The sequence below is a fragment of the Podarcis cretensis genome (genome assembly GCF_951804945.1).
Source record: "Podarcis cretensis genome assembly, chromosome: 8".
Classification (NCBI taxonomy): Eukaryota; Metazoa; Chordata; class Lepidosauria; order Squamata; family Lacertidae; genus Podarcis; species Podarcis cretensis.
The window spans coordinates 86,731,124-86,801,187 of NC_137177.1; the positions used below are offsets into that span (position 1 = coordinate 86,731,124).

The window sequence follows — 70,064 nt, forward strand, 5'->3', positions numbered from 1 at the left end:
GCCCAGAGTGGCTGGGGAAACCCAGCCAGATGGGCAGAGTATAAATAATAAATTATTATTATTATTATCCATTCCAGAGCCCTGTTCGCATCCTGAAGCGAACACAACCCACGTCTGCGCGGGTTGCAATTCGCCACTTCCGTGCATGCGCGTGATGTCATTTTGACCGTCTGTGTGAGCGGCGAAACCCGAAAGTAACGTGTTCCGTTACTTCCGGGTCGCCGCAGAGCGCAACCCGAAAGCACTCAATCTCAACCCGAGGTATGGCTGTAGTGAAATGCTTGAGGCAGGGGATCGTGGAGGGAGAATTGTGCAGGTGCTGGGTGGTGGGGCAGAGTCCACCAGGTGTTCCATCTTACCTGAAGAGGACCGTCAGTCTGGAGGGGCCGTGGTGGGGAGTTCTGGGCAGCCAGGATGCTGTGGGGTGTGGTAGGCAGCTTATAGCTCACCTGTTTCAATGCCAGTATACCAAATCTGGTGCAACTGCATTTAGGATACTATATGTAGTGTGGGTCGCCTCACCTTAATAAGGATGTTGTAGAGCTGGAGGAGAATCCAAAATGGCCAACCCAAATGATCAAAGGGATGAAGCGACTCGCCTACAAGGAAAGGTTGCAGCATTTCAGACATTTTAGTTTAGCGAAAAGGTAAAGAGGCAGCATAATGTACATTTGTAAAATAATGCACAGCATGGATAAAATGGAGAGAGAAGTTTATCACCTCTCACAATGCTAGAACTTGTGGCCATCCAATGCAGCTGAAAGTTGGAAGATTCGGGATAGATGAAAGGAAGTTCTTGACATCCTGCACAGTTTTTTTTTTTTTTAAGGTATATATGTTTTATTTAAGATTTGCCATCATATGGTTTAAGAGGTCACAATTGTTTTTAAACAGTTGCTTGTGCAGACTTTGACAATGATTTCAGGTCCAAGATGCACTTAGCAATGCTCTCCTCCTCCGGTTGGGCTGTAATACTCTGCCTAACGGTTTGCTCAACCTAGTTGATCATGTGATTTTGTTCCATATTCCGCTTGAGATGCTGTACTGCCACGTGATAATCCAGCCACTTCTTCACTTCTGTGTACAGTGGTACCTCGGGTTAAGTACTTAATTCGTTTCGGAGGTCCGTTCTTAACCTGAAACTGTTCTTAACCTGAAGCACTGCTTTAGCTAATGGGGTCTCCTGCTGCCGCCGCACCGCTGGAGTACAATTTCTGTTCTCATCCTGAAGCAAAGTTCTTAACCTGAAGCACTATTTCTGGCTTAGTGGAGTGTGTAACCTGAAGCGTATGTGTCAGAGCTGCTTCCAGGTCCCAGCTCACAGAGGACCAACGCTAGGCTGTAGTTATGTACAAAAGTCTTTATTGAGGTTCAGTTTCCATTTTAAAGCCGCAGCGTGCAGCTCTACGTCTCGACCTTAGACCGGCGAAGTCCCGTCTGAGTCTCCTCCCCTTCCACACCAGCTTAAGACTCTCGCCTTGCTCCACCTCCTCCTAAGTTCCTTTCTCCTCTGGGCCCTCCTGCCCGCTAGGGTTTCATCCTTCCTGGACTCCTCTGACGCTGACCCTGATGATTCTTGCCCCTCCTTCCGGCAGGCTTTAGGACCTGGTTCCCTATCCGGGCTACCTTCTGTGCCGCTCGCCTGTACATTTGAACTTGGCGCGCGCGCCCAGCCTGCAACTTTCCTCTTGACCGTTAACTCGCTCTCTGATGGAGGCGTGGTCAACCCTGACTCATCTTCTCTCGCTGGTGGTGCATATGTGGGCTCTGACACCTGGGACTCCTCCCCCCCACTACGCTCTGGTGTGGAAGCTGGTCCTGATTTCCAACTGCTGCTCTGGGAGTCCCCACTGGCCCCTTGCTTCTGGGGTGTCCCCCTTGGGTCGCCCCTTGCCCTGCCCATCGGCACCCCCTTCTGTGAATCTTCCGATTCGCTGGAGAGGCTCGTGGAATCTATCGGGCTGCTGTCATCTTCTCCTACGCTGCCCTCGGATTGCTCCCCCTCGCTCTCCATCTCCTCTCCTCCCTGCGCTCCCGCTGAGTCCCTGACAGTATGTAACCTGAAGCATATGTAACCCGAGGTACCACTGTATGCAGTAAACAGCCTCTCTCTGTAGTTTGTCTCAAGCATTATAGCAACATTGTTCTGCTTGGTATCAAAGAGATAGTGACAACCCTCAACTCTCCACTGCTTTTTCTATCATCACATTTTTCACAGATGTTGCTTGTGCTATAGTATCCTCATTGAGCTTGTCAGCAAAAGCTGCTATATCTGCACCGTACTTCTTTATTATGTGGATGAGAATTCCTTCCATAACACCTCCAGCTATTGTTTTCATGGTTAACTATGTAAAGTTCCATAGAGACCATATAGAGCAGAAGCCCAGTCCCATATATATAGGGGCCTGTGACTCCTGTTTTAGGGTATAAGAATTGGAAAATTTCTTCAGGGAATATTCCATGGCGGACTTTTCTTCCTGCCTCTGGAAGAGGAGGCACAGGAGCGAAGCATTGCTGACTTGTGTGAAGTGGTCTTAATATTTGCACTGCCCCACGGGCAGAGTGGGCACCAAGCTCTTCAGGCCACCAGCGCGCACGGCCAAACGAGACAACATCTCTGCTGCTGCTGCTGCCACCGCCCTCTCCGTCCCTGTGACCCGGCGAAGAGAACTCAAGATGGCCGCCTCTGTGGAGGAGGTCTTGCCAACACCCTGCACAGTTGAAGTAGGGAACTTGCCCCTACAGGAGGCAATGATGGCCCCCAACTTGGATGGCTTTAAAATAAGGCTGCTGGCCATGATTGCTCGGCTCTGCTTCCACAGTTGAAGGCAGCCATACCTCTGGATCCCAATTGCTGGAAGCCACAGGAAGGGAGGGATCTGGTGTGCCAATCTGGCCACTGTGAAGTCAGGATGCTGGACTAGATGGGCCATGGGCCTGATCCAGCAGGCTTTTCTTACGTTCTTGTGACTGAAGAGCGTAGGACAGGTAGGTCTCCCCGAAGCAAGTCAGAAGAACCTCAGCTCCACTTTCAGGTTAATGATAGCAGGGGTTTTACAGCCTTGGCGCAGCCTGATTGGCTCCCCAGATGTCAGACCAGGTCTGCTAATAACTGGGCGTTGGGTGGACTCAGGAGAGGCACCTTGGCAGAGCAAGTCCTGGGCACTCCCTCCTTACTGAAGCTTCTGTTTGGGACTGAGGACAAGCTGCCAGGATGCTGAGCGCCATCCTGCTTGCCTTGGTGCTTTCCAGGGCCGGGCTGGGCCTGGTGAGTGAGGTCAGGGGCCTGGTGGGGGTGGATGATGGAGGGAAGGGCAAGAGGGCTTCAGGAGGCAACAGCCTTCAAAGGGCCTCGGGCAACCAAGCTGTTTCTTAGGGGAGCAGGATGAGCTGGAACTAAATGGGCAGCCCAAGTCCATCTCTGTCCGGTTTCAGCTGCCCACAGAAAATGGGTCCTATATCTCTGGACTGCTAGGGAACAACAGACAGGCCTTATTCAACTTTGCTTTCCTAAGACGTTCACACTCATTTACAAAGGCAGAAATCATACAGTTGTCGAGTTGGGAAGGAATCCAAGGGTCATCTAGTCCAAATCCTTGCAGGGCAGGAATTGCAGCTAAAGTATCCCTGGCAGGTGGCTATTCAACATCTGCTTTAAAATCGCCAGTGGTGTCTGTCACCTTCCAAGGGAGTCTGTCTGCTGTCAAACAGCTCTTACTGTCAGAAAGGTTTAGCTGGAATCTCTTTTCTTGTCACTGGAATCCACTGGTTTGGGTCCTGCCGTCCAGAGCGGTGGAAAACCAGCTTCCACTATCAGTAACAAAATAGCATAGCAGATACATAGGAGACCATACACCAAGCAATGTTGACAGCCTTGTGGAAGAGGTGCCTCCCCCATCTTGAGGAGTCTGAGTTCTTGCCAATTCCAAATCAGTCTGATGAGATCCACCCTCCTGGACGGATCAGAATTCAGTTGTACTTTCACAGTTCCCCACAGTTCCAGTGCAGTTCTTGGCTCAAAAACAAGGCCTCCAAATATATTTTAATCAGTGGTGTAGCGTGGGGGGTGCAGGGGGGCCGGCCGCACCAGGCGCAACATCTGGGGGTTAGGGGGCACAAATCCACGGGTTAGGGGGTGCAAATTACCTGCCTTGCCCCGGGTGCTGACAACCCACGCTACGCCACTGATTTTAATGTGTGCGTTTTGAGAGGAAACAGGGGTTTTAGTGCGGATTCTCACAGCCAAGGGGAAACGTAGTGGAACAGAGAGGGCCGGTGAGACACAATTATCTATGGATGCAAACATAATAGGAAGAATAGGGCAGACGGTTTTCTGGAGGAGGTCTTGCACTGTCTCAAAGAGGACACAGACAAGCATCGCTCCGAATAATCGTTGTGTGTGGTAATGCTGGGTCCCAAGAGTAACTTTGTACTGGGGACATGTTATCCCCTTGGCAAAAATGCTCAGGGAGGTATTCGGATGGAGAACGAAATCAAGGAAACATCCAAAAGAGGAAATGCTGTAGTAATACGCAACTTCAGTTACGCTTGTCTAGGCCAGGGGTAGTCAACCTAAGGCCCGGGGGCCAGATCCGGCCCAATCACCTTCTCAATCCAGCCCGCGGATGGTCCAGGAATCGGCGTGTTTTTACATGAGTAGAATGTGTGCTTTTATTTAAAATGCATCTCTGGGTTATTTGTGGGGCATAGGAATTGGTTCATATATATATTTTTAAAATATAGTCCGGCCCACCACATGGTCTGAGGGACGGTGGACCGGCCCCCTGCTGAAAAAAGGTTGCTGTCCCCTGGTCTAGGCTGTTGGGCACACATCACACGTAGAGATAGCATTTCTAGATGCCCTCAATGTCTGTGCCCTAGGAACAATTGCACAAAGCAGGGTGCCCGGGACTTAATCTTAAGTGGCACCAGAACATGGTGCAAGTATTCTTGAACCAACTGGGAACAGCGACCATAGTGCTATCTGATTCAGTGTATGTGCAAATAGACAATTGCAAAGAAAATCCAGCGGTCACATTTGAAACTTCTCAAAACGGAGAGGACTGCGACAAAAAGGAAGTTGCAAGGGTCAAGTCAAGAGGGTCAATTCTCTCCAAATATTTGGGGGGGGGGTTGTTGTTTAAAACTACAGTATTAGATAGAATGTCTGCTTCAGATCAAACGAGGTACTGCCAGGGTGTCAATGTGGTCAAATAAGCTGTTAGAGAGGCAAGAAGATTTCCAATAGAAGATGGAAGTCTTGTTCAAATGAGACCAAAAGGAATACGAAAATGCAGAGAAAGTATTCGGGGAGCAAATTGCTAAAAACAGAGAGACCACAAGCAATGAAAGCTCTCAGGTACAGTGGTACCTCGGGTTACATACGCTTCAGGTTACAGACTCCGCTAACCCAGAAATAGTGCTTCAGGTTAAGAACTTTGCTTCAGGATGAGAACAGAAATTGTGCTCTGGCAGCGCAGCAGCAGCAGGAGGCCCCATTAGCTAAAGTGGTGCTTCAGGTTAAGAACAGTTTCAGGTTAAGAACAGACCTCCGGAATGAATTAAGTACTTAACCCGAGGTACTGCCAACCTAGCAGTTTGAAAGCACGTCAAAGTGCACGTAGATAAATAGGTACCGCTCCAGCGGGAAGGTAAATGGCGTTTCTGTGCGCTGCTCTGGTTCGCCAGAAGCGGCTTAGCCATGCTGGCCACATGATCCGGAAGCTGTACGCCGGCTCCCTCGGCCAGTAAAGCGAGATGAGCGCTGCAACCCCAGAGCCAGCCATGACTGGACCTAATGGTCAGGGGTCCCTTTACCTTTACCTTTTTACCACTGTATATTGCTAGCAGCCAGCCAGTTAGGGAGGCAGTGGAGTGTCTTTGGGTGATGAGGGGGTGAAATTTGTGCCAAAGGAGAATAAGGTGACTGCAGAGAAGCAGAACGAATTCTCTGCTTCTGTCTTCACAATAGAAGAGACTTTGACAGGAAGGAAGCTTGAGGAATTGAAGCACAATAGTGGTGACAAAAAAGTCTAGACCTAATTGACAAAATAAATACTAAGAAATGATCGGTTCTGTATGACATCTCTCCCTCCCCCTCCTATGGGACCAAGGCGGCTGCCCTCACACCAATCCATCAGGCAAAATACTGTTCCTTCTACGGAGTCTGCGGCAAGAACCCCGAAATCAGTTCCAGTCTTCTCCCAGCAGTTGTCCCTTGCATCTCCAACACGCCGGCCCGGAAAGTCAATGGCTCCCACCTCAACCTCCTCCAGACCATCTGCCCGATGCTGTTCACGGGGGCCAATGACACCTTCGCCTGCTGCTCCGAGGCGCAGCTTCGAGACCTGCAGACCAGCCTGTCCATGTCCCAGGCGATTCTGTCTCGCTGCCCGTCCTGTTCGGAGAACTTTGCCAGCATCTACTGCCAGAGCACTTGCAGCCCGGACCAGAGCCTCTTCACCAACATCACCCGCTATTTCAACCGCACCATCGAGGGGGAGGAGAAGCAGGGGGTACTGGAGTACCAGTGCTACTACAGCCAGCGCTTTGCTCAGGAGTCGTTCGACTCTTGCAAAGGGGTGAGGATGCCGGCGACGGGCGGCTACGCCATCAGCGCCATGTGTGGCAAATATGGGGCCACCTTGTGCAACAGCCAGAGGTGGCTGGATTTCCAGGGGGACATAAGCAATGGGGTGGCTCCTTTGGCCATCTCCTTCCAGCTGGTGCCCGAAGGCTCTGCCCCAATTCAGGGTGGCATCGTGCCCTTCAACGGAACGGCCTGGAAGTGCAGCGAGGCAGTGGGCAATGGGACCAAGGAGAGGTGCTCCTGCCAGGACTGTTCCCAGGCATGTCCTGCAGCCCTGGATCCTCACCCTGCCCAGAAGCCCTTCCAAGTGGGGGGAATGGGTGGGGTCCTGTTCCTGTGCATCTTCCTCTTCTGCCTCCTCATGGTGCTGTTTGTGGCCTTCCTGATCCAGCGAGGGTGCTCCTGCTCGTGTCGGAAACAGAAGGACAAAGGTCCCAAGAAAACCATGCTCAAGCCAACCTGTTCTCAGAAAGTGAGCCAGGCCACCCATGACTTCCTGGCCAGGATATTCAGCTGGTGGGGAACACTGGTGGCCTCCTACCCCATCCAGGTGATCGCCATCTCGGTGGTGGTGGTGATAGGGCTCTCCAGCGGGCTGGTCTTTATCCAGCTGACCACAGACCCTGTGGAGCTGTGGTCCAAACCCGACAGTCAGGCCCGGAAGGAGAAGACCTTCTATGACGAGAACTTTGGGCCCTTCTTCAGGACTAACCAGGTCATCATGACCGCCAAGGACCGTCCCAGCTATACCTACGACTCCCTCATCCTGGGCAATAAGAATTTCAGCGGCATCCTCTCCATGGAGGTTCTACTGGACCTGCTGGACCTGCAGCAGAGGCTGCAAGCCATCGAGGTCTGGTCTGCGGAGTATGGCAGGAACATCTCTCTGAAGGACATCTGCTATGCCCCCCTGAACCCTGAGAATTCTACCCTCTCTGACTGCTGCGTCAACAGCCTGTTGCAGTATTTTCAGAACAACGTGACCCGCCTAAATATGACGGCCAACCAGACGATGAGGGGCAAGAATGGCACTGTGGGATGGCGGGACCACTTCCTCTATTGCGTCAAGTAAGCCCTGGTCCCCAGGGGACCCCCTTTTTTAAATATACACTTTAGAGGGACAGCGGCCTTTCTTTTGATCAGGCTGAGCTGGAGCAGGGGGTGTGCATCTGGCTGAGTCCTATGTTTGGAGTCAGGAACAAATTACCGTATTTTTTGCTCTATAACACACACCAGACCATAACACGCACATAGTTTTTAGAGGAGGAAAACAAGAAAAAAAATATTCTAAACAAAACAGTGGATGTATGATTTTTGTGGCTCATGCTGTGGCCACAGACATGTGATCTCACGGTGAGTTTGGGGTAGCCCAATGTAAAAATCCTGAGGATCCATGTGGATCCATGCTTTGTAACCACATTTTTGCACCACTGAGGCCCCAGGCAACAGTGGGTGCGTGATTTTTTTGGTGCAAGCTGTAGCCATGGGCATGTTATGTGATCTGATGGTGAATTTGGGGTGACCCAGTGCAAAACTCCTGAGGATCCATGTGGATCCGTGCTTTGTAACCACGTTTTAAGTGGGGAGGGAAGGAAAAGCACTCAAGGGACAAGGAGCATGCGTGGGGTGTGTGGAGAAAGGATGCTGCTAATAATGCAGAAGAGGGGTATAAGGGGAGAAGGCTCCTCCTTTGCTCCTTTAAAGAAAGCAGGTTCTGCTTCTCTCCCGCCTCCCCGGCTTAGCGAGCTGAAAAACCTGCTTGCTTTAAAGGAGCCAACTGAACAGGAGCCGCTTGCACTCGTGTAAGCGGCTCCTCTCCTCTCCTGCTTTGCTCCTTTTAAGCAAGCAGGCTTTCTGTCCCTCTCTCCTCCCCATTCAGCGGCTCTTCTCCCGCTTTGCTGTTTCAAAGCGAGCCACGGAGGAGGGAAGGAAGGGGAACCATGGATCCTCTGCTCACAACTGCAGCAGATCCTCCTGTCATCCGTAGGCATTTGCTCCATAACACGCACAGACATTTCCCCTTACTTTCTAGGAGGAAAAAAGTGAGTGTTATGGAGCAAAAAATACGGTACCTCCTGCGCTATCTTGGCACACCACTCGAGGCGGGAGGTGAAGCTGGGCCTTCCCGGGAGCCTTGGTTTTGTTGGCAGCGACCAGGGGCGGCCTTCAGAGTGGAGGGTTGGCAACCTCCTGCTGGCTCTGAGTCTCTGCTCATGCGTCGCTGCAGTCCAGCAACAGCAGAGTCCTTCCTCCCACAAGTGCCATTGCCCCTTTGCCTGTGGCTCATTCTTAGAGCCCCTGATTGGCAAGCGGAAGGTCCTCTGTTCGTCCCCAGCTTCATCTCTAGGTAGGGTTGAGAAAGGCCTGGGAACCGGGAGAGCCGCTGCAAACTGAGGTTGACTGGGGGGGGGGACGACGTTTTGGCTCTGTGGCCCCCACCCTTCCATGCCAACGTGGACAGGTGGTGAGACAAATCAGAACACAGCATGAAAATAGGGATGTCCTATTCCATAATAATGATATTCTCTTTTATACCCCACCCATCTGACTGGGTAGCCCCAGCCACTCTGGGCGGCTTCCAACACATATAAAAACATAAAGGTAAAGGGACCCCTGACCATTAGGTCCAGTCGTGACCAACTCTGGGGTTGCGGCGCTCATCTCGCTTTATTGGCCTAGGGAGCCAGAGTACAGCTTCCGGGTCATGTGGCCAGCATAACGAAGCTGCTTCTGGCGAACCAGAGCAGCGCATGGAAACGCCGTTTACCTTCCCACCGGAGCGGTACCTATTTATCTACTTGCATTTTGATGTGCTTTTGAACTGCTAGGTTGGCAGGAGCAGGGACCGAGCAACGAGAGCTCACCCCGTCGTGGGAATTCAAACCACCGACCTTTTTTTTTTTTTTTTTAAAGATATTTATTGAAGATTTTCTTAATACAATAAAACAAAACAAACAAAGTAACATACAATAATCATATTTTCTTCGCTTCATTTGACTTCCTTGCGTCTCTCGTTCCTGCGTTCCAAATTAATCAAACTTTATCCAGCAATTTATCGCCTTATTTCAATTCTTATTTTATAATTTTCAAATATTATATCTCTAATTTTAGATAATTTAACCCAAACCTTAAAAGCTTAATTTTAACATGATATTTATCCAAAATTTAACTTTTCTTATATTTCACTTATCATCCTATTCCTTTCGACTAATTTAATGGTGCCATATTATTTGTAATCTTGCATCTTTCTTAACACTCATACAATTTACAATATTTTTGTAAATAGTCCTTGAATTTCTTCCAGTCCTCCTCCACGGCCTCTTCTCCCAGGTCAAACCACCGACCTTCTGATCGTCAAGTCCTAGGCTCTGTGGTTTAACCCACAGCACTACCCGCGGCCCCTTTAAAAACATATGTGAACATTAAAAAACTTCCTTATACAAGCTGTCTTCAGATATCTTCTGAAGGTTGTACAGTGGAACCTCAGTTTTCGAATGTAATCCGTTCCGGAAGACTGTTCGACTTCCGAAACATTAAAAAACTGAGGAGTAACTGGCGGTGGGCAAAATCCATTGAGAAAAAAGAAAAACACGCAGCTGAAGCCGTCTGGTTTCCGAGGCACGTTAAAAAACGGAAGCAATTAGTTCCAGGTTTTTGGCGTCTGGCGTTCGAAATGTCTGGCTTCCGACACGCTCGAAAACCGAGGTTCCACTGGATAGTTACTTACCTCCTTGGCTTGGGGGTGGCATAACTCCATAACCTCCAGCATTTCTCCAATGGAAATAGGGATGTCCTAAGGAAAATCGGGATATTCTGGGATTAAATGAGGAACTGGGATTATGGCTTCTGTAAATCCAGGACTAGACCTGGGAAATAGGGTATGGTGCAAAGCACCTTGCAAAGCACACAGGTGGTGCTGTGGGTTAAACCACAGAGCATAGGACTTGCTGATCAGAAGGTCAGCGGTTCGAATCCCCACGATGGGGTGAGCTCCTGTTGCTCGGTCCCTGCTCCTGCCAACCTAGCAGTTCGAAAGCACGTCAAAGTGGAAGTAGATAAATAGGTACCACTCTGGCGGGAAGGTAAATGGCATTTCCGTGCGCTGCTCTGGTTCGCCAGAAGCGGCTTAGTCATGCTGGCCACATGACCCAGAAGCTGTACGCCGGCTCCCTCAGCCAATAAAGCGAGATGAGCGTCGCAACCCCAGAGTCGGCCACGACTGGACCAAATGGTCAGGGGTACCTTTACCTTTAAGGAAAAGCGGGACATTCTGGGATCAAATAAGGAACTGGGATGATGGCTTCTGTAAATCCAGGACTGGCAATGGGAAACAGGGTCTGCCGCAAAGCACCTTGCAAACCCCACGCCTCCGCCTCAGCCAATGACCCTTCTTTTTTCAGATAGTGGCTGCTCAAGTGGGTTCCCTGTGTGTGCAGCTGATTCAGCAGGCTTTGGTCCTCCCATCCTTCAGCAGTTTTGGGCTCCTTGTTGTGCCTTGCCCGCTGCTTCTCTTCCCGCTCCACCTACAATTTCAGGTGTGGGGAAGTGACTTCGGTTTGGGGGCCACAGCTGAACTCTTGGTGGGGCAATTTTGGCTTGTGGGCAGGAGGTTCTCCACGCCTGAAGCAGACAGGGCAGAGCTTGATGGGCCGGTTCTGGCAAAGGCAGCGTCCTCTGCTGTCCCTGGTGAACGAAGCGGCCCTTTTCCTCTGAAATCAGGAGGGCTTCCTGGAGGGTCCTTAACGCCGATTTCTCACTGGGCGCTCAATTCCTTTGCCTTCGCAGCTCACCTCTCTCTTTCCAAGACATCACTTCGCTGGAGCTGAGCTGCATGGCAGAGTACGGAGCACCTGTCTTCCCTTTCCTGGCCGTGGGGGGGTATCCAGGTAAGAGGCATACCCACCACCCGGGAGGTAATAATTGGGTCTTTTGGGTCATGCACAGATTGGGCTGCCCAGGCCGCAAGGGGCTGCGGTTATAAGTGGTATTAAGACATTTTTTTAAGGTCGGTGCAGGGTGTGTGTGTGTGCACATGCACATGTTCTATTTTGGTACTGTGGCAACCACCACAGCTTACGGTTTTTTTTTTTGTTTTTTAATGCTTTTTATTAACTTTTTGTTACAACACATAAACACACACACTAACATGTAAGGACAATGAAGAAACAAACTAAAAAGAAGAGACCCAGTGTGGTGTAGTGGTTAAGAGCGATAGACTCGTAATCTGGTGAACCGGGTTCGCTTCCCCGCTCCTCCACATGCAGCTGCTGGGTGACCTTGGGCCAGTCACACTTCTCTGAAGTCTCTCAGCCCCACTCACCTCACAGAGTGTTTGTTGTGGGGGAGGAAGGGAAAGGAGAATGTTAGCCGCTTTGAGACTCCTTTGGGTAGTGATAAAGCGGGATATCAAATCCAAACTACTACTCTTCTTCTTCTTCTTCTTCTTCTTCTTCTTCTGCTTCTGCTTCTGCTTCTGCTTCTGCTTCTGCTTCTGCTTCTTCTTCTTCTAACCATAAATCCGTATGCTCTTGCACATGGACTTATGTTAAAGGTAAAGGTAAAGGTACCCCTGCCCATACGGGCCAGTCTTGACAGACTCTGGGGTTGTGCGCCCATCTCACTCAAGAGTCCAGGGGCCAGCGCTGTCCGGAGACACTTCCGGGTCACGTGGCCAGCGTGACATCGCTGCTCTGGCGAGCCAGAGCCGCACACGGAAACGCCGTTTACCTTCCCGCTGGTAAGCGGTCCCTATTTATCTACTTGCACCCGGAGGTGCTTTCGAACTGCTAGGTTGGCAGGCGCTGGGACCGAGCAGCGGGAGCGCACCCCGCCGCAGGGATTCGAACCGCCGACCTTTCGATCGGCAAGTCCTAGGCGCTGAGGCTTTAACCCACAGCGCCACCTGCGTCCCTCGACTTATGTTACCCTATTTTAAATTTCCCATTCTTATTCTTTTCTAGTATTCCTTCCTCCTCAAAGCGGGTCTATTTTCCTGTTTGTTAATCTGTTTCTTTTTCATTTCATCATTCCTACCCTTCTCCATCTACTGTACTTAGTTATAGACCATATTGTGGTTTGCGAAAACTACTCATTGCAAGTCCAGGTTTTGATTTGAGGACACTGGGGTTTTTTTTAGGTAATCTCTATACACTCCCCACTCTTTTTGGAACCTTTGGTTAGACTGCCATGTCAAAATATTCAAATAGTCTGTCCTACTCTTTTTTTGTTGGTACTATTTCACTTTTCCAATGTTTAGCTATTACTATTCTTGCTGCCATTGTTGCGTATAAGAATATGCTCTTATTTTCATTTGGGGTATCTGAATCTAATATGCCCAATAGGAAAGCTTCTGGTTTCTTTATAAAAAGTTTGTTTAAATATTTTTTTTTTTTCAACTCTTCACATACACCAAGTTCCACATTTCAACTTTGCAGGGCGTCAAGGACTTCCTTTTATCTATTCCGTAACTTCCAGCATTCAGCTGCATTGGACGTCCACAAGTTCTAGCACCACGGCTTATGTCCCCCCCCCTTCCCCCCCATTGCTCCTTTCTAAAAAAGAAAGGAAAAAAGAAAGGAAATAGCTTGTTCACATTTGTTTCCTGTTTTTTCCTTCCCCCCTTCCTTTCTTTTTTAAGAAATGAGTGGTGGTGGTGGTGGGGAAAACACAAATGAAAATGAAAATAAAAGAAATTACATTTCCGCACATTTGTATCCAGGTGTGCATAATCTTTATCCATCACCTAATATATTCTGTGGGGACGCGGGTGGCGCTGTGGGTAAAACCTCAGTGTCTAGGACTTGCCGATCGCATGGTCGGCGGTTCGAATCCCCGCGGCGGGGTGAGCTCCCGTCTTTCGGTCCCAGCTCCTGCCCACCTAGCACTTCGAAAGCACCCCTAAGTGCAAGTAGATAAATAGGGACCGCTTTATAGCGGGAAGGTAAACGGCGTTTCCGTGTGCTGCGCTGGTGCTGGCTCGCCAGAGCAGCTTCGTCACGCTGGCCACGTGACCCGGAAGTGTCTCCGGACAGCGCTGGCCCCCGGCCCCTTAAGTGAGATAGGTGCACAACCCTAGAGTTGGACACGACTGGCCTGTACGGGCAGGGGTACCTTTACCTTTAATATATTCTGTATAAACTCATTCCAAGTACTGTAATAATAATAATAATAATAATAATAATAATAATAATAATTTATTATTTATACCCCGCCCATCTGGCTGGGTTTCCCCAGCCACTCTGGGCGGCTTCCAACAAAACACTAAAATACAATAACCTATTAAACATTAAAAAGCTTCCCTAAACAGAGCTGCCTTCAGATGTCTTCTTCTTCTTCTTCTTCTTCTTCTTCTTCTTCTTCTTCTATTATTATTATTATTATTATTATTATTATTATTAAAAGCATCCCTAAACAGAGCTGCCTTCAGATGTCTTCTAAAAGTTTGGTAGTTATTTTTCTCTTTGACATCTGGTGGGAGGGAGTTCCACAGGGTGGGTGCCACTACCAAGAAGGCCCTCTATCATTATGCTTATCCAGAGAGGAAATTTCTGAGGGCCTGGCAAAAGCACCACACCTGTGGGTTGAGGGAGAAGGTGGGGGGCTGTGTGTGAGGGAACTGGGGCTCTCGGGGGGGGGGTGTCTTGCTGCCTTGCGGATGTGCCACCCCCAACCTGCCTCTCTGTGACCTCCTTCTTCTCTGCCTGACAGAGGAGGAGTACTCGGAAGGCCAGGCCCTCATCCTGACATTCTCCTTGAACAACTTCCCTCCCAGTGACCCTCGATTCGACTTCGCCATGTTGTGGGAGAAGCAGTTTCTGGAGATCGTGCAGGAATTCCAGCGGGAACATGAAGACAGCTACACGGTCGCCTACATGGCAGAGGTGGGTGTTGCTGCTGCCCCACCAGGGTCCCCACCATGGACCCTCGTGCCTCCCATTTGCCATTGGGGGCCGGGGCTACTGGCATGGGCCACCTCACGCCACTGCGGTCAGCGGTGCCCAACATCTGAAAGCCAGAACCAGCCCATTCCACTGACCAGTGGACCCCAGGTGTCCAGCCAACCCCAAAGTGACCTGCTAGGCTGATTAAAAGGTAAAGGGACCCCTGACCATTAGGTCCAGTCGTGACCGACTCTGAGGTTGCGGCGCTCATCTCGCTTTATTGGCCAAAGGAGCCGGCGTACAGCTTCTGGGTCATGTGGCCAGCATGACTAAGCCGCTTCTGGCGAAACAGAGCAGCGTACGGAAATGCCGTTTACCTTCCCGCCGGAGCAGTACCTATTTATCTACTTGCACTTTGACGTGCTTTCGAACTGCTAGGTTGGCAGGAGCAGGGACCGAGCAACGGGAGCTCACCCCGTCGCGGGGATTCGAACCACCGACCTTCTGATCAGCAAGTCCTAGGCTCTGTGGTTTAACCCACAGCGCCAACCGCGTCCCAAGCTAGGCTGATTGGAGAGGGTTATATTCCATCCCCACTCCCCTCCTGTGCTGTGTCTACCTTATTCTTATTTTTTTTGCCCTTGCTGCCCAAATCAGTCAAGTCGGTGGCAGAGGAGAGGAGAAAAATGTGCCAGGACAGCTTGATGTTCATCATTTTTAAACTTTGGGATTTTTCAAGTAGTGCAGTGGTACCTCAGGTTACAGACGCTTCAGGTTACATACGCTTCAGGTTACAGACTCCGCTGACCCAGAAATAGTACCTTGGGTTAAGAACTTTACCTCAGGATGAGAACAGAAATCGCGCGGCAGCAGCGGGAGGCCCCATTAGCTAAAGTGGTGCTTCAGGTTAAGAACAGTTTCAGGTTAAGAACGGACCTCCAGAACGAATTAAGTTCTTAACCCGAGGTACCACTGTATGTCACTTTCATCCCTGTGTGCCTGGAGAGCTTGAGCTGAGCGGGCACAGAATCAGGGGCATCTCTCGGCTGGTGCAAGGAATGTGGAGGGCTGGCCTGAATTATGCACTTTGACATCTTATGTGCCTGAGAAGCCAATGCTGAGCTGGCCTTTCCCATTGGTTGTCCTTCCCCTGCTGCTTTTCCATGCTCAAGGTGCAGTATTCGAAACTCTCATTGTTTTGCGACAGGGAATTTCGTTAGCGCGAGCTCTGGGCGCGGTGCTGCGCCTGAGATTTCAGATTAAAACTGCAGAGCGGAAGGAAAGGAGGGCTTTTTTCTGCCTCCCCACTTCCAGCTGCTCTGAAGACTGGAGAAGGGACCCTCTTAAGAAGATTACAGAGGGTGGGCAGATGAAGGACTAGACCTTGTGAAAAATGAACATAATATTTCAGCTGCAGTTTGTTCATTTTCAGCTTTGTATTCTTGTTATGAAAACAAGTCCTCCTAGACATTCCGTTGTTGCACTAATAACCTCCATTCAGATCCTAGCTTTGCTATCTCAGTTTCTAACTCTGTTAAGGTGGCTCACATCAACGTACAAAATAAATATATAAAAACATCTCAATATAATTCATTAACAGTTACGGAACAGAGCACGATTGAACCAAAAAGTCAGGCATAATATCATTAGGGCAAACATCTCATGCTAATAAACACTAAAAACAATAAAATGCAAACATCCAAATAAAATGCAAACATCCAAATAGCAGCAAAAGCAATATCTGCCCCCAACCCGCCAGGAAGGGAGTGGGGAAGGCAGGTGGAAAGTCTTCCCATTGATAGCTCAGGCAGACTCTCCCCTATAGACTCTAAGGCCCTCTTATTCCCCCCCCCCCCAACAATACCTGCAGCGTTCACTGGAGGACGAGATCAACCGCACCACCTGGGAGGATCTCCCCATCTTTGCTGTCAGCTACCTGGTGATCTTTGTGTACATTGCACTGGCGTTGGGCGAGTACTCCAGCTGGAAGCGCATCCTGGTATGAAGGGGCTGCCCCATGGCAAGGCGGGTGGAGGTGGCCAGACCCAAGAGGAGGAGGAGGAGCGGGGGGGACAGAGGAGCTCCAGTCCCTCCTGCAGCATCAAGGCTTCCAGTATTTAAGGAGCAACTGCTTTCTGAGTGCTTCCAGAGTTTGGTGCCACCACGGAGAGAGCCCTGCTCTTCTCCTGGACCCAGTACAACATCCGGAAGAGGCTTCATGCCTCTCTGGGTGTAGAAGCAGGTGGAAGGACTGGGCTTGCCTCTGTGCGTCCTCGCTGCTGAGGAACATCCTCTCGTCACCACGCCTTGCCTCATCGTTTCAGGTGGACTCCAAAGTGACACTGGGCTTTGGAGGAATCCTGGTGGTCCTGGGGGCTGTGCTGTCGTCCCTGGGCTTCTACTCCTACATAGGGCTGCCCTCCTCCCTCATCATCATCGAGGTCGTCCCCTTCCTGGTGCTGGCGGTCGGTGCTGACAACATCTTCATCTTCGTGCTGGAGTACCAGGTGCGAGAAATGCTGGGAGGGCTCCCAAGGCTTGGCATGTCCAGAACAAAGGTGTTTTTGCCGCTTGAGCGGGTGGAGGAACGGAGGCTAAAGAGGCACAAGCAGTGGCAGCCATGGCCCTGCTCTTGTTAGGCAAGCAGCGGCAAGCAGCATGCTGCTTGGGGGTCCAGATCCACCACTCCTCCCAACGGTCCCCAGCCTGCTGCCCAATCTCATGGATAGGCTGGCCCTACTTCAGGACTGCTGGGCCTTTGGGAAGGAGAAGGGGGTCTGAGAGAGCCCAGATTGCAGGGACAACTTTGCATACAGCTGAGGCCAAACCACCCCTGTTTGGGAACCCCAGAAGACACCTCGACTTCTCCACCTTGCTGCTCTGTGGGTTAGGACCCTCCCTTTCTCAAACCCCCTTCCTCTGCCTCCCACTGCAGCGGTGTGAGCCACGGCCTGGGGAGACGACGGAGCAACACATCGGGCGGGTTTTGGGTGACGTGGCGCCCAGCATGCTCCTTTGCAGCCTCTCTGAAGTCATCTGCTTCTTCCTGGGTGAGCAAAGCCACTCCTTCTCCGAGGATGGAGTCGGGTACAAATGCAGCCAGGTTTGGGCAGAGAAGGGTGGCAGGGCTCTCGGGGCTCACCTAGACTTCTGCTCATCATGCTACTTCTCCCCAGAAAAAGCCCATCTTTGCTTTTCAATCTCAGAGCAAACGTCAGCCAGGTTTTCTGCAGATGGATGTTTGCACTGATTCAGTGCTAAAGAGCAGGTTTTGCTGGGGAAAGGGCGGGGCTGATAGAAAACTACATAGAATGTGGAAATGTGACAATCCCTCAGTTAAAGGTAAAGGGACCCCTGACCATTAGGTCCAGTCGTGATCGACTCTGAGGTTGCGGCACTCATCTCGCTTTACTGGCCGAGGGAGCCGGTGTACAGCTTCTGGGTCTTGTGGCAGCATGACTAAGCCGCTTCTGGCAAACCAGAGCAGCGCACGGAAACTCCGTTTACCTTCCCGCTGGAGTGGTACCTATTTATCTACTTGCATTTTGACGTGCTTTCGAACTGCTAGGTTGGCAGGAGCAGGGACCGAGCAACGGGAGCTCACCCCGTTGCGATGATTCGAACCGCCGACCTTCTGATCGGCAAGTCCTAGGCTCTGTGGTTTAACCCACAGCACCACCTGTGTCCTTCATTTAGGCTTTGGGAAATGCCTGACTAATCTGATTTTGCAAAGCTTCGAGCCTGGGAGTCTCTAGAATGCAGAGCTGCTTTGTGGCCCTTTGACTGGCGGCAGCTGTCTAGCTGCGTGGACAGAGACCGCAACTGAGGCTGTGATGGCAGCAGGGCTGCTGAATGGGCCAGAAGCTTCCTTGTAGGGATGCCCTCATCCCAGCCTTGTGACAAGGCCTGCCTGCCTAGGAGTGAGCAGGCAAAGCTGCAAGGGGATTGGGGTCCTGAAAAGCCAGGAGAACCCAATGTGGGCTCAGCCCTGAGAGATGAAAAGAAGAAAACAAGGGAATGGCAGTAGCCCAAAGCTAAAAGCTGGTGCTGACTTGCCCTGTGGCCAGAGAGCCCAGGAGGTCCACCTTGTGCCTTTTTTTCCATGGACATCCAATGGAGCTGAATGTTGGAAGATTTCAGGACAGGTAAAAGCTAGGATGCAGTGCACAGCCAAACAGTGGATCTCCCTCTCAAAGATGGCAGTGATGGCTCCCAACCTGGATCTAGGTAAAAGAGGCTGGAGGAGGAGAGGGCTGTTGATGGCAACTGGCCAGGATGGCTCTGTTCTGCCATCACAGTCAGAGGCAGCAATGCTTCTGATTCCCAGTTACTGGAAGCCACAGTTGGGGACAGGGCCCTTGTGCTTGGATCCTGCTTATGGGTTTCCCAACAGGGCAGCTCGTTGGCCACTGTGAGGACAGGATAGACCTCTGCCTTTGGCCTGATCCAGCAGCCAGGATCTGCTGCTGGACCTTACGCCTCCCTTCCTGCTTCTAGGTGGCCTGTCGGAGATGCCGGCTGTCCGGACCTTTGCCTTGAACGCTGCCCTGGCCGTCCTCTTTGACTTCTTGCTCCAGGTGTCCATGTTTGTGGCCTTGCTGTCTCTGGATGCCCGCAGGCAGAAGGTGGGTGGGGCCTTTCTTTTAAAGTGCATTTTTGAGGCGGGAGGGTTTCCTTACTGACTGGGGTTGCAGGCTTCAACAACCACCCCTCCTCCTCCTCCCCAGCCCCACACTCCAATGGGGTCCTCAGCTGGCGCCCCTTTTGCCCACAGGCCTCTCGCTTTGACCTTTGTTGCTGCGTCCAACTGGAGGAGAAGAGCCCAGAGAAGAAGAGCCCAGAGAAGAAGCAAAGAAGCCTCCTTCGCACCTTCATAGAACGCTTCTATGCTCCCTTCTTGCTCAACAGCTTCGTCCGGTTCATGGTGGTGAGTGCTGCTGGCTAGGTTGCAGAGGGTGGTTTTCTGGTGTGTGTGTCTGTGAATCCAAGGCGGAGAGCAGGCAAGGTGGCAAAAAGGAGGCAGGAGAGAACACAGGGTACGGGGAGAAGAATCCTTCTTTCTGAGCCTTCTTAACCAACTCCCCCTCAGTGGCTGTTAGTCTTGGAAGCCATATCTAATATAATAATAATAATTTATTATTTATACCCCGCCCGTCTAACTGGGTCTCCCCAGCCACTCTGGGCGGCTTCCAACCAAATATCAAAAACAATACAGCATCAGACATTAAAAACTTCCCTAAACAGGGCCACCTTCAGGTGTCTTTTAAAAGTAAAATAGTTGTTTACTGCCTTCACATCTGCTGGGAGGGTGTTCCACAGGGCAGGCGCCACTACCGAGAAGACCCTCTGCCTGGTTCCCTGTAACCTCACTTCTTGCAGGGAGGGAACCGCCAGAAGGCCCTCGGTGCTGGATCTCAGTGTCCGGGCTGGATGATGGGGGTGGAGACGCTCCTTCAGGTATACAGGACCAAGGCCGTTTAGGGCTTTAAAGGTCAGCACCAACACTTTGAATTGTGCTGGGAAACGTACTGGGAGCCTATGCAGGTCTCTCAGGACCGGTGTTATATGGTCTCGGCAGCCACTCCCAGTCACCAGTCTAGCTGCCGCATTCTGGATTAATTGCAGTTTCCGGGTCACCTTCAAAGGTAGCCCCAGGTACAGCGCATTGCAGTAGTCCAAGCTACTGTAGTCCATATCTACCTCCTCCAGGATAGGAGGCGGGGTGTCAGGTGGGAGAGGGTGTGACTTGAAGGTCCAGGGGGGTTACCACTAAGCAGGTCCTGGTCAGGATGAGACACCACCTGGGGAGCCCACAGACCCACCCATGAAGGGCGGAGAGAATGGAGAGGGGGGGGGAATGCATCTAAAACATAAAATAATGACCTTCAGTTGAGACTTGTGTGCTTCCTGGGAGCCTCTAGTTGGTCCCTGTTTGTGGGCAAGGGAGGACTGGGATCCTGAACTAGACGTTTTGGCCTGATCCTGTTGCTTCACCTGCAGAGAACTCTCTTGCCTTCTTACTTTCAGATGCTGATCTTCATTTTCATGTTCTGCGCTGGAATCTTCCTGATGTTGCATGTCGAAGTGGGGCTTAATCAGGAGCTGGCCATGCCCACGGTAAGAGCTGGCTGACTTGCTGGTCTTCTGGTCCCTCAAAGGGCTTCTCCACAAGGAACTTCCTTCAGGGAACTCGAGGACTTGGCTGAGTCTGGGTGCTCTGCACCTTAACGAAGGGAGCTGCTTAATTCCACCTGGCTTCCTCCAGTAGCTTTGTTAATTAAATTATTTGCAGGATTTATAGCTTGCTCTTCATAGAATGTTTTCAGTCCCAGAGCAGGGGACGGAGTAATAAAAAGAAACAGAAAAACATGAATACAAAAAAAAAATAAAAATGACAATATAAACAGGTCCAATGAGCAACAGTTTTATCGTACGGCAAGCAAGCAAAATGACAGCAACATTAAAAATAGTATTTCCTGTTTAATAAAGTATAAATATTTCATATCTTTATACATCTGTCTTACTTTACGCTCCATAAAGCGATTAACTTCCCTCCTTCCATTCTGAAGGTTTTCTTATTCCAGTCTCAAATCCACACTTCCTTAGTAATATCATTCTAAGCCATGTCATAAGATTTATTTCAGTCCTGCTAACGTCTTCAAATTTCTACAGTTCTCACTTATATAGTCCATGAATTTACTCCATTCTTTTTGGTACTTTGTTTCCTCCTGATTGTGAATCCTGTGGGTCAGTTTTGCTAATTCCGCCTATTTGACCATCATTATCTGCCATTCCTTCACAGTTGGTAATTCCTGTGTTTTCCATTTTTGGGCTATCAAGATTCTGGCAGCAGTCGTAGCATACATGAATAATCTTCGATCTACTTTCTTAATATCTTCCCCCATCAAGTCTAGCAAAAAAAGCTTCAGGCCTTTTTGGGAAAGTATATTTAAGCATCTTTTTTAATTCATTATAGATCAGTTCCCAATTTTTTCCCCTTCATTTTATCACATGTCCTAGGTGGTTCTTGTTATGTACTGAAGTTCTCACCCTGGGCCAGCAGGGGGATACTGTAGATAGTTATGCAAATGAAGGATCGAAAGTGACTTTCAGTGATTGGATAGTTTGTATGCAAATGAAGGATCGAAAGTGACGTTCAGTGATTGGATAGTTTTAGAAAGTTGCTACAGTTACATTGTTCTGGAGCTCTATATAAGCAGGCTGACTGAGCTTTTCAGTTCAGTTCTGTTCTGGCCTCTGAATAAAGAAGAGCTGTTTGAAGAATCGCTGTGTCGTCTGATATGTTCGCCCACAACTTAACAGTTCTTATGTTCTCATGCTCTGCTCTCCCCAGGACTCCTACATGCTGCAGTACTTCGAGTACTTGAACACGTACTTCATGGTGGGGGCCCCAACTTACTTTGTCACCACGCCGGGCTACAACTTCTCCACAGTGGAAGGGATGAACGGGGTCTGCTCCAGCTCAGGCTGCAATGACAACTCCCTGACGCAGAAGATCCAGTCCGCCGTACAGTTCCCAAATGTGTAAGTCGCTCGGAGGAGCCGTTCTGCTCCTGTAAAAAGGGGGTGGGTGGGTGGGTGTACAAAAGCGCCCCCCCTCCCCAGTTTTGCCTTCAAATACGCCAGAATATTATTGCATGCTCTTTCCTCCACATACCTGCCAGGAAACATAAGAAAAAATAGAGAGAGGGAGGGTTCCTGGAGGGTTCGTCTTAGAGGGGCAGAGAAAAAGATGTTTTGACTGGGGAGGGCACGGTGGCAAAAGAGCAGTTGCAGAAGCTCTTTTGCCCTGACCCTTCCTGGGGGAGAAGGAGCAGCAGACCCCCAGGCAGATGCTAGAAAGCAGCCTGGAGTTTGCTTCATACCAGGGAACCAGGCAAAGGGCCTTCTCAGTAGTGGCGCCCGCCCTGTGGAACACCCTCCCATCTGATGTCAAAGAGATAAACAACTACCTGACATTTAGAAAACATCTGCCCTGTTCAGGGAAGTTTTTAATGTGTGACATTTTGATGTATTTTTAATCTTTGTTGGAAGCCGCCCAGAGCGGTTGGGGAAACCCAGCCAGATGGGCAGGGTAGAAATAAATATTATTATTATTATTATTATTATTATTATTATTATTATTATTATCAAGACCTCAGAGGAGAACAGACCAAGTCATGGAGGAGATGGCTATTGATGGCTACTAGCTACAACATCTGTGTTCTGCCTCCACAATCAGAGGCGGGGTACAAATATATTATTATTATTATTATTATTATTATTATTATTATTATTATTCATACAGGAAAGGTAGTGTGGTCTGGCCCTCCAGGCTCTAGAAGAGGCACAGGAGATTCTTAGTGGTCTGTGGGGCTCCAGAGGGCAATAAGCTCAAAACCAAGGCAGCCCCCAACCATCTGAGGACCAGACAAACATTGAGCAGCTTCTCCTGATATTTTGAGGTTCAGCATCGGGCCCAGGATCAGGTGCCTGGCAGGATGAGCCCACCTTCCTGCATTTGATCACTGCAAATCAGCTCCATCCCTCCTCGTTCCACCTCACCAAGCCAGTCCACGAGCGCTGCTGTGGCTTTTCATTTTGCACCTGCCTCCAAGGGCAGCCCCCACCCCGCAGACCACAGGTGGTCTCCTGGAGGGGCCTAGGCCTAGAAGACGGCCGAGGCAGCCCAGGAGGAGCAAGTGCCCTGTGCTTGCCTCCTGCTCTCTTGCCAGTCTCTTGGACTGTCTCGCCAGAGTGGTGCATGCTCTAGTTATCTCCCGTTTGGACTACTGCAATGCGCTCTACGTGGGGCTACCTTTGAAGGTGACCCGGAAACTACAATTAATCCAGAATGCGGCAGCTAGACTGGTGACTGGGGGCAGCCGCCGAGACCACATAACACCGGTCTTGAAAGACCTACATTGGCTCCCAGTACATTTCCAGGCACAATTCAAAGTGTTGGTGTTGAGCTTTAAAGCCCTAAACGGCCTTGGCCCAGTATACCTGAAGGAGCATCTCCACCCCCATCGTTCTGCCTGGACGCTGAGGTCCAGCGCTGAGGGCCTTCTGGCGGTTCCCTCATTGCGAGGAGCAAAGCTACAGGGAACCAGGCAGAGGGCCTTCTTGGTAGTGGCACCCTCCCTGTGGAACGCCCTCCCATCAGATGTCAAAGCGATAAACAACTACCTGATATTTAGAAGACATCTGAAGATAGCCCTGTTCAGGGAAGTTTTTAATGTGTGACATTTTAGTGTATTTTTGGTCTCTGTGGAAGCCGCCCAGAGTGGCTGGGGAAACCCAGCCAGATGGGCGGGGTGCAAATAATAAATTATTATTATTATTATTATTATTGCTCTTTGAGCCTTGCGCTTTTTCTTTGGCCGTGGGCCTTGGCCCCCCCTCCATGCCGCTGTCTCTCCCCCCAGGTCCTTCCTGGCCATCCCTGCCTCTTCCTGGGTGGACGACTTCATTGACTGGCTGAGCCCCTTTTCCAGCTGCTGCCGCATCCACAGCTTCGGCCCAGACAAGGACCAGTTCTGCCCCTCCACTGACAGTAAGCAGAGAAACCCGCCAGAGATTCTTCAGCTGCGATTCTTGCATTGCAGGGGGTTGGACTAGATGATCCTCAGGGTCCCTTCCAACTCTACAGTTCTATGATTCTATGACCCTTGGGGAGTCCTTTCAACTCTACAGCTTTATCATTCTATGAAAGTATAGGGGGTGGTGGGACATCCCCTGGGGGGGTTCCCTGCCCAAGGTTTGTTAAAGTTTGTGGGTCGTAAATCCTTTGACCCACGGGTCTGCTGCATTGGCACTGCAATATATCTGATTTACGAGCAATCCGACACTTCAGTGGCGCCTACACGCTTCCACTCACGCGCTGCCATGCTTCTCAGTTGCTGGATGATAGCAGAGTTCACACGCAGCATAAAATGGCTTGTCTGTGTCGACGTGGTGTCTTCAATAACTCAGCTCGACACCAGTGCTTCTAATCTAACACTCTTTATTTAGAAGCACAACAAACAGAAAAGAAAACCTACAGAATCTAGCTGCGTGTTCACAGCGTTCTGTCTCTAACAAAAATGAAATTACCCTGCTCACATTCTCAGACAGACTGCTCTCTGCAGCCCCCAGAGAGCACAGATCAAAGGAAAATGCCCAGGTTCATGTGGGCAATGCACCCAGTGAATAAGAACGCTTCCTGGAGTGTTAACTGTCCAGAACCACAACAAGGTTGCAGCTGGAGGGGACCAGAGATTCCTGCCTGGACCTGGGGCTCAGCCTCTCCTCTGCCTCTCTCTCCCCCAGCTTCCCTGTCCTGCCTGTTGAAAAAGTGCATGCCTCTGATGAGCGGGACCCTCCGGCCAAGTGTCGAGGAGTTCCACCAGTTCCTGCCCTGGTTCCTTCACGACATGCCCAACCTGAAATGCCCCAAGGCGTGAGTACTGCAAGCACCAGGGTGTGTGTGTATATGTATGTGTGCGGGTCAGGATTCGGGTCTGGGCGATTGTTCCTACAGCAGGGAATGACCCCCCCCCCCCCGAGAGGGTCTCCTTGCCTGGTTGTGCGTTGTATTTTTTTTTTTAATGATATTTATTGAGATTTCCATTAAAAACATGTACAAACAAAACAACAACAATAAAAAACAAACATAAACAAAAACAACAAGTATAGTTTCAAACCTTATTTTCTCAACCTACTTTCCCCGACTCCCTCATACCTCCCCGTTCTGTATTCTAATTTCATTATCCAGTCAGTAAATCCATTCCCTTATTTCCCAAAGTTTTTTGACAATTCCATTCCTTTTCTTAATCTACATCTCTGAACACCATATTATTTTCCAACCCATGTCATTCTAGCCTTCATTAATTTTATAGTATTTGTTAAGATAGTCTTTAAATTTCTTCCAGTCTTCCTGGTTGTGCGTTGTAGAGGCACCCCTACCGGAAAGGGGGGCCAGCTGGAGCTCGGAGGCTGAGGAACGGCCAGATTGAGCCAGTGGAGCCCATGAGGCCAGGCCAGAGTAGGCAGGATGCAGGTGGAATTTGCAGGAAATGGTGCACAAGGAGGTTGGAGATTGGTATGGAGGCATGGTTTTTTCCTGGGGGCAGCTGGACCTCTGTGGGGTAAAAGGTAAAGGGACCCCTGACCATTAGGTCCAGTCGTGGCCAACTCTGGGGTTGCGGCGCTCATCTTGCTTTACTGGCTGAGGGAGCCAGCGTACAGCTTCTGGGTCTTGTGGCCAGCATGACTAAGCCACTTCTGGCGAACCAGAGTAGCGCACGGAAACGCCGTTTACCTTCCCGCTGGAGCAGTACCTATTTATCTACTTGCACTTTGACGTGCTTTCGAACTGCTAGGTGGGCAGGAGCGGGGACCGAGCAACAGGAGCTCACCCCATCGAACCGCCGACCTTCTGATTGGCAAGTCCTAGGCTCTGTAGTTTAACCCACAGCGCCACCCGTGTTTCAGTGGGGAGAGAGCTCCAAATCCAGGCCCTGAGGGAGGGACATCTAAGGAAGGTCTTGATGTGTGAGACATCCATGGGGCTGGCTGTTTCCAAGCTGTTTGGGGAACTGTTGGCGGCAAACAGCTTGGCTGCCTGCTAGCCAGCTGGGATGCCCTAAGTCTTTCCTATCCTGGGCTTTGAGGCAGTATGGTGTAGTGGTTTGAGTGCTGGATTTTTTATTTTTTTTGAATAATATTTTATTAAGTTTTAACAATAAAGAAATTATAAAACAACAAATAGAAAAAAACACAAGAAGAATACAAAAACACAAAAATACAAAGATACAAAAGTACAAAAATACATACATTTAACGTAAAAAAGAAAAAACGAAAAACACAAAAAAGAAAACAAAAATCCCTCTTTTTAAATTTCTCATCTTTGATTAACTTATTTTCCTGACTTCCTCACGCCTCCCTTTTTTGTATTCCATTTAGAAATTGGTTCAGCAAATTCATATCCTGTTAGTTTATCCTTAATTATTTTTCCTCACATATTATAGCTTCAAGTTTTCATCTAATATCAATCCAATCTTACATTTTACCTTGTTACTAGAACCCCTTCATTTAATTTCAATGTCATCAACATTCAAAAATTTACAATATTTCTGTAGATAAATTTTAAATTTCCTCCAATCTTCTTCCACCGACTCTTCTCCCTTGAGTGCTGGATTTAAGACCCGAGAGAGACCAGGGTTCAAATCTCCCCACTCTACCATGAGGCTCGCTGGGTAACCTTGGACCAGTCACAGTGTCTCTTAGCCTAGCCTGCCTTACAGGAAAGCTGTTGTTGTGGTGAGACTAAAATGCCGGCGAGGAGCATGTATACCACCTTGAGCTCCTTGGGGGAAAGGAGGCGGGATAATAATCACAATAAATAAATCAATAAAATAAAATAAAAAGGCCTCTGGGGCCATTTCCAGTTTGCACCTGCTGCACTGGGTCTGCCATGGGGAGTGCTTCTCTCTGAGACTCAACATGCCCCCCCCCCATCTTTTTCTCCAGGGGTCGTGGTGCCTATGACACGTCTGTGAGGCTGGGGCCAGATGGGGAAGTCATAGGTGAGTGTTTCCCCCCTCCCATCCCCAGAATAAAAAGAAGCCCCAGGTGCGAATTCTGCTGCCCTGCCAGGAGGGCAGTGACTCTCTTGCTGTGGCAACCAGGGTGGGTGGAGGGATATGCAGACGGGGAGGTGGGCTTCTGGCTTCATATACAGTCCAGAGCCATCTCCCCTGGTGCACCACTTCAGAGGTGGGAGGCGGTTAATGCCCCTCCGAAGCGGTGAAGCCCCTCTGGGTGGCTGGGTCATTGCAGCGCCTGTCTCCTCTCTCCACAGCATCCCGCTTCATGGCATACCACACGCCCCTCAAAAACTCCCAGGAGTACACAGCAGCCCTGAAGGCAGCCCGGGAACTGGCGGCCAACATCACCGCTGCCATGCGGCAGGTGCCAGGAACGGACCCCGACTTCACAGTCTTCCCATACACGTAAGATGTGGGGAGCGGCTGGGGAGGGACCGGAAAGGGCATCTTGTCCTTTTTTATATATAATAATTTTTATTAAGTTTTCCATTTAACAATCCAATCATATCAGATTAATTATTCCGAATTATACCAATACATATTATGTAGTCCGAATATTTTGCCAAATTTTAAATTTTGTTGGGGGTTCCCATGTTTTCAGCTCAGTGAGGGTCCAATCATCTCATATTTCTGCTGCTTTTGATGTTCACAAATCCCATCTTCCAGTCTTCTAGTTGTTATCATTTTTCTTCTTAATAACCTCCAAGTTGTTTCCGCAGGCGAGTTAAACCAAACATTGTTATTTTTCTGTGTGAACTTTGTCAGGCTCTCCTTAAATCACAACACGCTGATCCAACAGTCCTGCTCAAGCAGCAGGCGGCATTTTAGTCTGTTCCGATGTAATAAAGTCTAAGCATCTGCTTATTAATTTTCCCAGACCAGTTGCACCATAAATCAGTCTTTCCAGAGGAGGGTTTGCCCACTCAAACACACAATACAAACATGATAACAAAGCAATGGCTCACCTCCCCCTCTGACTATCAGTCTTGCAACTTAGTCTGTCTCATAATGGCAGATCCCGATTAAGAATGGCATCTTGTCCTTTTTTGTGGGGAACTGTCCCTAGTTTCCTGGCTCTTCACGCCTGGGGTCAGCGAGGCTCCAGGGAGAGCGGCAAAGTGAGTCTCTGTGCCTCGCTGGTGTTCCCACGGCCGCTGTGGTTTTTCTGCAGGATCACCTATGTGTTTTATGAGCAGTTCTTGAGCATCGCCGTCGCGGGAGTCATCAACCTGGCCGTCTGCTTGCTCCCCACATTCCTGGTCTGCTGTGTCCTGCTGGGCATGGACCTGCGCTCAGGACTCATCAACCTGTTCACCATCATCATGATCCTGGTGGACACCCAGGGAGCTATGACTCTCTGGGGCATTTCCTTCAACGCCATCTCCCTCATCAACCTGGTGACGGTAAGCCAGCCCCGGTCATGCAACAAAACCAAAACACCAAACCGGCTTGCAAATATAAAGGGCAATTTGACTTGTTGTTGTTTAATCGTTTAGTCGTGTTTGACTCTTCGTAACCCCATGGACCAGAGCACACCAGGCACTCCTGTCTTCCACTGCCTCCCGCAGTTTGGTCAAACTCATGCTGGTAGCTTTGAGAACCCTGTCCAACCATCTCGTCCTCTGTCATCCCCTTCTCCTTGTGCCCTCCATCTTTCCCAACATCAGGGTCTTTCCCAGGGAGTCTTCTCTTCTCATGAGGTGGCCAAAGTATTGGAGCCTCAGCTTCAGGATCTGTCCTTCCTGTGAGCACTCAGGGCTGATTTCCTTCAGAATGGAGAGGTTTGATCTTCTTGCAGTCCATGGGACTCTCAAGAGTCTCCTCCAGCACCAAAATTTGACAGTTCAGCAAATTAAAGTGCAACGTGCATAGCAAAGCCTGGAGATACATATAGACATACAGTCAACTAGTGCACAACTCTGCCAATAATGTATATAGTAATAGTGTCATACACAGCTGAAACAAGTAAACCGCTCTGGGGCACAGCTCTGGCTTTGTGTAGCGGGGGCGGCAGGAGAGGGCACCCCAGAATCTCCCAACTTGGGGGGTGTTTTTCAAGGGTCATTGTGGAGTTCCTTCCAAGGTGTCTAGCCTCAAAACGGGATTCCGCCTTCTGACTTTGTGAGTCTGCAAATTCTACACAAAATCCTCCCCACCCCACAGAATAAACACTTATCCTGAAAGACCTACATTGGCTCCCAGTACATTTTCGAGCACAATTCAAAGAGTTGGTCCTGGCCTTTAAAGCCCTAAATGGCCTCAGGCCAGTATACCTGAAGGAACGTCTCCACCCCCATTGTTCTACCTGGACACTGAAGTCCAGCTCTAAGGTCCTTCTGGCGGTTCCCTCCCTGCGAGAAGTGAGGTTACAGGGAACCAGGCAGAGGGCCTTCTTGGTAGTGGCACCCAGTGGCGTAGCGTGAGTTGTCAGCACCTGGGGCAAGGCAAGTAATTTGCGCCCCCTAACCCGTGGATTTGCGCCCCCTCACCCTAACCCCCAGATGTTGCGCCCGGTGCGGCCGGCCCCCCTGCACCCCCCACGCTACGCCACTGGTGGCACCCACCCTGTGGAACGCCCTCTCATCAGATGCCAAGGAAATAAACAACTATCTGACTTTTAGAAGGCATATGAAGGCAGCCCTGTTTAGGGAAGTTTTTAATGTTTGATGTTTTATTATGTTTTTAATATTCTGTTGGGAACTGCCCAGAGTGGTTGTGGAGGCCCAGCTGGATGTGCTGGGTATAAATCATTAATAATAATAATAATAATAATAATAATAATAATAATAATGCAATTTGATGTGAGGCACATGGAAGCACATTCTTATTTGCACACATTACCCAGCTTGCACACATGCTTTGTCAAACACATATGCTAATATTTGCTTTCCATCACAGTTTTTTTTTAGTAATTCCATCCACAGCAACATACCCAAATTGGGAGTTCTGGATGGATGAGAAGTAGTTGGGGCGACAGGTTTGTGGGGTGCAGAACAGGAAATGAAGATCATGGGGAGAGATGAGCATCAGCCAAGTGAAGAAAGCAAGGCTCCTTATTGCATTTTCCCAAGAGAGCTGCAAATCTGATAGGCAGCATCTATGCTTTGGAACTCCCTGCCTATTGACATTAGGCAGGTGCCCTCATTATATTGTTCCTGATACTTGCTGAAAACTTTATTTCAGCAAGCCTACCCAGAAATTTAATGTAGTTATCCATATTTGTTTAAAAATATTTTTCTGTTTCCTTTACACTTTATCTTATACACACATATTTTTTCAAACAGTTTTGTTAAATTTAGGTGTTTTATTGATAATTTTATCATGTGCACCACTGAGTTTTCTCAGTAGTCTATGAATCGTCCTAAATAAAGGGGGATTTTTAAGCACAACTAGCAAGGACCACTCCCTTTGAGGCCAGCTCTAGAAATATTAAGCCGTAAGAAACTTTGGTTTTCTTCCCCCAGAGCCCATAGGACACAGAACTCAACAACACATTTGTGCAGTATCCTTAGAACACAAAGAGGTAGACATAATACATTATGGAAAGTTGCACAGATTTTAGTGAGAAAACAAGGAAGCCAGGGGGTTCTTATATGTAAGAATATTTGTTTGGGAATAAAGGAACTTCATCACTTACATTTTACCTAATTGCACAGAACTTGGGGCAATGCAGCACTTTCAGGGGAAAAATGTTATGATAGAGCACTGATTTAGATGGTTCTAAGGTGATTGTGACTGGGAGAGAGAAGCATTGCGTAAATTTAAGGGGATCATTTGATGGCGATTGATTGGTTTTGAGACCAATGGTAGGAGAAGCTCCATCACTGCTAAGCCTTTGAGGTAGCCAATCAGAAATTTATTTAAAGGTTGATTCCACCTCCCTATTGATTCTGGACTTCCACCATAAAAAGACTATCCAATTCAGGTCAGTTGGCGATTAACTAAGAACCTAAGAAGAGCTCTGCTGCTGGATCAGGCCAGAGGGCGCCCATCTAGTCCAGCACCCTGCTCTCACAGACGCCAGCCTGATGCCCATTATTGGATGATGCCCACGAGCAGGACCTGAGTTCCATAAGTCATTGCGAAGAAGGGACTTACCTGCGAATGGGTGTTCTGAAATAAAGCTCCAAATAGCTGCCTGTTCAGAATTTCCTGAAGGGGGTGCCAAACCCTAGACACCTGAAAGAGAGCTCTGTTGGACTGCATCGAAACAGAGCCTTCTGTCCACCATAACAAAAACTATCAGGGAGCTGGGTTTATTTCCTAGCATTCAAGAGAGAAGCTTTGTGGCACTTCACCCTGGCCAGCCTTGGTCCTGAACTGCAAAGCTGTGTGCCTGTTCTGGCAGAGACACAGCAGCTTGAAGGGTAATGGTGGGAAAACCTGCTGCTGCTTCTCTTCCCCCCTCTCCATTTTCCTAATTACAATGATTTCCTTTACCAATTAATCTACGAGCATTGTAACCACTGGACAAAACGCAGCTGATGCCCAGGTTGTTGTTGTTTAGTCCTTTAGTTGTCTCCGACTCTTCGTGACCCCATGGACCAGAGCACGCCAGGCACTCCTGTCTTCCACTGACAAACTCAAACTCATGTTCGTAGCTTCGAGAACACTGTCCAACCATCTCGTCCTCTGTCGTCCCCTTCTCCTTGTGCCTCCATCTTTCCCAACATCAGGGTCTTTTCCAGGGAGTCTTCTCTTCTCATGAGGTGGCCAAAGTACTGGAGCCTCAGCTTCAGGATCTGTCCTTCCAGTGAGCACTCAGGGCTGATTTCCTTCAGAATGGAGAGGTTTGATCTTCTTGCAGTCCATGGGACTCTCAAGAGTCTCCTCCAGCACCAGAATTCAAAAGCATCAATTCTTCGGCGATCAGCCTTCTTTATGGTCCAGCTCTCGTTTCCATACCAGGTGCCCAGGTTAGGTTGGACCATATTTCCCCTTCAGTTGAAACAGAAGCAAGGTGCAATTTTTGTTGTTTTTCAAAAAAAATTATTAGTTTTCCAAATTTATGACACATAAATCTACAAACATGAAAAGAAAACATTAAAAAACAAACAAACAAACAAACATTTATCCTAACTGTCATAATTCCACTTTTGTTAACATTGTTGGGTGACTTTCTCGAATCCCCCTGGCTGAGTTTCCATATAAATAATTGTAGCTAGCAGTTTTCCAAAACTATTTTAACACAGAATTTACTTGGTTGATTAACATCTTTCTTTCTTTTCATTTTAACAACATAGTATTCTACAACATCACATATTTAAATCCTAAGCCTATCTGATACTCGCAAGTAATTCTATTTAAGTTATCTTAACATATTTAGCTAAATCGACTTTGAATTTCTTCCATTCCTCCTGGTACTCCTCCTCCTTCTGGTTGCGGACTCTTCCGGTCAGGTCGGCTAGCTCCTAAAAGTCCATCATCTTCATCTGCCATTCCTCCACTGTTGGTACTTCTTGTAATTTCCAATTTTTGGCCAACAAAATTCTAGCTGCAGTTGTGGCATACAAAAACAACCTGACATCTTTCTTGGGCAATTCCAAACCTGTTGTTCCAAGTAGAAAGGCTTCTGGTTTCTTAATAAATGTGTATTTCAACATTTTTTTCAATTCATTATAAATCTTTTCCCAGAAGTCTTTCACCTTGGGACAGGGCCACCACATATGTGCAAGGTGCAATTTTTGTGCCCATTGCTGATCAGGTCGAAATTGCCGTACACGGTACAAAAAAATAACTGGGGCTTTTTGGCCCAGCAAATGCGCCACGTGGGCTTGGCAATAATAATAATAATAATAAAATAATAATTTAGTAATAATAAACCTGCTCATCCTGCTGACAAGGGCTCTGTTCCTCCCGGCAGGCTGTGGGCATTTCGGTGGAGTTTGTGTCCCACATCACCCGCTCCTTTGCTATCAGCACGGAGCCTACCAAAGTAGAGAGAGCCAGAGAGGCCACAGTCAACATGGGGAGTGCGGTGAGTCTTGGGAAAGGGGGCACGCGTGGGGTGTCTGTGGCTTCATTAAGGATGCTGCGCAGGTGGCGCTGTGGGTTAAAGCCTCAGCGCCTAGGACTTGCCGATCGAAAGGTCGGCGGTTCGAATCCCTGCGGCGGGGTGCGCTCCCGCTGCTCGGTCCCAGCGCCTGCCAACCTAGCAGTTCGAAAGCACCTCCGGGTGCAAGTAGATAAATAGGGACCGCTTACCAGCGGGAAGGTAAACGGCGTTTCCGTGTGCAGCTCTGGCTCGCCAGATGCAGCTTTGTCACGCTGGCCACGTGACCCGGATGTGTCTCCGGACAGCGCTGGCCCCTGGCCTCTTGAGTGAGATGGGCGCACAACCCCAGAGTCTGTCAAGACTGGCCCATACGGGCAGGGGTACCTTTACCTTTACCTTTACCTTTTGGGTGCATTGGGGCAGGGAAGAGAGACCAGGATTTGGTCTTTTGAATGTCCACGGTGACATCCCCCCCTTGCCTCTCCCCTTCCATTCTGCTCAATTCATTGCATCAGAATTGTGATGCCATGCAGTGCACTGTAGGCTTGGTGCTCAGTGTGGTGTAACTGGTCGCGGTGCCCTAAATCCGCCTCTGGAGAGGCCCTGCCCTCATGGAGCCTTTGGAGCTGGTTCGTAGAATCAGTGAATTGTAGAGTTGTAATTTGAATCCCCGCGATGGGGTGAGCTCCCGTTGCTTAGTCCCTGCTCCTGCCAATCTAGCAGTTCAAAAGCACGTCAAAGTGCAAGTAGATAAATAGGTACCGCTCTGACGGGAAGGCAAATGGCATTTCCGTGCGCTGCTCTGGTTCGCCAGAAGCGGCTGAGTCATGCTGGCCACATGACCCGGAAGCTGTACGCCGGCTCCCTCGGCAGTAAAGCGAGATGAGCGCCGCAACCCCAGAGTCGTCCGCGACTGGACCTAATGGTCAGGGGTCTCTTTACCTTTACCTGTGGGTTAAAGCCTCAGCGCCTAGGGCTTGCCGATCGAAAGGTTGGCGGTTCGAATCCCTGCGGCGGGGTGTGCTCCCGCTGCTCGGTCCCAGCGCCTGCCAACCTAGCAGTTCGAAAGCACCTCCGGGTGCAAGTAGATAAATAGGGACCGCTTACCAGCGGGAAGGTAAACGGTGTTTCCGTGTGCGGCTCTGGCTCTGGCTCTGGCCAGAGCAGCGATGTCACGCTGGCCACGTGACCTGGAAGTGTCTCCGGACAGCACTGGCCCCTGGCCTCTTAAGTGAGATGGGCGCACAACCCCAGAATCTGTCAAGACTGGCCCGTACGGGCAGGGGTACCTTTACCTTTAAGGGACCCCAAGTGTCATCTCCCTGTAATGCAGGTAAGGTAAAGGTAAAGGGACCCCTGACGATTTGGTCCAGTCATGCCATTTACCTTCCCGCTGGAGCGGTACCTATTTATCTACTTGCACTATGATGTGCTTTCGAACTGCTAGGTTGGCAGGAGCAAGGACCAAGCAACGGGAGCTCACCCCGTCGTGGGGATTCAAACCGCTGACCTTTTGATTTGCAAGCCGTAGGCTCAGTGGTTTAGACCACAGCGCCACCTGCGTTGCAGGTATCACAGCTAAAAAATCAGATGGATGGCTGTCCAAACCTCTGCTCCCCCTCTCCAGAATCAGTTGTGCTCTTCTCCCCCCCCCCCAAATAAACACATTGCTTTTGGTCATCCAGAACCAGCTCCAAATTGGCATGAGAGCTCCTCAGCCTCTCCCTCCACCTTCCAACTTCCACTCTTGGGAGCTGTTTATGCCCAGCTGGGCTGCGTTTGTGAGGCTGCCAAGGCCATAGCACTCCTCACCTGCCTGCAGAGGCAGTCCCCGCTGTATGAGTCAGCTCTGCCCCTTCTCCTCCATTTGGAGATTTCTGGGTATAACCAGCCTGTGCTGTCTGCTTGCTCTCCCTCCAGGTGTTTGCTGGCGTGGCCATGACCAACCTCCCGGGCATCGTAGTCCTGGCCTTTGCCAAAGCCCAGCTGATCCAGATCTTCTTCTTCCGCCTCAACCTCATCATCACACTGCTGGGGATGCTCCACGGACTCGTCTTCCTGCCTGTGGCCCTCAGTTATTTCGGTGAGCCAGTTTGCCTTCCCAAGCCGGACCCCTACAAAGAGGAGCAATTGCTGAGGCAGCCTGTCAAACGGACCCCTGACCATTAGGTCCAGTCATGGCTGGCTCTGGGGTTGTGGCGCTCATCTCGCTTTACTGGCCGAGGGAGCCATCGTACAGCTTCCGGGTCATGTGGCCAGCATGACTCAGCTGCTTCTGGCGAACCAGAGCAGCACACAGAAACGCCATTTGCCTTCCCGTCAGAGCGGTACCTATTTATCTACTTGCACTTTGAGGTGCTTTCGAACTTCTAGGTTGGCAGGAGCAGGGACCGAGCAACGGGAGCTCACCCCGTCGTGGGGATTCAAACCGCCGACCTTCTGATTGGCAAGTCCTAGGCTCTGTGGTTTAACCCACAGCGCCACCCGCGTCCCGAGACAGCCTGTAATGAGGGGCAAAGAGGACAGGGGCACAGGGGGATGGAGGCACAGTTTAAGCCGCCTGTGACAGGCGGGGGAAGTGGGTGCCCACCATTGCTCGGGTGGCGTGAGGTAGTTTGCTTGCTGCAAGGGGTTCCTCTCTCCATGAGACCTCGCTCTGGGTTCTCCTCCTGTCAAACGGGCCCATCTCTTCCTCTCTTCTCCAGCGTTTCGGAAAGATGCGAATCCAGCTGAGCTTTCATTCATTCGCTTTTTTTTCCATGTCACTTTCTCACACCCACACGAAAAGATGCTCAGAGTGGCTTGCAGCAAAGAAAACAATGCATTTCAAAACCAAACTGTGCAAAAATAATTTCCTAATAGCACAGCAAAACACATGTAAGCTGTTTAATCCAGTTTAATCTTCAGTGCCGGCTTTAACTTGCTTATTTAGAATACACCCCACTTTTGAAGAGTTGGCAGCACTGTTCTGTACCAAGTCCCCACTCACTCAGCACAGTGCCTGTCTGTCTGTACGTTTCCGAGCACAATTCAAAGTGTTGGTGTTGACCTTTAAAGCCCTAAACGGCCTCGGCCCAGTATACCTGAAGGAGCATCTCCACCCCCCTTGTTCAGCCTGGACACTGAGGTTCAGCGCTGAGGGCCTTCTGGCGGTTCCCTCCCTGCGAGAAGCAAAGCTATAGGGAACCAGGCAGAGGGCCTTCTCGGTAGTGGCGCCCACCCTGTGGAACACCCTCCCACCAGATGTCAAAGAGATAAACAACTACCTGACATTTAGAAGACATCTAAAGGCAGCCCTGTTCAGGGAAGTTTTTACTGTGTGACATTTTAATGTATTTGTAATCTTTGTTGGAAGCCACCCAGGGTGGCTGGGGAAACCCAGCCAGATAGGCGGGGTACAAATTATTATTATTATTATTATTATTATTATTATTATTATTATGGCCCCCCCACGCCATGCAGGACAGAGTTAAACTATGGAACTTGCTCCTACAGGAGGCAGCAATGGTTGTCCAACTTGATGATGGCTCCCACTTAGATCGCTTTAAAAGACAAGTTCACAGAGGAGAGGGCTATCGATGGCTCCTAGCCACGATGGCTCTGCTCTGTCTCCACGGTTGAAGGCAGCAATGCTTCTGAATCCCAGTTGCTGGAAACCAGAGGGAAGAGGTCTTTTGTGCTCAAATCCTATTTGCTGGTCTCCCAAAAGAGGCATCTGGGGCAGTCACCTAAGAGGCTGGACTAGAAGGGCCATGATCCAGCAGACTCTTCTTATATTTTTATGAGCTCCCTCCTTCCCGGCAATCAGACTACAGCTATGAACAAATCATGGCGGTCAGTGCTTCTCTTCTGTGCATGCTCCTTGACCGAGACAGCAACTGTCCTCCAGAATGGCTGCTATTAAGTACAGTGGTACCTTGGGTTACGTACGCTTGAGGTTACAGACTCCGCTAACCCAGAAATAGTACCTCGGGTTAAGAACTTTGCTTCAGGATGAGAACAGAAATCGTGCTGCAGCGGCACGGCGGCAGCAGGAGGCCCCATTAGCTAAAGTGGTGCTTCAGGTTAAGAACAGTTTCAAGTTAAGTACGGACCTCCGGAACGAATTAAGTACTTAACCCGAGGTACCACTGTAGTGGGTTGACAAAGCAGACGGCACAGAGATTTCTCCAAGTGGTTCTTTATAGTAAGCTGGAACTAAATTGAACTGAACCGCTCAGCCGGCCTGCTTTTATAGGCAGCCGGCTGTCAACATTATAACAACAACACCCCAGGGTTTCCCGCTTAACTGATGTGGACCTGAGTGAAAACTATACAGTCATATCTCGGGTTGAAGTAGCTTCAGGATGAGTATTTTAGGGTTGTGCTCCGCAGCGACCCGGAAGTAACGGAGCGCGTTACTTCCAGGTTTCGCTGCTTGCGCATGCGCTCAAAATGACGTCACGCGCATGCGCGGAAGTGGCAAAATGGGACCCGCGCGGACGCAGGTTGCGTTCGCTTCAGGATGCGAACGGGGCTCCGGAACAGATCCCGTTCACATCCAGAGGTACCACTGTATACACAATACCCCTGGTGACCAGGGTAAGCACTTCAATACATAACACCTGCCATGCGCTGGGGGTGCTTCATGTGAGGTTAGGGAGCCTGGTGGTTGACTTTACCTCTTTCTCTCCCACCCCATTAGGGCCTGATAGCATCCACCTGAGTGTGCAGCAGAAGACAATAAGCCTTGCTCTTGAAAGCAGCAACGGGATCCAGAACCAAGCCTTTAGTGGCTGCAGCGAGGCTCCAAAGGACAGACCCAAGCAGGAGGGATCTGAAGGAGTGGGTGGCAGCTGCCCAGAAGGAGCGGGCATCTAGGCAGACACAGGACAGAGGCTCTGGGCAAGCAAGGATGCTGGCCAGTGCGGGGAGCAACCACAGCAGCCCCCGCAAGCGAGTGCCGTGTGTGTGTGCGTGATTGTGCGCACACCCCACATAATAATTATTCTCCAGCCTGCATCCCTGTGAGCAAGAGCGCAACAGTACAGTGTTATCTGTAAGAACCTGGTTCCTAACTGTAAGAATCTGCCGAATGTGGGCGCTTAGCAAACCAGAGTTCTGGCCTTGTCCCAGCCAACCAAGAAGAGCTGGAGGACCCCACAAACTGGTCGCCTGTGGTCCCCCACTTTCTGCAGCCACCAGCCTGGTGGAGGATGTGATTCCAGGTGTTTCTTCCTCCACAAGATGCTCCTCTGAAGAGTGAGGAGAACCAGGACATAAGACTGGGACAGATGTGCGATGGGGCCGCCTTGCCAATGCTTCTGCGCTTCTGGTGGTTGGGGCCTGTCTGAGAACCCCATGGACGTTCCCCTGAGTTCTGTGTGCGAAAGATGGGGTGGAAATGGAATAAAGATCAAAAGCAGCACAATCACATTTCTTTGTCTTCCTCGGCAATTCTCTGGTGGTTTGTCTCTTGGTCAAAGCTGCCCTTTCCTCTAACTATGGGGCTTCAGAGGTTGCACAGGGTTGCAGAGCTGTGGCTCTAGGCGGGAGGGGGAATAATAATGGCCCATCCCCAACACCCGTTTTTGACCCCCTCCTATTGAAGCCACTCTACCAAGTAAAGGTAAAGGTAAAGGGACCCCTGGCCATTAGGTCCAGTCGTGGCCGACTCTGGGGTTGCAGTGCTCATCTTGCTTTATTGGCCGAGGGAGCCGGCGTTCAGCTTCCAGGTCATACGGTCAGCATGACTAAGCCGCATCTGGCAAACCAGAGCAGCGCACGGAAACACCGTTTACCTTCTCGCCGGAGCGGTACCTATTTATCTACTTGCACTTGGACGTGCTTTCGAACTGCTAGGTTGGCAGGAGCAGGGACCGAGCAATGGGAGCTCACCCCGTCGCGGGGATTCGAACCGCCGACCTTCTGATCGGCAATCCTAGGCTCTGTGGTTTAACCCACAGCGCCACCCACATCCCATAACCTACCAAATAGCTTTCACTTTAGTCGGCCTGCCTGGGGCAACAGTGAGCAAAGAGTGAGCCTGAGTCACAAGCTTCTGTGGACTGGTTGGTTTAGTCAGAAGCATCTGGTGCCATCAGAACTTGGCATAACCCCATATAAAACAGGGCAGGTAAGGAGGAGGGAGGTAAATGGCTAACTGCTCCAAGGGGAGCAAACAGGGCCTTCGCTAAGATGTCACCGTGCCTTCTTTCGTCCAGAACACAGGAGGAGACATAGAGACCCCTCTTCCCCTGTTTTACTCTCTCCTCCACAAAATAAAATAAAATATTATTTTGCTTTAGTGTTTTCCCCTCCTTTCCATATGGTGGATACAGGGTGTGTGCGAAAGCAATCCTATAGACACCAGCCATGGGCTGATCAGGCCCGCAGAACAACACCTGCTTGCCCAACATCGGGTGTCTTGGGTAATGCTGGGGTCGTTTTCATTTTCAATATGGCTGGGCTGGAAGGCAAGGCTGATCACAGACTGATTGCCAGGGCTTGCAAAGCAACCATTTGATGCCAACGTGCCCGGATGTAAAAAACGGGGCACTAGACATCAAGCCCATGAGGAACGGACAGACAGGGCCTTGCAGAGCCAGGCAGAGGCCCTGGCCAGGTAGATAATGTGCTCCCACCCTTTTGACCCTGGGGATAACTGAAGTCTTATAAATAAGTATATAAATAATTTTCACAAAAGTTATGCTGGCAAGTAGTTTTATTTCAAGGCTTGAACTATATCTGCATATAAAGACAAAATGGAAAATATAGATATACAATATAAAAATACATAGGGAAAAGGATTATTTTAAGTATTTACATTTAAAAATGCTTTCCTAGCAATTGTGAATATGCTGACCGAGGCCCCCTTTGGAATCGGAGGCCCGGGCCATGTGGCCCATATGCCCCCCCCCCCCCCCCCGTCTGGGCCTGGGGACAGAAAATATGCTACCACCAGGCTGGCCCTCAGCAGCTGCCCCATCTTACATCTGAGGGTGGGCGGCATAAAGATGAATATGAAACTCATAACACTAAACCCCACGGACATCCAATGAAACTGAATGCTGGAAGAAGCAAAACAGATAAGAGAAAGTCCTTCATGCAGTGCAGTTAAACTATGGAACTCACTGCCACAGGAGGGAGTGATGGCCACCAATCTGGATGGTTTCCAAAGAGGACTGGACAAATTCAGGGAGGAGAGGGCCATCAATGGGTACTAGCTGCCACAGCTATGCTCTACTTTGACAGTCGGAGGCAGAAATAATGCTTCTGAATCTCAGTTACAGAGAGTGCTCTTGTGCTCAGGTTCAACTTATGAGATTCTCCACAGTGAAAACCAGAGGCTGGACTTTGGCCTGATCCGGAAGGCTCTTCTTATGTTCTTTACCCATACAAGAATTCCAACTGAGAAAATTACACGACCTTTTCCCTCTTGCTTTAACAACTGGTAGCTCAGTCTGTAGAACACGGTGTAGCCTTATGAGGCTTTGCCCTCGGGTGGGAAAAATATTACGCCTGGGAAAGGGAAGTGGGAGTCAACAGACACTCAAGGAATAGTTTCAGAGAAAAGGCTTTTATTTCTACCATCCATGAACTGGTAGAAGGAGCAAGTGTGATAAGTCACAAAAAGCATGCACGAAATTCACAGTCATGTGCACAAGCATATATACCCATTCCAGATCCCTCCTCCTTCTTCCAGAGTCCTGCCCCATGAGTTCCTCTGAGCATGAACAGAAAGCTGTCTTGGGACTCTTGGTGCCCTTCCCAGGAAAGGGGGGGGGGGATTTCAGAGTGTTCAGATATGTTTCAATCTCTTGTTCTGGCATGGTTCCCGAACAGAAAGCAAGTTGCAATGTGGTTCTTTAGCAAGGCCAGAAGGCATGAGAAAGGCCTGAGAAACAATGGACTGTTCTGTACCTTTGTTACAGCAGAGCGGAATGTTTCTGATGCTTAGCTGCTGAGAAAATGATTTTGAAAAGCTTTGAGAAGCTTTGAGCCTGCTTTGGTGGGGGGTGACTTCGGGCCTAGGTGGGGTCACCTGTCTTCACCTTCCTTCAATGGGACTCTTAATCTCAAGGTCATGGGTTCAAGCCCCAAGTTGGGCAAAACATTCCCGCATTACAGGGGGTTGGACTAGATGACCCTCACGGTCCCTTCCAACTATACAATTCTGTGGTTCCAAGTTATATATTCTGCTGTTCGATTGGATTTCTTTTTTAAATTACAAAAAAAAACAATAAGAGCCCATTTTCTCTCTGGATATAGCCCATCCTTGCCAGACAGATCTCTGGACAAAATATTTTTTTTTCTGCAACTTGCGGGTGAAATCGCATCAGCTCCGATCACCCTTGGAATAGTCACTGTTGAGACTGGATGCCCGTTTTAAATCTAGATGAAGTCACTGGAATTCAGGGCTGGCAAGGTCCAGGAGGTGTCGCACTGCGACCGGAAGTCGTGAGGCAGCACGTGCTCGGCTTCTCTCTTTGGTGCTGGCGCTCGGGTTTCCCCCCCCTCCCCGCCAGTCTCTGAGTACATCCGGGCACCTTCGCCCTACCCTCTTCTCGCGATATTTGGCCGGTTCTTCCTACGTCGCGTCCCAAGATGGCGGCCCCCTGGTGGAGGGCGACAGTGGCTGCTCGGCGGGGCCTTGAGGCGAGTCTGGGGGCGGTCAGGAAGTCGGTTTTTTGGGGGGTGGGTGGGCTGGAAGGGGCTTCACGCGCTTCACGGAGGGTTCAGAGTATGCAATAAGTGAATTGATAATGGGTGAAAACATAGAGTTTTAACATGTTAAGATATAGAGTTAAGAGAAATAAAAGAGGGTAAGGATTTGCTGATCTGATTATGTAAATGGGAATACAAAAAGGGAAGGTGTGAGGAGGTCAGGAAAATAAGGATATGAGCTTCAAAGTTAGTAAAAGAATAATGGATTTATTCTTTTCTTCTTTTTTACTTTTATCTTTTTTTAAAAAATAATTTTTATTGGTTTTCCAACACAAATAAAAACAAACAACACACTCACATACACAAACAAAAACATATAAACATGTATAATTTCATAATCCTGTTTTCATACCCCTTGTTTCTCCGACTTCCCCATACCTCCCTTTTGCTGCATCCTTATTTTTAACATTTTTTTTAAGCAATTCTCCAATAATTAATTATTTAATTCACTTTCATTACATTCCTTTTTCTTTAACTTATTAGTTACAGCTGCAATTCTCTATTTCTTATTCCCTGACATCTAACACTCCTCAACTTTTTTACTTTTATCTACCTTTTGTGTTTTGTGTATTTTTCTGTTTCGTGTTTTTTCTATTTTGTTGTATTTTGCTAAAAACTTTAATAAATATCTATTAAAAAAAAGGCAGCGACGGCCCCCCCAAGGTCACACGCTTTTCTTTTTTTAAAAAAATCTATTAAATCTATATTTTTTTTAAATATCTATTAAAAAAAAAACATGCCCCCACTCGGCCAGGAAGCGTGTGACCTTGGGGGGGGCGTCGCTGCCTCTCAGCCTACCTCGCAGGGTTGTTGTTGTGGGGATTAATTGAGGGAAGTGGGGAGAGCCATGCGCGCCACCCTGAGCTCCTTGGAAGGGAAAAGGCGGGATATAAACGTGACAAATTACGTTTATGGGGCCTTCGTTTAAAAGACTTCAACGGAGCCTGCCATTTCTGGAACAGGCGCGGTAAACCTTCAGCTGCTTTCGCCATCAGGAAGTTCATCCTGAAGTTTAGTATCTTTACTTTCAGTTCCGGCCCTGCCCAACTTCATGTGCGTCAGGGGCAGCTAGGGTGGTGGCCTGCAGATGTTGGACCACAACAGCCATCAGACCCAGCTAGGGATAAGGGAAAGTGCGGTCCAACAACCGCCACCTTGAAGGTGACCTTTTGTTGTTGTTTAGTCGTTTAGTCGTCTCCGACTCTTCTTGACCCCCTGGACCAGAGCATGCCAGGCACTCCTGTCTTCCACTGCCTCCCGCAGTTCGGTCAAACTCATGCTGGTAGCCTCGAGAACACTGTCCAACCATCTCGTCCTCTGTCGTCCCCTTCTCCTTGTGCCTCCATCTTTCCCAACATCAGGGTCTTTTCCCTCTCATGAGGTGGCCAAAGTCTTGGAGCCTCAGCTTCAGGATCTGTCCTTCCAGTGAGCACTCAGAGCTGATTTCCTTAAGAATGGAGAGGCTTGATCTTCTTGCAGTCCATGGGACTCTCAAGAGTCTCCTCCAGCACCATAACTCAAAAGCATCCATTCTTCGGCAATCAGCCTTCTTGATGGTCCAGCTCTCACTTCCATACATCACTACTGGGAAAACCATAGCTTTAACTATACGGACCTTTGTCGGCAAGGTGATGTCTCTGCTTTTTAAGATGCTGTCTAGACATAAAGGTGACCTTTATGTCTCCTAATTGTCTCTGTATGTTGCACATGCCCAATGCCTTCAACTTTTCCTCATAGCACCTTCACCATCTTTGTTTCTCCTCTCCTGGGCATGTCCCACTTTGTCAACATCATCCTTAAACTGTGTGTGGCCCAGAATTGGGCACTCCAGGTGAGATCTGCCCAAAGAAGAGCAGAGCTTTGGAACCGTTGCTTCTCACAGTCTAAACGCTGTATGATTCCTGGTGGTACAACTTAGAATTGCATTAGCCTTTTTAGCTACTCCACTGTGCACTCCTGATTCCTGTTTAGTTTGTGTTCTATTAAGACCCCTAGTTCCTTTTCACACATGCTCCTGCTAAGCCAGGTGTCACCCATCCTGTTCTTCTCCTGTCAGTATAAATCTTGCATCCTTCTGTCTTCAAAGGTATTCACTACCCCTCACAGTCTGGTGTCTTCTGCAGATTTAATGAGCATCCCCCATCTAAGTTATAGAGGAATATTACAGATAGGTAGCCGTGTTGGTCTGCCATAGTCAAAACAAAATAAAAAATTCCTTCCAGTAGCACCTTAAAGACCAACTAAGTTAGTTCTTGGTATGAGCTTTCGTGTGCATGCACACTTCTTCCAGGTGCTACTGGAAGGAATTTTTTATTTTGTTTTGATAGAGGAATATGTTCAACTATGCCAGGCCCAGAATGGAACCCTGTGGCATCCAACTTGCCTGTTCTCTCCAGGAGCCACACTTTGGTACAGTATATCACCTAAAAATAGCTTGTATTGTCTAGCCCACATGCAAGCAGCTTCCAGTGAAAATGTGCTCGTCTGGCTGTGATAGCTCAGTCGGTAGAGCATGAGACTTTTAATCTCAAGGTCCTTAAACAGAAGCCCTGCGTTGCATAAAAGATTCCTGCATTTCAGACAGTTGGACGAGACGACCCTGAGGGTCCTATGATTCTAGATCTAGGAAGGCATCATTCAAGTCTTCTTTTTGGCATGACAGTCTGCAGCATGCTCCCACAAAGTTGTAGCTGTTATTTCCCTCTTTAAATTGTTTTTTACCCAAGTGTTTAGGTTTGTAGATTTCTTCATTCATGTATGCATCCTTTTAATGATCTGTTCTTTAAAAATAATCCAAGCCCTTCAGTTCCTCCATTCCATTAATGAATCTCATTCCATCATGTTTCAGTAATGGCTATTGAGCAGCATTGCTTTCCTGTCTTAAGATTTTGAGTCCATCCTCTTTATTTCCCGTACAATTCAAACCTTTCCACCATCTCTGTAGCCAGTCCCTTAATTCTAGTTTTCTTCTCTCTCTTTTTTTGAGGACATAACCTTCTTGGAGGCTGAGTGCTGCCAAAATTGTTGGTTCTTGATAACTAAAGGGCACCTCTTTGTTCAGAGGCAACAACATCTCTCAGTAGTGGGTGCTAGAGACCTAGAAAGTGTGGTGTGTGCTTGTGTCCCCTGTACTACAAGGGAGCTGTTGAGCTAACCTAAAAATATGCATAGAGGTTCTTGGTTTGGTTCTCCATTGTGTCAGATGAGTACCTGATTGTCATTCTGTTCTCAGGCCTTTGTAGGGAGTCCTGGCAGTACTTCCTGGCACCTCTCTGCAAGGCGGGATTTCCAGACCACTGTTGCCTGCTGTAAGGTAAGAGTCTGAGAGATCCAAAAGATACTTGGGTGGCTGCTGTCCTGGGAGAGCTGTGGAGCACTCTGCCTTTTTGCAGGAAAGACTGGTTTTTTCCTTCTTGGGTCAGGGTTTCAGATGGGGTTCTCTGACTTTGCTTGCTGCAGAAAGCTAACCACATACCATGCTAAAAGGTGTTGGGAGCACCTTTCATTTTATCTGCAGAGGGATTTTTCTGTATGAATTAGGTCCCCTCACATTTAGGCCAGGGACGCGAGTGGCGCTGTGTGTTAAACCACAGAGCCTAGGACTTGCCGATCAGAAGGTCAGCGGTTTGAATCCCCATGATGGGGTGAGCTCCCGTTGCTCGGTCCCTGCTCCTGCCAACCTAGCAGTTTGAAAGCACGTCAAAGTGCAAGTAGATAAATAGGTACCACTCTGGCAGGAAGGTAAATGCCGTTTCCGTGCGCTGCTCTTGTTCGCCAGAAGCGGCTTAGTCATGCTGGCCACATGACCCAGAAGCTGTATGCCGGCTCCCTCAGCCAATAAAGCGAGATGAGTGCCGCAACCCCAGAGTCGGTCACAACTGGACCTAATGGTCAGGGGTTCAAAGGAGCCTCTACCCCCCACCACTGTCAGGACCTTTCAATAGAAAGGCTGGGTCAGGAAGGGGATCATAATCAGCACCACAGCATTCAAGCAGGGGTGTGGTGGGGGGGTTGGGTCTTCTTTCCCCAAGAGTCTTCTTTCTCTTGTATAAATGTTCCTTGTACAGCAATCTGCATTAGAAAAAAACCACTCCCTTTGGTGCCAAATCCAGAGTCAAAGGTCCTTGTGGATGTATTGTAAATCACCCAGAGGGCTGTGAGGCTCTGCCCACCCCTGGCTTCCTGTGTATTGTGGCACTGCAGGCCAGGGCAAGATGCCTTCCATTATTATAAAGATGGCATGGGATTCTCCTGTGCGCACACATGCTGCTTGTGTGAGAGAGGTAAACACCTCCTGCAACACCTCTCTTGCAGAACCGAGCAGCTCGTGTTCGTGTTGGGAAAGGAGACAAGCCTGTAACCTATGAGGAAGCTCACCCACCCCACTTCATTGCACACCGCAAGGGCTGGCTCTCCCAGCACACAAGTGAGTTGGGGGGCAGTGGGGGGGGGAGGGAATGGGCTGTTCTGACACTTGAATCAAAACTTTTTTAATTTGGAAAAGGTGGAGATGTGCAAGTGGTCTGCGGCCACTCCTTCCTGGAAGGTTTTGGGTTTGGGGCTGTTGTCATCAAACAGGGCCTAGGACACTATTGTTGGGGAAAGGAGGTGGGGGGGGTCATCACTCCTGACATCTTCCACACTGCTTGTGTCTTGAAAAGAGAAACTCATTCGGTGTTCTTGTCTGCAATGGGTGGTTTTCTTGGTAGGTATAGATACTCCCTTGGGACTTGTTATGAGCTGCATACAAAGTTCTTCCAAACCTGGCCTCCTTGGAAGGGTATTCAGTCACTTTGATTTGATTTAATATTTGTAATTCTGCTTTTCCAACAACAGATGCTGAGCTCAAAGCAGCTCACAACAACCACAAGAGCCTTAAATCACAAACATACATTGCAATCATGATCATATCGAACACAGCAGCATATAAATATGCTGTATATAAATAATGCAATTCAATAAAGGCATAATAATTCCCCCTGGAATTGACCTAGGTTGTGAGCCATGTCCTCATTGGCTCGGCCATTTTGCCACCCAGTGAGGTTGTGAACCAAAGGGCTGGTTGAAACCACCAGCGCTAGCTATGACCCTCCTGAATGCAGAGCACAGTGAGGATGGTGCTCCCTGATACAGAAAGTCAGTGTCGTATAGTGGTTAGAGTGTCAGATTAGGACCTGGGAGACCAGGGTTTGAATCCCCACTCAGCCATGAAGCCCACTGGGTGATGTTGGGCTAGTCACTCACACTCGGCCTAACCTACCTCACAGTAAGGATGAAATGGGGAGGATGAGAACTATGTATACCACCTTGAGCTCCTTGGAGGAAAAAGTGGGATCGAAATACAATAATTAATGAATTAATGACCTCCCCCCCTTCCCCTTGTCTTGTTGCCTGCCCTGTAGGTAACCTGAGTGGCGAAGGAGGGGCAGCTGAACGCTCTGTGGAGGATGTCTTCATCCGCAAGTTAATCTACGGCACCTTCCATGGCTGCCTGACCAGCGATATTGTGTTGAAGCGCCGTGCCAACACGCTGATCATCTGCGCCATTTTCCTGCAGAAGCTGCGGCCTTCCAAGTTCTACTTCCTGATTGGCTACACAGAGACGTTGCTCTCCTTCCTGTACAAGTGCCCCGTCAAGATGGAAGTGCAGACGGTTCGTGAGAAGGTGGTCTACAAGTATATTTAGTTCTGGCCGTCCCTGCTGGGGAGAGCTTGTCTTTGAGCCAAGACCCAGCTGGGCCTTCTGCTTCTTGGGCCAGGAGCAGGAGCCTTCCGGCCAGGGACTTCAGAGGGAGTTAGGGGCACCTGGGAACTTCTGCTTGGTAGCCACCTTGTAAGGAAGACGCTCAGTTTGCATGTGAAGGCTCAGAGAATGACTGAGCCCTGGACTCTTGCTGTGAAAGGAGTTGGGGTTTGGGGTTTTTTTTGTTGAAATCCAAACAAAGAATGTTTGTGCCCCTTATTCGTGGCTCTTTCCAGATCTGTTTTCCTGGACTCTCGACTTATATGCCAGGAGCATCCCAGAAGCTGTTGACATCCATTGGGCTTAGCCCTGCTCCAGGCAGGGGATTGAGGTATCTTTGTGGCTATAGCAGCCTTGGTGAAGAAACTGCTCAAAGCATCCCCTCCTATATGGCAGCCTCTTTGCGGTGGTCCTGCAGGTTTCCGTTTGGTGCCAATTACAGAATATTAGGGACGTGGGTGGCGCTGTGGGTTAAACCACAGAGCCTAGGACTTGCTGATCAGAAGGTTGGCGGTTCGAATCCCCGCGACGGGGTGAGCTCCCGTTGCTTGGTCCCTGCTCCTGCCAACCTAGCAGTTCGAAAGCATGTCAAAGTGCAAGTAGATAAATAGGTACCACTCTGGCAGGAAGGTAAACGGTGTTTCCGTGCACTGCTCTGGTTCGCCAGAAGCGGCTTAGTCATGCTGGCCAAATGACCCGGAAGCTGTACGCCGGCTCCTTCGGCCAATAAAGCGAGATGAGCGCCGCAACCCCAGAGTCGGCCATGACTGGACCTAATGGTCAGGGGTCCCTTTACCTTTACATTTACAGAATATCTGGCTCACACAGGCAGTGGGTGGCAGTGAATTCCTTCTGCAGGGGATAACTTTACTGTTCAGAGAACTGGGCCGCTTTTCTTTGGGAGAAGAAAAGGCTAAGGAGTAAACCCTACACAAATCTGAAGCGGAGTTCCTAAGACGGTTTTATGGCACCTTGTACGCCTCCTTCCGGCAACTCCTGCAGCCAAGCTGGTGCCAAATGTACTTCTCTGCTTTCCTTTCGACCACATCAGTGAGGCTGAGGGGGGTGGTCTTGTCATCTGGACAGCCCAGGACCTCCATACACACTGCCCAGGCTTGCACCCTAGAGAGGTTTGGGGGTTTTTTTGCTGCTCTTCTGATAGATGGGTTGTGGACCTTGTCCTTTGTCATCAGTGACGGTGACATCACTCTTTGCTTGGGGCCACTCATACTTGTGCAGCCAGCACCCAGCTAGCACCAACACAGCAGAGAATTGTACTTTCCCAGCACAGATACAGGAAATGTAAATTCCCTGGAGCAGAATAAGGCAGCTGGGTCCTGGGCAGCAAATGAGTAATAACTGTCTTTGATGCGCTATAAAGCAATTGTCCTTGGCTCTCCTCCGTAAAAGAGAGGGAGAACGGTCTGGATTATGCCGTCACTTTTGTGCTGGAGTGGTAAATAGGGCAAGTGCCCAGCCACTGACCTTGTTAAAAATTAGGGAGCTGAAAGAATGATGCAAGCAGTTGGCTTGTAGACCCACATCGCACAAGCTGGCTGCCTGTTTTCTGTGCTGGGTGTGGTGGAAGAGAGGCTGGGTGTGGTGGAAGAGAGGAGGGAAGCGGCATTTTTTTTGGGGGGGGGGTTAGACCTCACCTACTTTGTGCTTTTTCCACTGCACCTACTGGTTGTGGATACTCCTGGGGGCATCTACAGGACTCCTGTCCTCACAATAAAGAAGGTCATAGAATCATAGGAAAGTTGGAGGGGACCCATGAGCTATCTAATAGAACCCCCTGCAAGCAAGAATCACAGCCAAAGAATCACTCTCAGATGGCCTACCAACCTCTGTTTAAAAACCTCCAGTGAAGGGTAGTCCACCACCACTTAAGGGATTCAGTTTCACTGTCAAGCTGTTCTTAACTCCCCTCTGGAGCAGCGGAAAAGCAATCTTGCTCGGTCTTCCATGTGACAGCCCTTTAGGTACAGTGGTACCTCTGGTTAAGTACTTAATTCGTTCCAGAGGTCCATTCTTAACCTGAAACTGTTCTTAACCTGAAGCACCACTTTAGCTAATGGGGCCTCCCGCTACTGCTGCGCCACTACCGCGCGATTTCTGTTCTCATCCTGAAGCAAAGTTCTTAACCCGAGGTATTATTTCTGGGTTAGCAGAGTCTGTAACCTGAAGCGTATGTAACCTGAAGTATGTAACCCGAGATACCACTGTATTTGAAGAGGCCCATCAGATCTTATATTGTCGCTCCTGCCATAACGATACCTCCCTGCTGCTATATCCAGGAGGCAGGTCTCTGCGCATGCTCAGAAACTCTTGTGTGTTATTTGATAGGTTTGTGGGCAGAGCCCTGACTCTGCCAAGGGATCCAGGGATCTGTGCCTGAGCTTGAGTTGCATGTGGTGCATGAGCCCCGATTGGATGTGGGTCAATGGAGGGCCTTGAATATGAGCTACACACTCCTTTGGCCTCCATTTCTCCACCATCTCAACAGCTGCCCTCAGTGTCTGGCCAGGCTGGGTGCCAATGGAGGGCAGGTGGCAGCCAGGAAACCGGCTTGAGGCAGTTGCAGAGAGTCAATCATTGACAGGTGGGCAAGTGCGGAAGCTGGTCACTCTTGGCATGGCTTCCTTGGCTTGAACACTAAGCAAGCTCTCTCCCTCCCCTGCGGGCTGCCCTAAGATGGGGCCAAGACCTAGCAGCTGTGCTTGTGCAACTCTGCTTGCCCTCTTCCTTCCTTCCTTCCTGGAAACGGGCTGGTTGGCCAGGGAGGGAGCTGACATACCTGGACAGAGAGCATGTGGAGGGAGTCATGCTGACCGCAGCCCTATGGCTGTCAAAAGCTCACCTCCAAAAGCAGGAGGGTCTGCCAACCAGCACTGAAGCATTCACAAACACTGATTTTGGAACAGGGAAATGGTTCAGATGGATGGATGATTCCAGATCTGTGGATGGAGGAGGTTTGGATCAGCCGAGGAAGCCTGAATGGCCACTTGCTCATTGTGCTTTGGTTCAGTCTGTGGCAACTGATATTCCTAAAAGTGGGAACCACCACCAGCGTCCTCCTGTCCTGGTGGATTACAGGCCCAGCAACAAATTGTTCCTCTCAGAAGAGTGTGGACAATTTTCTCAGGCCTGGGTGGGAACTTTCTCAGCAGAGTAAGGGGAACTCAGCTAATTTGTAACCAGCTCTCTCCCCCCCCCCCCCGGCAAGAAAATACACATTTAGGTTACCTGTACATAATAGCATAGCCATAGACGCTGACTCCTGGGGGCCAAGACAATTCCCCCCCATTTAGTTTTTGAGGGAGCCAGCCCCCCCTCAATTTTCAGAGGGTGTTCAGCTCTGCCCCCTAGTTCCTCGTGACAGGTCTGGACATTCTGCACCATCATATCAGCCCCCCACCAATCCTGTGGAGAAGCTTGTCCTCTGAGCATAGCATAGAAGCTGCCTTAATACTGAATCAAACCATTTGTCCATCTAGGGTTTCAGGCAGAAGTGATCTGGGTTTCAGGCAGAAGTGACCTGACTCCATCAAGCTCAGTGTTTTTTTCCACATTGGACGTTGGTGACTGACACTCCAAGGTTTGAGGGAGGTGACACGCCCAGCCCCAGCAGGAGAATCCATTTGGGATGGAAGCTGGGACCTGTATGCCAGGCTGGTCCTCTCCCACTGATCCATCCCTTTGCACATGTAAGCAGACCCTCGCCCCCAGTGGGGTATTTTTGCGCTTCCTCCTTCATATCTCCTCTGCATGTCCTGCAGTGTGCAGGGACATTTTTGACTTTCAGGACGCTGAGACTGCAGTCCAAAGCCTGCTCATTAACGTCAATGAGATCCGCATGCTCTTCAGCCCACCGACTGCATCAAAGCAGTTTAGGGAAGCCAGGAGTGCTTGAGCCCCCTGTTAGTCCCGTTTTTGTCTCCCTCCTGGCAGAGTAATCTGATGTTTGGCAAATCATGGGTACCCACAAACTCAAATGGAGGGAATTTGAAGAAGAGCCCAGCTGGATCAGGCTAATGGGGGACCATCTAGACCAGCATCCTGTTCTCACAGCAGCCACCCAGGTGCCCCAATGGAAAGTCACCCACAAACAACAGGAGCACAGAAGCGACACCCCCCCACACACACATCAGCAACTGGCATTCAAAGCATACCACCTCTCATCTTCCAGGACAAGGTCTGCAAGCAGTGGGTTGTTGGAGCGGTTGTGTATGGATAATTATCTTGGCTTTAGGTGGGTTGCCTGGCTTCCGCTGAACAGAAGTGACTCTGGCACCTTTGGATTTCCTCGAATGATGCCCAGCTTCTGACCTCACAGAGGTGGAAGCCTGTCAAGCGAATTGGCCAATGTGCACAGGAGAGGTCAAAAGCAGTGTCAAAGGAGGCCTTGTGTTGCTTGCAATGATTTCTCAGCTGTCAGTGGGAGCTCATCCCTGTGGCAAAATTGGCAGGCCCTCTTTGTTGTAGGGGGCGGGGGAATAGAATCGGAACTACAGAGTCGGAAAGGACCCAGAGTCATCTGGTTCAACCCCTTGCGAGGCAGGAATCACAGCTCCTTGAGACCCGCTGATGTGTGTTACAAACTTAGAACATGAGTCCATATCCTGAATATCATTGTTAGAGTAAGCAAATTTTTTATCCTGAGCATGTGCTCTTGCTTAAGAGGGTACAAATATCCATCTAGAGCAGGCTTTTAAAACACACACACAAATTCCAGCAGGCACAAGGCAGTCCAACAACAAATTTTGCTTTGGCTTACTGGGCTTCTGATCAAAACATAAGCTCACCAGATTCTGCAGGAATTCAGATTGCAAGGGCCACAATTTGATGTGCACATGGGGTTGCTTACTTTCTTTTATTCCATAACCAGCAGCACTCCTTCCAATACAGCATAGCTGTCACAGGAGGCAGAACTGAAATTCACAGATCTGCAACCCAGAACTGAACTTGAGGAAAGGCAGTCTTTTTGCCACCACAGGTTGGTTGGGGAGCAGCCAGTATTACTCTCTTAGAATGAGAGTAGCACTTTGTTGTAACTTTTTGGTTTTGTGCTTTTATATTTTGTAACCCACGAAATCTCAAGAACAAACCACACATGGTATGGAAGCACCACGACTGCATATTGCAATACTGTATTCTGTTTTTAAAAGCTACCCGCTGGAAGAGACGATTTGGATCCTGGCCATGCTGTGGGGGAACAGGGGAAGCAGCCTAACCTCTGTGCCACAGCCCTGGCCAAAAATCCTCTCCCAACCCAGACCTCTTAAAACTGTACTTTTCCTCCTACACATGTTATAGCAGTTGGCAAGGGAAGAGGATTTGCGTTGGGGCAAATGGTTAGATCAGGGGCCAGCAAACGTTTTCAGCAGGGGGCCGGTCCACTGTCCCTCAGACCTTGTGGGGGGGCCGGACTATTTTTTTTTGGGGGGGGGGAGAACAAATTCCTATGCCCCACAAATAACCCAGAGATGCATTTTAAATAAAAGCACACATTCTGCTCATGTAAAAACACCAGGCAGGCCCCACAAATAACTCAAAGATGCATTTTAAATAAAGACACATTCTACTCATGTAAAAACACATTGATTCCCGAGAAGGTGATTGGGCAGCATCCGGCCCCCGGGCCTTAGGTTGCCTAGCCCTGGGTTAAATCGTCCTTCCAATCCAAACTTGCTCCCTCCGGTGGCTGCTTTTCTGAAAAAGACTCAACTTGTACTTTGGCCCCAGGCATTCAAACAAAGCTGCCAATAAGTTTTTCCTTCCTTTCTTCCTTGGAACTTGCTTTGAATATGATGCAAAACCCTCCCCCCAAAAGATATTTTTATCATCATATGCAAAGAGGGGAAAGCCAAGCAAATGTTCCACTGGCTGCTAGTGCTGTTCTGCTGCAATCTTATCACTGCGTAGATGTTTGTTCTACTTTATCTTTTAAAAATAGCACTGTATTGTTTTATAGTAGTGTGTTAAAATGTAACCTGCTCTAAGATCATCAAGATGTAAACAGAAGAAACTAATAAATAAACAAACCCATTTCCCTTACTGACTAAAAGGAATTTCTGTGTCAAGCTTCCTCATGAACCATATTCTTGAACATTCAGTGGTCTCATGAAAAGTCCTCTGTAGATGCTCTTTTGCATGAGAACAGAAGAAGAACTACTGGATGAGGCCAAGAGCCCATCCAGCCCAGCGCCCTGTTCTCACAGTGGCCAACCAGATGCCTGTGGGAAGAAGAAGAAGAGTTTGGATTTGATATCCCGCTTTATCACTACCCTAAGGAGTCTCAAAGTGGCTAACAATCCCCTTTCCCTTCCTCCCTCACATCAAACACTCTGCGAGGTGAGTGGGGCTGAGAGACTTCAGAGAAGTGTGACTGGCCCAAGGTCACCCAGCAGCTGCATGTGGAGGAGCAGGGAATCAAACCCGGTTCACCAGATTACGAGACTACCGCTCTTAACCACTACACCACACTGGCTCCAGCTTGCATGCAGGACTCAAAGCACAATAACACTCTTTTCCTGTGGTCTCTTGCAACTGGTATTCAGAAGCATGACTGGTGCGCCTTAAGATTGCTTTCCTCCTCCCAGCAAAATTTCATTGGGTGGCTGGTGCCTCTTCCCGCTTGGCCAACTGTGGGAGCCCATGCAGAGAAAGGACAAGGTTGCAGAACATGCCAAGGCTAAGGTAGCTTCGGCAGCCTCTTTGGTCTCTACTAGCCCTCTGGCCACTGGGTCATCCTCACCAGACATGCTGGCTCAACTGGACATACTGCAGCGTCTGGAATGGTGGGACACAGAAGACCCAGGTTCACGTTTTGTCACTGGTTGGTCCACGATGCAGATCCCATCCTGAGACTCCCAGGCTGGCCCAATAGGGCTTAAGGAAGCAGCCACCCTCCACACACACACCCCAAACCCAATCCTCTCTTGCCTTTGAGCCTGGCAGGCCTCATGGTGTCCGATTCAGCTTTGGTGCATGAGCAGAGAAATTCAGGCTTTGTGGCCGTTGCAAGCCTCTCTGCAGCTCGCTAAGCTCAGACAGTTTAAATGTCGGGTTACATCTAAATAAATTCAGTGTTTCCTGCATGATTCTTCTTGCCATTATGTGTGTGTTAAAAGCAACATTCTTTGAGGGTGAGAATCTTCACTCCAGGGCTTGTTATGCCAGGCACAGTGTTATTTTAAAATTGTGGTGTGGAAGAAGAAGCAAGAAGGTCAGGGGCGGTGGCATCTGAATGCACCATGTTTGATGTGCATTCACTGCTTGGTGTTCTGGAAGTGGGTGGCTAATAGTCACCATGATTTTGCTTTAAGTGGTGGTCTGATTCTGAATTCCAGTTCCTGGGAATCACCAGTGGGGAGGGTGCCATGTTTGCACTCATGTCCTGCTTGGGACACGGGTGGCGCTGTGGGTTAAACCACAGAGCCTAGGACTTGCCGATCAGAAGGTCGGCGGTTCGAATCCCCGCGACGGGGTGAGCTCCCGTTGCTTGGTCCCTGCTCCTGCCAACCTAGCAGTTCGAAAGCATGTCAAAGTGCAAGTAGATAAATAGGTACCACTCTGGCAGGAAGGTAAACGGCGTTTCTGTGCACTGCTCTGGTTCGCCAGAAGCAGCTTAGTCATGCTGGCCACATGACCCAGAAGCTGTATGCCAGCTCCCTCAGCCAATAAAGCGAGATGAATGCTGCAACCCCAGAGTCGGCCATGACTGGACCTAATGGTCAGGGGTCCCCTTACCTTTACCTGCTTATGGTCTTCCCATTGGGGCATCTAGCTGGCCATGGGGATAAGAGGAAGTGGGCTAGATTCAGCAGGGCTCTTTTTCTTTCTGTCTACTTGGTTGTGTTTAGATAGGGATATGTCTCTTCTTTTTTTTTAAAAAAATTTTTTTATTAACAATTTCAACATAACAAATTATCAAAATAAATCATCTTCATTATTTCCCCCCTTTCCCCCCTCCCCAGCAAACCCTCCCCCTCCCCCCAAGACTTCCCCCAGCTCCTCTCTCTGATTTCTCAACTCATGTTATTCTCTGCATATTGTAAAATTGCATACATCCTTGTATTATCTTTCTCCTATATTAACCCTCAGTAAATTTGTGTATGTTTATTCAAAACCTGCCAAGGAGTCCAGTTCATTTTGTTGTCTTTTAAAATAATTTGTAAAAAGCTCCCATTCTTCTTTAAAGTCACACCTGTCCTTATTTCGCAATTTGCATGCCAATTTCGCCAGTTATGCATACTTCATCAATTTCTCTTGCCACTGTTCTTTTGTCAGGGTTTCCTCATTCTTCCATCCTTGTGCTATCAAGACTCTTGCTGCTGTTGTAGCATACATAAATAAATTCTTTATTTTCCTTGACAGGTCTTGTCCTACAATCCCTAACAAAAATGCTTCTGGTGTTTTTTTAAACAAATGTCATTTTAAACATTTTCTTCAACTCATTGTATATCATTTCCCATTTTTTAAAAATCTCTACATTCTGACCACAGGGATATGTCTCTTCTTAATGCCACAGCACGCCTTGCTGTCAAAATGCTTAAATGTTCACAATTGCAAATTTGAGTGAGATCCAGGTCCCAGGTGACACCTGGCTTGAGAGTAGTACATGTGAAAAGGATCTAGGAGTCTTGGTTGACTGCAAACTTGACATGAGCCAACAGTGTGACGCGGCAGCTAAAAAAGCCAATGCAATTCTGGGCTGCATCAATAGGAGTATAGCATCTAGATCAAGGGAAGTAATAGTGCCACTGTATTCTGCTCTGGTCAGACCTCACCTGGAGTACTGTGTCCATTTCTGGGCACCACAGTTCAAGAAGGACACTGACAAACTGGAACGTGTCAGAGGAGGGCAACCAAAATGGTCAAAGGCCTGGAAATGATGCCTTATGAGGAACGGCTAAGGGAGCTGGGCATGTTTAGCCTGGAGAAGAGGAGGCTAAGGGGTGATATGATAGCCATGTTCAAATATATAAAAGGATGTCACATAGAGGAGGGAGAAAGGTTGTTTTCTGCTGCTCCAGAGAAGCGGACACGGAGCAATGGTTCCAAACTACAAGAAAGAAGATTCCACCTAAACATTAGGAAGAACTTCCTGACAGTAAGAGCTGTTTGACAGTGGAATTTGCTGCCAAGGAGTGTGGTGGAGTCTCCTTCTTTGGAGGTCTTTAAGCAGAGGCTTGACAACCATATGTCAGGAGTGCTCTGATGGTGTTTCCTGCTTGGCAGGGGGTTGGACTCGATGGCCCTTGTGGTCTCTTCCAACTCTATGATTCTATGATTCTATAGGTGTCTCACCCAATAGATAAAAAAAGAGCCATAAGAACATAACAAGAGCTGGCTGGATCAGGCCAATCGCCCATCTAGTCCCACATCCTGTCCTAACAGTGGCCAACCAGACCCCCCCAAAAGGAAATCTGCAAGCAGAACTTGAGCATGAGATCCCTCTCCCCTCCTGTGGTTTCAGAAGCTTTGCTGCCTCCAGCTGTGGAGCAGAGCATAGCCATCCCCAGAGGAGGTTCAGTTACACTGGGTGCAGAGACTTGTGTGTGGTGTAGTGGTTAAGAGCAGTGGACTCGTAATCTGGTGAACCGGGTTTGATTCCCCGCTCCTCCACATGCAGCTGCTGGGTGACCTTGGGCCAGTCACACTTCTCTGAAGTCTCTCAGCCCCACTCACCTCACAGAGTGTTTCTTGTGGGGGAGGAAGGGAAAGGAGAATGTTAGCTGCTTTGAGACTCCTTAAAGGGAGTGAAAGGCGGGATATCAAATCCAAACTCTTCTTCTTGTGGGCACCGCAGCAGGCTCCACAGCTGTTACGTAGAATGGAAGGTGCGAGGCGGTGGGCAAATTTTGGAGTTGGAAAGGGATCTGCTGAAATTTGAGACCTCAAGGTCCACCACTGCTATCACGGCTAGTAGCCTTGATAACCCCTCTCTATGAATTTGTCTAATCCTCTTTTAAAGATACCTCAGCTCTTGCCCCTCACTGCCTCCTGTTGAAGGTGGTTCCATAGTTTAATTATGCACTGCCTGTAGAAGTTCTTTTATCTGTCTTGAATCTTCCAACAAAGTCAACAGGCAAGCTCCAAAAGGAAGTACCGTATTTTTCGCTCTATGAGACGCACATTTTGCCCTCCAAAAATTAAGGGGAAATGTGTGTGCGTCTTATGGAGTGAATGCAGCTCCTTGGCTTCAGCAATAGCAACGCAAAGCCTCCGAAGCGCAGTGGGAACGCTCCCGCCGCACTCTGGAGGCTTCGGGTTGCCTTCACCGAAACCTGGAGAGCGAGAGGGGTGGGTGTGCACCGACCCCTCTCGCTCTCCATGCTTCAAAGATAGCCGCTTGAAGCCTCCGGAGCGCGGTAGGAGCTCCCGCTGCACTCCGGAGGCTTCAGGTTCCTTTCGCTCTCCTGACTAGACTCTCCTGGCTTCAGTGAAAGGAACTCGAAGCCTCCAGAGCGCAGCGGGAACTCCTGCCACGCTCCAGAGGCTTGGGTTGCCTTCACTGATCACCCGCTGTGCTCCGGAGGCTTCGGGTTCCTTTCGCTGAAGGGTAGGTGCCCCTTCAGGTAAGGCGCAGCGCTCCTTCAGCTAAGAGGGAGGAGAAATGGAAGAGGCTCCATTTCTCCTGCCGCTTTGCTGAAGGGGCGCTGTGCAGAGAGGGGGAGATTTTTTTTTTTCTTCTTCTCCCCCTCTAAAACAAGGTGCGTCCTATGGTCCGGTGCGTCCTATAGAGCGAAAAATATGGTACAAATCCTGGTCATCAGCATTGCTCAGTACACATAATGGAGAAAATAAAAGAGCATTTATTAAACAGGGGGAAATTGCTTTTCCTTAAAAGGTCCCTTCCCACCTTTCCTCCAGTCACTCAGCTGCTAGATCTCTAGGCCACCCTGATCCTTAGAAACTGTAAACTGCAGGTAGTTAACCCATAGCATTCACCATGCAGGATTCCAGTTCAGCTGTTAGGGCACAGTCACTGTCTTCTGGCTGGTGGAAAACTCCCGAGAGAGCAATATGACACTCCTTTATCCTCCAGGCTTGGCTGTTGGGTCTTGTTTATGCCTCATCCTTTCGGACTGTTGTTATCCTTGGAGAGAGCTCTCGTCTGAGGGCATGGAAGATCTGTGCTTCATGGGTTTTTTCCTCCAGGTTTATGCAATTATGGCTGACTGGAAAGCCACTCCTGCACTACTGCACAAGAAAAGCAGGACAACAAACAACAACTGGGACATCTGCGGTATGCAAAAGTTTTAGGACTGTAGCAGAAACCGAATTGGAGGCGAAGCAATCTGTCCCCTGCCGAAACTTTTGCAGGGGCCAACAGTGCTGAAAGCGAGATTGCGTATAACCACCCAAACACCATCATGACCACAAGTCATCATGAGTGCACAGTAAACTTGCTGCACTTGTGTGACTCACCTGTTGACTACTTGCTCAACCCAACAAGGCACTAAGTTCAACACTCCTTGCCAGCTGGCTGGAGCACACAGTCCCACCTCAGGACCTTTCAAAGGTCAGAGCAGCTTCTGCCAATCCTGCTCCTCCCAGCCAACCACTCTGGTTGGATGTCAACACAGCCCAGTTGGGCCATTGGGTTCCTCCACTGAAAGTCTTTTATCTCTGTCTCACTCTCAGCTTTAGAAGCTAAAGGCCACACAGGCAAGTCCTTTAAAGGCCCTATTAATAAATCTTTCTATTTATTTGCTACATTTACATCTCACTTCCCTTCCATCAGAGACCTTGAGGTGACCCATGCTGGGTTCCCCTGTGGCCTCTTCCATTCTGTGAGGGGCTGATGAGGTTCCTCCAGGCTATGATTCAGTCTTCTGGATCCATGAGCACTTCCATGTCCCAGAACTGGGTACTAAGAAGGATTATTTGATTCCCCCACCTCTCTCTCACACACAGCAACATGTACAATCCAGATAGTATTGTATAGCCAAGACTGCAGCATTAAGTAACCAAGACAAAAGCTCTGGATCTGTTCAAATGATATACCTGATTAGGCACAGTACCCAAGGAAGTTTGTTACAAGGTACATGTCTAGTGCTCATATCCTTACTTACAGTACCAAGAGCTTTAGGACCTTTTGCTAGAGTTATAATGTCTGTTTGTTATAATGTCTGTTTGTTATAAATATGTGTTTTCCCACTTAACCTTACCCAAAAAAGCTCACTCACACAAGGGATAAAGAAAGGTTAGCTTAGTTCCCTGGTGAGAATGTTCCTAAGCAGTTAATTGCTATAAGTGAAACTGTACTCCGCCCCCCCCCCTTTCCCCCTCTTCTTCCTAATGTCTCAACAAATGAAACTGATCTGTAAAAAATGTTACTTGGAGAAAGAGAGAGAGAGAGAGAGAGAGAGAGAGAGAGAGAGATTGCACATACTTTTCTAAACCAAGAAAATCTTTAATAAAAATACATTTTTTAAAAGTGAAACTGTACTCTCAGAAGCATAAAGGTAAAGGGATCCCTGACCATTAGGTCCAGTCATGGCCGACTCTGGGGTTGCGGCACTCATCTCGCTTTATTGGCCGAGGGAGCCGGCGTACAGCTTCTGGGTCATGTGACCAGCATGACTAAGCCACTTCTGGCGAACCAGAGCAGCACAGGGAAACGCCGTTTACCTTCCCGCCGGAGCGGTACCTATTTATCTACTTGCACTTTGATGTGCTTTCGAACTGCTAGGTTGGTAGGAGCAGGGACCGAACAACGGGAGCTCACCCCGTCGCGGGGATTCGATCCACCGACCCTTCTGATCGGCAAGCCCTAGACTCTGTGGTTTAACCCACAGCGCCACCCGCATCCTCTCAGAAGCATATATGCATATAAATTTGATTGCCCTGGGCAAGATAAAGCAATAGTAGTAGTAGTAGTAGTAATGAAATTGACAGCATATATAAATGCTGCTTCAGAGAGCAAAGTTACAGTAGAAGCAGGCAGCAATTTGCACACTACAAACAAAGCTTAATCTAAAGAGGACAAGGAGGTTCCTTGTCAAAAGCTTAGAGAGAGAATGTGTGACGTTTGACACACTCAAGCTAAAAGTACAGCAAGAGAGGGAGATGGAAGCGAATACCTGAAGCAAAGCTGTCAGGCCAGTCCTTCAGAGCACAGAATGAAAAGGGAGCTGTTAGAGCTGACCAGCCATTGAAAATCTTCATTTTATTTGTATGCTGCCTTTCTACAGTTAAAACAATGATCAAGGCGGCTTACAATAAGAAAAGATTTACATAATTACAAGTATAGTCGTAAAAAATAAACAAAACACATTAAAAACTAATTCTAAATTGCTTTTACTATTATCTATGTGGAACCCACTCCTTTTACAGGAGGGGCAAATTAAACTTTGGTAACTCCCGATTACTGCAGTGTCTTAGATCAGGAAGCATTCCAGGCCTGTTCAGAATAAGGACTTGTACCAGGGTCAAGTCCCATGGACTGCAAGAAGATCAAACCTCTCTATTCTGAAGGAAATCAGCCCTGAGTGCTCACTGGAAGGACAGATCCTGAAGCTGAGGCTCCAAGACTTTGGCCACCTCATGAGAAGAGAAGACTCCCTGGAACAGACCCTGATGTTGGGAAAGATGGAGGGCACAAGGAGAAGGGGACAACAAAGGACGAGATGGTTGGACAGTGTTCTCAAAGCTACCAGCATGAGTTTGACCAAAATGCGGGAGGCAGTGGAAGACAGGAGTGCCTGGCATGCTCTGGTCCACGGGGTCATGAAGAGTCGGACACGACTAAATGACTAAGCAACAACAACATGGCCTGAGAAGTCTGCCATGGCTGTAGGAGGGTTCCCATGACTATCCCCACAAGTGAGGAGCTGGAGCAAGCGAGGGGAACCCTACGATGCTCAGGAGGCCAGCATGCTCATGGCCGCATCTCCTCTTCCTGGTCATCTGCAGAGTCATTGCTTACAGCCAGATCTTCTCCCTCCTTCCAAGCGGACCCTTCCTCCTGTGCTAGAGCCTTTGGGCAGCCCAGTGAATGCTCGTAGGCTGATGCCAGGCTTCTGAGGCCTCTGGCTATTGATCTTGAGGCCTGGTGGGTGAAGTGGGAGTGTCAGTGGGGCTCAGGACATGGCTGGATGTGTCGTAGGAGAGGGTAGTCCCGTACTGAGGCCCTCCCTCAGACTGCCTTAGGACTCTTGCAGGTCCTTCCTCAGTGGCACTGGGTGTTGAAATTGCAGTGTTCCGAGCACAGCGGAATGATGAGGAGTACGTGCCACATACTCTATATTATTTTACTTTATTTACACTTCAATGCTAAGAGCTTACAAACAAGCATCTTGGTTCTGCAAGGAGCAGAGAGGCATCCTCTCCCTCTGAAGCACGGAGAGAACTGTGAAAAACAGGAAACCAGTGTACGTCACATCCAGTCTCCCTTTTCCCGTGGGAAAACCCAACAGCACAGACTGTGGAATGTAAACACCTGTCTCGTGACAAGCACTTCGCTGCACAGTGAAGAGAGCAGAAACCAACACTGGGCTCCTCCACAGATCCCCCTGCCTCTTTCCCGAAGGAGGCCTCCCCGGGTCAGGAAAGAGCCTGGCAGAAGGTGGGTGATGCTCACCTGCTGCCCAGCAGCAGGGACAGTTCCCTCCAGCTCAGGGCTGGCCCAATACATTTTGACTCTGTAATAAACGGAAATCTGCCCTTATTCCCTTATGGGGGACACAAGGCATTTGCAGGTTCTCCATCAGTCGGAGAAAATAACAGAGGCCAACCAGAGAATATTGAGAAGCAAAGTAGTAAGCCTGATCTTTATTGAACTGTTGCAACAGGGTGCCCCCTTCACGCGTAGGAGAAGGAGGAGGACCCCGAACCAAGGTGTGTCCGCCCTTATATAGACATTTTAAATTCCCTCCCTGGAGTCCAAGACCACCTCCAGAAACATCATACCTACATCACAGAAGGGGTGTAGCCCAAGACCCACCCACCCAGATGCATCATACTTATATCACAGAAAGGGCGGTCTACAACAGAAATCTGAGTGCATTGTTTACCTCCTGTCTGGCAGGTAACCTATTAATGCTTACTTGATTGGATGCCCTGGGGAGTCTGGCCAGTCTTTTGTAATGATAAATACTTAGTTCCTGGGACATGTAACAGGCTCACACCCTATTCATACACAGACATACCCTTAATACAGGATTTGTGAGCAAAAACACAATGGGGAGGCTCCTCCACCTCCTCCCTCCTTGCAGAGAAAACATGTGGTCAGTTTGGAAGTGAAAATGGTTTCAGGGCAGTCCTCCTGTGCTGCTCCAGATGTGTGGTCCACACATCTATGTATGCGCTTGGTTGGTACACTTATGAACATTTATCCCGGGGGATAACTGGGGTGGCGGTGGTGACTACTATCTGCAGCCAAAGGAGGAGCAGCAAAAGCACATAAGGATGCGCCTTTTTTTCAGATCTGCCACCCCTTCCAGCCATCCCCAGCCTGCTGCCTGAGGCGACTGCCTCCATGAGGCCAATGGGTGGGCCGTTCTTGCTCCAGCTTCCCTGGGGCAAGAGCCCAGGGCAGTCTGTTCTCAGATAGCTCCACCAATGCACATAGGATCACCAGGAATGTATGTCTGCATGTCCAGGTACCTGGGGGAAACATCAACAGATGAACAGAATGGTGATCACTGTGAGGCAGCAACCTTACCCTGGGCCACTAGGGAAATTGCATGCTGCCTCATTGTGGAAAGGAACAAGAGACATGAATGCACACACTCTGGAATAAGTTTAATCATCTCTCTGGAGGGCTTTGGAGATGGGCTGGTAGAAGGGTTGGCTCTGTTAATTCTTAACTTTTTCGCCGGCAGCTGTTGGTACATCTTGGGTGGGGAGACTTTAGCTTGCAAGAGGGCAACGAGGTCTTTGCAGCCCTTTCTCCCTGGGCAGGCGGAGTCTGTAGGGCTCACCTTGGAAGGGCATGCTCACATGCTCTGGGGTTACGCAACTAGGCTCATTAAGCCCTGTGACTCGGGACATGCGAACTCCTTGCGGCTGAATAGTGGAAACCTAAGTACCCAGTTACCCCTCATGTGAGGCATGTCGCCTTTGAAGGAAGGATGGCCACGTACAATCACAGCAGGGCAATTTCTGATGCCCTCTGGGGATTAAAAAGCTACTGGCAGAGATGGGAGCCAGGAAAATGATTATCACCCCCGTCCTGTGGAATGCTCTGCCAGGAAAGATTCAGCAGGTGCTTTCTGTTTCAACTACGGACTTTTCTATTCCATCAGGATTGTGCAGGCAATTAAGAATGCATAATCGTTCACTGATTTCTGATTTTAATTTTTATACGGTTTCTAGCAGAGTTGCCATATTTCAAAAGGTTATAATCTGGACACAAAAGTTGTGGAGCCCTTAGCCATACGTCCAGATTTTCCCAGACTCTCCAGCGATTTCTGCCCGGACGCTGCTTCCGACTGCCATTTTCCGGGTATGTCTGGGGAATTACGGACATATGGCAACCCTATTTTACCATATGGTTTTACATTTAATGGTTGAAAGCTGCTCTGCTTTTTCAGAGGGGAAATACAGTGGCACCTGGGGTTAAGAACTTAATTTGTTCCGGAGGTCTGTTCTTAACCTGAAACCATTCTTAACCTGAGGTACCACTTTAGCTAGTGGGGCCTCCTGCTGCCGCTGCGCAATTTCTGTTCTCATCCTGAAGCAAAGTTCTTAACCCGAGGTACTATTTCTGGGTTAGCGGAGTCTGTAACCTGAAGCGTCTGTAACCTGAAGCGTCTGTAACCCGAGGTACCACTGTACAGCAAAAGCAGGACACAGGAAGTGCCTAGTGTCTGGCCCAGAAGGTCTTGCAAGTTAGCAAGCCCAATTGCTGGACTCCACAAGCTGTGGAAAGAATTCTCTCATGCTTGAGTCCTGCCTGAAGGTCTCCCATGGGCGTGTGGTTAGCCACTGTGAGAACAGGATACCATTGTTCTGATCCATCAGGTCCTCCTTATGAGCAACCAGAGAGGTGCTGATCAGGCCCCAGCCCTGAAACCTGTTTTTCAGAACTGAGATCAGTCCTGAAAAATGGCTAATCATAAACACCTTAACATCCCCCCCTACACTGAAGCAGGTTTCTAGGCTAGGGTGTGTGGCCTAAACCCTTAGAAAAGTAACAACAACCACCTAAGCCCTCGGCTGACAATATAGCTGTCTCTGATTGACCTCCCATGTCTTCAGACCACAAAATAAAATTCTGTAGGTCGGGATGCAAAAGTTCCATCCTGCAAAGGCCTGTTTCTTGTTCCCACCAGTGTTTCCAGACTCATTTCCTCTTGAGAATGGAGCAAAACACCTACCCTCATCTTCCAGACAAGAGGTCCTTTCATGAGTCACTGTGGAGCAGCTTTCCAAGCTTGGTTTGGGTCACATTCGGTTGACTCCTTCTGGATGTGTGGGAGTAATGAGGCCGGCACAGATGAGGCAGAGTCAGCTGTGGACCAGCTAAATTATGGCTCCTCTGGGATCCTGCCACACTCTTCTGGAGGGAACCTTCACTCTGGCCTCCAGCTGTGCTGCCTTTGGAAGCCACGTGTGAATTCACCCTCAAGATGTCTGGTGCCTTCCACTTACAATTGCACAAACAATATAGGGTTCAGTGTGGGAGGACTTGGCGTGAATAAGATGTTTTTGAGTTATGGTGCTGGAGAAGACTCTTGAGAGTCCCAAGAAGATCAAACCGTTCCATTCTGAAGGAAATCAGCCCTGAGTGCTCACTGGAAGGACAGATCATGAAGCTGAGGCTCCAAGACTTTGGCCACCTCATGAGAAGAGAAGACTCCCTGGAAAAGACCCTGATTTTGGGAAAGATGGAGGGCACAAGGAGAAGGGGACGACAGAGGACGAGATGGTTGGACAGTGTTCTCGAAGCTACCAGCATGAGTTTGACCAAACTGCGGGAGGCAGGGGAAGACAGGAGGGTCTGGCGTGCTCTGGTCCATGGGGTCATGAAGAGTCGGACACGACTAAACAACAAGATGAGCCTGTTGGATCAGGCCCAAGGGAGCCCGTCTAGTCCAGGATCCTGTTCTCACAGTGGCCAAACAGATGCCCCAATGGGAAACCAGCAAGCAGGATTTGAGCCCAAGAGTTATCTTGTCTCCTGTAGTTTCCATCAACTGGTATTCAGAAGCCCTGCTGCCTCAAACTTTGGAGGCCGAGCATAGCCATTGTGGCTTGTAGCCATCCATCGCCCTCTCCTCCATGAATCTGTCCAATCCTGGTTATGTAAGATTTCAGGATATTTAGAATTAGCCAAATTTACAGATATAATAAGACAAAAAACAAAAAGTGAAGTGAAAAAGGAATAAAAAGGTAAAGGTAAAGGGACCCCTGACCATTAGGTCCAGTCGTGACCGACTCTGGGGTTGCGGCGCTCATCTCGCTTTATTGGCCAAGGGAGCCGGCGTTTGTCCACAGACAGCATCCGGGTCATGTGGCCAGCATGACTAAGCTGTTTCTGGCGAACCAGAGCAGTGCACGGAAACGCCGTTTACCTTCCCGCTGGAGCGGTACCTATTTATCTACTTGCACTATGACATGCTTTTGAACTGCTAGGTTGGCAGGAGCAGGGACCGAGCAATGGGAGCTCACCCCATCACGGGGATTCAAACCGCCGACCTTCTGATCAGCAAGTCCTAGGCTCTGTGGTTTAATCCACAGCGCCACCCATGTGAATACCTTAAAAGCCAAGGTTCGAGGACAGAAAATCTGGCCGAGCAGGAATAACCTTGTGAAGTGAAAGGATAAGAAAGAGGGATTTATATCTAGATGCTAGGATAGAGATGATCAGGAAAACAGGAAGACACAATGAGAGATAAAGGAGGTGCTGTGGGATTGGTGGAAGTCAATGTTTGTTTTTCTTTTTAGTGTTTATATTATTATATTATTATATTATTAACTTGTAAGATATGGATTTGGGTTTTTTTGTTTTTCTTGAATGTTGGTTTTTGTGTTTTGTTGTTTTGTGTATTATTATTTTTCGATATTTTTCGTGTTGTTGTTGTGTGGAAAATACTAATAAAATTTATAATATAAAGAATTTTTTTTTATTAAAAAAGAATCTGTCCAATTCTCTTTTAAAGTAATCCAAGTTGGTGGCCATCCCTGCCTTCTGTGGGAGCAAGTAAAGGTAAAGGGACTCCTGAGCATTAAGTCCAGTCGTGGCCGACTCTGGGGTTGCGGCGCTCATCTTACTTTATTGGCCGAGGGAGCCGGCGTACAGCTTCCGGGTCATGTGCCCAGCATGACTAAGCCGCTTCTGGCAACCAGAGCAGCGCACGGAAACGCCGTTTACCTTCCTACTGGAGTGGTACCTATTTATCTACTTGCACTTTGACGTGCTTTTGAACTGCTAGGTTGGCAGGAGCAGGGACTGAGCAACGGGAGCTCAAACTACATCCTGGATCAAGAAAGCAAATGTGTCAATCAGTGAGAAGGAGGAAGGATGTGGACGGCAGAGGCAGGTGGGGACTTCCAAATATCCAAGAGAGGGAAATGGCAAGCCTTAAAAAGCAGGGTTCAAAATACCTGTCTGTTAGGGAAAATGTACAAAACTAGTTCAAATATATGTTGGAAGTGTAAGGAAAAGGAGGGGACATTTTATCATATGTGGTGGGATTGTAAGGTTATTTTAAAAAATTGGGAAATGATATACAACAAATTGAAGAAAATGTTCCATTTAACATTTGTTTAAAAACCCGAGGCATTTTTGTTGGGGATTGTAGGGAAAGACCTGCCCAAAAAGTTGAAAAACATCTTCATGTATGTGACAACGGCCGCAAGAGTTCTGGTAGCACAAGGATAGAAGACTGAAGAAACCCTAACTAAAGAATCATGGCAAGAAAAATTGATGGACTATGCAGAACTGGCAAATCTGACATATAAGCTACGGGACAAGGATAACTGTGACTTTAAGGATGAATGGGAACCCTTTACAAAGTATCTGAAGACGCAACAACGCGAACTGGACTCCTTGGCAGGTTTTGAATAAACATTCACAAACTTTTTATTGTTAATAATCAGCTAAATAGTTTGAGGATCTGTACAACTTTGTAACATGCAGAAAACAGCACTCTTAGAGAAACCAAAGACTGGAACTGAGGGAAGTCGGGGGGTGGGGTGGGGGTGGGTGGGTTTTGTGTGGGAGGGGGGGGAGGGAGGAAAAACAAGGATGATATGTTTTTGGATAATATGTCTTGTTATAATTTTGAATAAAAAAAAATAAACAAAAAACAAAAACAAATTGCCTGTCTGGATCTCTCACAAAGCATCTGAAGGGCAAAGCTTGAATGTGGGTTGTTGGTTTTTTTTCATAGAATCATAGAATCATAGAGTTGGAAGAGACCACAAGGGCCATCGAGTCCAACCCCCTGCCAAGCAGGAAACACCATCAGAGCACTCCTGACATATGGTTATCAAGCCTCTGCTTAAAGACCTCCAAAGAAGGAGACTCCACCACACTCCTTTTTGCATATGGCATTTTATTTCTTATACAAATATTGAGGCATAGGGTTGCTCAGTACCATCAGAACATGCAAATATCTGGTTCATTTAAGACTATATAGAACCTTTGTTCTCAATAAAGATGGAACTTACAGAAGAATGCTGTTGTTGTTTTTTATAAATCATTACTATTTGTAAAGGGAACCTTTGTTTAATACTGTATTATTATCCTTTGGAGCTCTGCTGGATCTCTGTACTTTTTTCCAGTGCTTTTTTCCTGGGGGGACACAGGGGTACGCATACCCCTAAACATTTTGTGAATCTTTGTACTTTTGTCCATTTACTGTATTTATTTTTCCCGATTTTAACTATAAAATAGTGATTTTCTTGAGTCAAAATGAGAGTACCCTTAAACCTTTTTTTAGGAAAAAAGCACTGCTTTTTGTTCTTCCAGATTGTGGTGTTTTACAGTTTAAATTTCTGATAGTTTTCTTTCTTTTTTGTTATGTTGGTACTTGTTTCTCAACAAATAAATGGCTTTTTAAATAGCCAACCCCCCAAAAGTTTTTGGAGCTTTGTGATCCAGCGCACCTCAGGCTCCCTTTCACAGCATAATCCACACAGCTGTGTCTGCAAATCCACTTGGCAAGAGTGGAAAGCTATGGTAAGACTACATTCAAAGAAGGAAGATGTTTGCTCCAAAGCATCAGATTAAAAGGTAAAAGAAACTGAAAAGGCAGGTGTTTATTTTCAATGAAGGTTTGATCTGCTGGGCATGCCTGGAGCACATGATATGTGGAGATGTGTGCTCGCAAAACAAACATGCTGTGTGTCTGTGGCCTGGCTGTGTTGCACGGGGTAGGAAATTACACCACAAGGGAAGGAAGAAAAGAGCCAGTCTGTTCCCCAGCGTCTCCTGGCCCTCCGACTGCCCTTCCTGCCCTCCCAAAGCCACAATGACTTGCCAGCCCACTGTGGCGCAGGCCCTGCTGGGACGAAAACAGGATCCTTTTCCTCCCACGGGTCTGGCATGGCACCATGACAGTGACACCGGCTCTGGCAGGCTTGGCTCCAAGACATTCATGGGAGGAAGAGGAGAGAGAGAGAGAGAGAGAGAAAGGAAGGAAGGAAGGAAGGAAATAAAACCTAGTGTCTCATCACTGGTTTGCCAGGAGGGCATTCTACAAACAGCACCCGCTATTTGGAAATTGCAGAAAGCACAAAAAGTACACATTTCCCACAAGAGAGACAGAAAACTAGAGGCCTGCCATAGCTGTCAACTTTTTCGTTCTGCCCGGACGCTAAGGTCCAGCGCCGAGGGCCTTCTGGGGGTTCCCTCGCTGCGAGAAGCCAAGTTACAGGGAACCAGGCAGAGGGCCTTCTCGGTGGTGGCGCCCTCCCTGTGGAACGCCCTCCCACCAGATGTCAAAGAGAAAAATAACTACCAAACTTTTAGAAGATAATCTGAAGGCAGCCCTGTTTAGGGAAGCTTTTAATGTTTAATTGGTTATTGTATTTTAGTGTTTTATTGGAAGCCGCCCAGAGTGGCTGGGGAAACCCAGCCAGATGGGCGGGGTATAAATAATTTATTATTATTATTATTATTATTATTATTATTATTATTATTATTATTATTATTATTATTATTATTATTATTTTCCCTTTTCTTGCATGGAATCCTATTCAGAATAAGGGAATTTCCATAAAAAAAGGGAAACGCGGTGGACCTGTCCCAAGGTGAAAGACCTCTGGGGAAAAAATTATAATGAATTGAAAAAAAATGTTGAAATATACATTTATAAAGAAACCAGAGACCTTTCTTCTTGGAATAACAGGCTTGGAATTGCCCAAGAAAGGTGTTAAATTATGCCACAACTGCTGTGCATATTTTATTAGCTAAAAAGTGGAAAGTGGCAGATGAAGATGATGGATTTTTCGGAGCTAGCTGACCTAACCGGAAGAGTCCGCGATCAGAAGGAGGAGGAGTCTCAGGAAGAGTGGATTAAATTTAATGATTACTTAGTTAAATACGTTAAGTTAAATTAATTGAAAACAGCTTGCAGATACTTAATTGGCTTAGGAT

At 48.8% G+C, this 70,064-nt stretch overlaps 2 protein-coding genes and 1 pseudogene across 3 annotated transcripts; 2 read left to right on the forward strand and 1 right to left on the reverse strand.

The window, feature by feature from the left end:
- Window positions 1-812: 812 nt before the first annotated feature.
- LOC307221860 (ATP synthase F(0) complex subunit B1, mitochondrial-like) lies at window positions 813-2,670 on the reverse strand (annotated as a pseudogene). Its single transcript, XR_013843865.1, has 2 exons — window positions 2,086-2,670; window positions 813-1,077 (listed from the first exon to the last, which is right to left on the reverse strand). The product of XR_013843865.1 is annotated as an ATP synthase F(0) complex subunit B1, mitochondrial-like (transcript).
- A 473-nt stretch (window positions 2,671-3,143) lies between these two features.
- NPC1L1 (NPC1 like intracellular cholesterol transporter 1) lies at window positions 3,144-38,486 on the forward strand. Its single transcript, XM_079987412.1, has 19 exons — window positions 3,144-3,268; window positions 6,114-7,657; window positions 11,375-11,475; window positions 14,297-14,469; window positions 16,340-16,468; window positions 16,794-16,976; window positions 17,405-17,519; window positions 18,967-19,094; window positions 19,244-19,396; window positions 20,497-20,586; window positions 21,824-22,014; window positions 23,898-24,025; window positions 24,781-24,910; window positions 26,983-27,038; window positions 27,314-27,464; window positions 28,231-28,462; window positions 32,923-33,036; window positions 34,975-35,137; window positions 37,739-38,486. The coding sequence occupies exons 1-19, from the start codon at window positions 3,215-3,217 to the stop codon at window positions 37,912-37,914; spliced, it is 4,011 nt and encodes a 1,336-aa protein (XP_079843538.1). The 5' UTR covers window positions 3,144-3,214; the 3' UTR covers window positions 37,915-38,486.
- A 3,086-nt stretch (window positions 38,487-41,572) lies between these two features.
- On the forward strand, window positions 41,573-47,722 carry MRPS24 (mitochondrial ribosomal protein S24). Its single transcript, XM_079987631.1, has 4 exons — window positions 41,573-41,691; window positions 44,993-45,073; window positions 46,075-46,186; window positions 47,163-47,722. Exons 1-4 carry the CDS (start codon window positions 41,641-41,643, stop codon window positions 47,444-47,446), a joined length of 528 nt encoding a protein of 175 aa, XP_079843757.1. The 5' UTR covers window positions 41,573-41,640; the 3' UTR covers window positions 47,447-47,722.
- Window positions 47,723-70,064: the final 22,342 nt, after the last annotated feature.

Bases quoted from the DNA above. Each gene is read 5' to 3' on its own strand.
- NPC1L1 (XM_079987412.1), top strand. From the start codon at position 3,215: ATGCTGAGCGCCATCCTGCTTGCCTTGGTGCTTTCCAGGGCCGGGCTG. The intron at 14,470-16,339 runs GTGGGTGTTGCT...CAATACCTGCAG, and splicing joins CGGTCGCCTACATGGCAGAG to CGTTCACTGGAGGACGAGAT. The intron at 28,463-32,922 runs GTAAGCCAGCCC...TCCTCCCGGCAG, and splicing joins CCCTCATCAACCTGGTGACG to GCTGTGGGCATTTCGGTGGA.
- MRPS24 (XM_079987631.1), top strand. From the start codon at position 41,641: ATGGCGGCCCCCTGGTGGAGGGCGACAGTGGCTGCTCGGCGGGGCCTT. The intron at 45,074-46,074 runs GTAAGAGTCTGA...CCTCTCTTGCAG, and splicing joins CCACTGTTGCCTGCTGTAAG to AACCGAGCAGCTCGTGTTCG. The intron at 46,187-47,162 runs GTGAGTTGGGGG...CCTGCCCTGTAG, and splicing joins CTGGCTCTCCCAGCACACAA to GTAACCTGAGTGGCGAAGGA.